General features: G+C 40.1%; 1 protein-coding gene across 3 annotated transcripts; it reads right to left on the bottom strand.

Annotated features, from left to right (window-relative positions):
• Positions 1-17,241: 17,241 nt before the first annotated feature.
• On the bottom strand, positions 17,242-57,350 carry LOC148011745 (uncharacterized). 3 transcript variants are annotated; one of them, XM_087670550.1, is made up of 7 exons: positions 55,827-57,350; positions 53,912-54,029; positions 20,234-21,552; positions 19,969-20,082; positions 18,796-18,956; positions 18,281-18,379; positions 17,242-18,183 (listed from the first exon to the last, which is right to left on the bottom strand). In XM_087670550.1, the coding sequence occupies exons 1-6, from the start codon at positions 56,538-56,540 to the stop codon at positions 18,319-18,321; spliced, it is 2,487 nt and encodes an 828-aa protein (XP_087526676.1). In that variant the 5' UTR covers positions 56,541-57,350; the 3' UTR covers positions 17,242-18,183; positions 18,281-18,318. The 3 variants fall into 3 exon arrangements, with proteins under 3 accessions (XP_087526676.1, XP_087526675.1, XP_087526677.1); XM_087670549.1 differs by having other exon boundaries at positions 17,243-18,379; XM_087670551.1 differs by lacking the exons at positions 17,242-18,183; positions 18,281-18,379 and having other exon boundaries at positions 18,892-18,956; positions 19,969-20,015.
• Positions 57,351-71,026: the final 13,676 nt, after the last annotated feature.

Genomic DNA, 71,026 nt, shown 5'->3' with positions numbered 1-71,026 from the left:
ATGATGTTTTCTAACCATTTTGTGTTGCTTATAGGCATGTGTAAATTAAATGCTCTTGATATACATTTAGTAATAATCAATATCCCTATTGCCCGAAATTGAGAACTCTAGTGTGATGGCCATTATGGATTACAAAGGAGTATCATTAACATGATGGCAACCATGGTGCCAACACAAAATTCATTGCCTCATTTTCCTTATGTAAGAAAAGCATAATTTTAGCTTGGATAAAAGTGAAATCTAGCATACAATTATTGATATCTATAAGGTTTAATTTGATTTTTATTGACAATGCAAACTTAGTTCACACTTGTAACCACCTCTTTTTATAGAAAGGCCAAATCTAGCTATTAAACATAGGTGGATTCAACATTTTCACGATCTTGAGTCCTCCGTGCATGAATTGCAATCTAACCAAGATTCACCTATAAATGAGCTTGAGGGGGGTTGAGGACACATTGCCCTAGAATGTCTACATAATAGAGTAAGTTGTTGACTATATTGAAATGTGGCACCCTCGAGAAGTGCTTCCTCTTAGCATGTTCAAGGACAAGCACTAGGAGGTTTTACTAGAAACATAGTGTGGATATGTTATCAAGTAATAGCAAAGCAGGGTCTTTTGAATGCCGATTGTTAGTTTGCTAATTGTGTTGAAAAGGTATTCTTCAAAGTTAGGCAAGTTCTTATTGCAAAGGATATTAGCACACGCCCCACATATGAAACGTAGGACCCACATGCCTTATGCACCCCCATGCAATCACAATATTCCACCTTTAGCACATATAGTGCACCAACATGTAGGCATTGTAAATGGAAAAGGTAAGTGCAATAATCAGGAAAGGACTCACAAGGAAAAAACCAAATCAATCAAACAAAACAAATGTCATAAAAGCTAAAATAAACCACACTCACTCTAACACAACCACAGTGTTCAAAAAGTTAGTGTGTTAAACTTTTCACACATTGTTTGATGATGGAGCAAGGAAGAAATCTTGTTTGTGCACAGATCGCACACACAAGCCAAATTGTATTAAGGGAAATTGTGCTTGCTCAATATTCAACAAATCTAAACGAAGGCAAGGAACTTAAAAAACAAGAAATCCACATGGGTATGATTACACAACAAGCAATCACAAGATAGGGCACTTGCTGTGTCTATGTTGTGAACAAAACAAACTAGAATGTGTTTTGCAATCAAAAATTGGTTTACAAATATTTTGAGGCCTTATGCACTTCCTTGGATTACAAGCAAAAATATAAGAAAAATGCATTCACAATGATATGTTAGCTTAGTGTCCTTGTTTTTTTATAGTTTTACCATGCACTAAAAAGCATGACGCTCAATTTGATGGATCATCGCTCAAGGCATCGAGTGCACAACAAATGACCGAATGAGAGCAATGCTTCATTCATGTGCATTTGATTGAGGTGGCCTAATCCTTCTGGCTCATTACTATATTTCTCACTTTAATGCCCTTAAACAATGTTGCACCAACATAAGTTTGTGTTGGGGAGAGTTCAAGATAGTTTTATTGTGATTGAGTTCCCAATTCAAGGTAGTCAACATGACTATGGCTTGGTATGGGTTAACAATGCTCATGTTGATTCATGAGATAGAAATATTGAGATTTTTAAGTGCGTTGATAAGTATATAAAGTCCAATAGCACCTTTTTTCTAGGAGATATTGAGCATATCTAGACCCACAATCGTAGCACAACTTGAAAGAGAAAAAAAATTATGTCAGTTAGGGTTCCCAAAATCACTTTTAGGTGTCACAATTGTAACAAAACCATGGAATGAAATGAATCTATGCAGTAATGCAATGAAAATAGCAACTAAACTAGCTATGCTTGGCTATAGTTGTACTGTTTTATATGCCACATGGCTAGACAACTTAGAGATTAACGAAATAGAATACCTTAATGCACCAAGACCAACACTACAAGTGCTAACTATTATGACATAAAGGACATCAACACAAGTAGCTCCAACATGGCATAGTCATTACTTTAGTGTGCCAATCTTGATATATATTGTGTTCTCAATCCTCATGGTGTTGCAAGCTATTCCACTTCATACATGACAAGGTGGACATCATGATGGCACAAAACTTAAAAGAGGTGTTTTTTGATTGCATTGCCAACAAGGTGTTTACAGTCGAATGCCCTAGAAGAAGATTAAACATATTAATAAACACACCACAAATTAGTGACCAATAGAATATGCTATACGTCTATGCCTATCCCTACCATTCATAAGTAGTACATAGAAGTTTGTGTCCACCATCAACAAAATCTCCCTGAAAAGAAGTAGAAGTTTGTGTCCACCATCAACAAAATCTCCCTGAAAAGAAGGAGTTGATTCTAAAGAGAAAGCCTACTTTGCAACACAGATAGGAGTCAAGCACTGTCATTTTCTTCGACAATGACCTAATGAAACAATATGTGAGGTGCCCATCAAACCTATTTGAGTTATGCTTGGTTGAATATAGTAGTTTCTATAATGTGAAAAATTGTAGATCTAAAAGGAAAAGAATCCTAGCTAATTTGATTTGTTAGCTACAAATCAAAGAACAAGAATAAACACTCAAATAATAATTACAAAGAGTAGTGCCATCTATAAGTTCAATTCGATGAATTGACATTGCTAATGGAACAACATACTTGGCATGTAGGTTGAGTGGGATAATATAATAAAAGCCAAGGCTAAATTTAGTGCCATGTGTAGTGCATTGTATGCACTCCTAGTAATGTTACAACCTCAAATAGAAGTGGTATGGTCCATGAGGAGTTTGAATCATAAATGAATTATCAAAAGTAAACAAGTCTATTTAGGTAAATTTTTTCTCAAAAAATATATGATTTCCAAGCTTTGTTGTGAAAATATTGACATCCTCAATGCTCTTGTTAATGGCATTAATAGTTTGTTCGAACATGATAAGCCAATAGGAGAGGAAGAAATTGCATGGTTGCATTTTGCAAACCATACAAGATGTGGATATTTTTTTAAAAGTCATGTATATATAAACATACTCAAAAATGAATACCAATCAAATGTGTTACAAGAGAGTTTCAAGTTTGTCCAATAATCTTATTAGCATACCTCAATTTCACATAAGAGTAGCAAACAAATGCTCAAACAATACATAGAGCTCAAGGTCTTATAATGTTAAGTGTGGTGTTTAGCCCTAGAAACATACATGTTTTGTTGTACAAAGAGATCCTTGTAACTCATATTTGCTTGAATGTGTTGGGCACTCTCATGTGCATATTGATTCTTCAATCACCCAAGAAATGGAAAGGCTAAGGCAGGATGTGCAATGGATATGCTTCAACCCCTCCCGAAAGAAACATGAAAATGCTTGTGTTATTATGTTGTAGCTTTTCCAAGCTTCACATGCTAGACTTGATGGAACGTTTATTGATTCAAATGCTTCAAGTAGCATGGTTATGGCTACCTCTCACATAACCATTTCATGCTCTCACGAATGACATAGTGAACTCAATAATTTGCCTCTTCATTGTAGTCTATCTGTGAAGGCTTCTTAATGGCTCCATCATTCAAGCGATATGTGTCAAGAAAGCTCCATCTCCATACCTTCGATGTGCTCCACAAGGAAGAAGAAGAAAGCTCCATCTCTTCATTGTAGTCTATCTGTGAAGGCTTCTTAATGGCTCCATCATTCAAGCGATATGTGTCAAGAAAGCTCCATCTCCATACCTTCGATGTGCTCCACAAGGAAGAAGAAGAAGAAGAAGAAGCAATGGTAAGAGCTTCACCCACACACACTCCTCTCTCTCTCTCTCTCTCTCTCTCTCTCTCTCTCTCTCTCTCTCTCTCTCTCTCTCTCTCTCTCTCTCTCTCTCTCTCTCTCTCTCTCTCTCTCTCTCTCTCTCTCTCTCTCTCTCTCTCTCTCTCTCTCTCTCAAAATGGAAAAAGAAAGAAGTGAGAAGAGAGCTCCACAAGATTGCACATCACAAGAATGAGCTTATCCTTTCATTCTTAGCTTTTATACATAGCCTCGGTTTTTTGGGTATCCTCCCATCTTTTTGGCCTAAACCACTCTTCTCTCATCTTGTACACACTTTTCTAATTTACAAATATTTTTGAATTTAAATTAAATATCGCAAGTGTACATGGGAGAAGTTCAAAGTGGAGTACTTTTCATGATCCAAAAAAGGCTCTAATATTGATTGACTTTGAAGGCCTTTAGAATCATGTATCTTTTTGCATATCTTAGGCCTTGTTAGTCAATGTTGGGAAGAGGCTTGTATCCCTTGTTAGTTAAGGTCTTAAGAATGTTTAAGGAGGGCTTATCCCAAAATATAATCACCCTTACTTGCATTTGAAAGCTTGGACTTGAATAATTATCATCTTTAGGTTCAAATTTTCAAAGAACACTATATTTGTAAGATCTAATGGCATCTTTAGCCAATGCTACATGGCTTTTTATTGATGTCACAGCAATAAGGGATAGCATGAGTGTGAAAGTTTTGTTAGTGCCACATCCTTGAATAAGAAAGAGATAAAGATCTCTCATAAGGGTTTAATTGTCTTTGGTCTACAACATCTTCAAATATTGAATATTGTTGGTAATTGAGTTTGTGAGAACTCGATGTTCCGTATTTACATCAAGGAGCATTTTGAATCTTGTTTTCATGCTAATGCCTCACTCAAATACTACAATTTACACAACAAGATTAAGCATGACTCTCTCAAAATAAATTACAACATAATTTTTCGCCAAAAAGTAACTACTCAAGAGATGCTCTTATGTCTACTTTCATCCTTTCTTCCAAAAATTTTAATTTCTTCTCACATGCCTCATCTTCATCTTTGTTGTCTTAGAAACCCCTTTTCTAGACATGTGCCAGCCTCATGGCACTTTGTGATCTAGTGGGTAGTATTTTATGGCCAATGTTGGTGCATCATGAAGAGGGCTATGGGTAGTGATGTTGCAGTTTTGAATCATTTTTGTTGTGGGGAAATAAGCTTCTTGATTAGTTCTTCAGGAGTTAGCTTGCAATCAAGGAAAAGAGGAAGCATAATAGAATGATGAGGGCCACTAGTGTTGTTGGATTGGTCGAGTAGATCCTGAAGTCATAACCTAGTAGTGGAAAAGGATGTGTACTCCCTAAGGGTATCTGCCTACCTCATTGTGTCGTGACTACTTGTGCAAGTGAGAGTGCAATTAATTGAGAGATGGGTCAAATCCCAAGAAATATTGGAGTGTCGTCTCATAGTTGAGGATCCAAGTGGTGCAAGGGAAGGTACAGTACAACATAGGGTGATAGGAATGCCAGTGTCCTTAAGATGTCTAGCCCTTGATGTGCCCTAGGTTTATAAAGTAAGGGAGGGCTAGGGGGTTGGGAAGGCAACTTATCAGTGAATGCCACAAAACATGCCCAACTTTAGGGTCCCTAGGTGATGCACAACTCTTAAAGCTCTATTGAAGAGTACAAAAACTCGTTTCAAGTATCTACAACCCACCCTTTTTCCAAAAGGGTAGTGATCATTCTATTAACTCAAAGATTGTTAATAAACCTCCTTACTAGCTTTCAATGTGTGAAAGGAAAGAAGTAGCCAAAAAAATCAAAGACTTGTTAGAGATGGGATTCATTGAATTTAGTTCATCACTATATGCCTCTCTAGTGTTATTGGTTAAGAAGAAGGATGGTACTTTTCGCATGTGTATAGACTACAAGGATTTGAATAAAATGACCATTTTAAAAGGTACCCTATCCCATGAGTTAATGATTTGTTAGATGAGCTTAAGGGGGGCAAATACTTCACTAAGATAGAGTTGAGGTCTGACCATCATCAAATTAGGAGGAGAGAGGGTGATGAGATGAAGACCACTTTTTGAATTGATAGGGAGCAACTTTGCCACTTTCTTACTATGCCATTATTTATTAGGCAGTAAGCAAGTATTATAGCACCTTTGATAGATAGACTAAAGAAATAAGCTTTTTTGGGGGATACTATACTCGATCGCAGCTTTAATCAATTGAAGGGATTGCTTACTTCAGCTCCTATATTGGTCTACCCTAATTTTTCTAAAGAGTTCGCTTTCTAATGTGATACAATTGGCTGGTGCATAGGTGCAGTCTTACTTTAAGAGCATGGAGTCATTACTTTTGAAAATCACAAGTTGAGTGAAAAGGAGATAGAAATGAATGTGTATAACTAAGAAATGTTGGCTATTCTCCATGCAATCCAAAAGTGGCATCACTATCTTTTTGGCAACCAATTTAGAGTGAAGAGCAATCATAGAGTTCTCAAATACTTCCTTTTATAGTGTAACCTCACTCCTAAGTAGAGAAGATGGGTGGCTACCTTGCAAAACTATGGATTTGATATCACTCATACTAGGGGCAAAGACAACATCATGGTTGATTCTCTTGGAAGAATGTGGGCATATAAGGTGTCTTCTATGAAAAAACTTCATAATGATTGGATTGAGGAGTTACATGAGGCTTATTTGCTAGATGAAAAATTGAGTCATGCTTTTCACAAATTGTGGCAAGGCTTAATGGAGGCGAATTCCCAATCTCACCTTAAGAACGGTCTCATATGGTTTTATGCACGATTACCATTCCCTGTACATTCTCTTTTAAGCAAAAGATCATGAAGGAAATGTATTCTTCACCTATAGCTGGTCATTTAGGAGTTCTTTAAACTTATGGAAAAGTTTCTAAGACCTTTCATAGGAGATGCCTATGGAATGATGTCAAGGATTTTGTGTCATGATGCATTCAATGTCAACACAACAAAGGCAACACTCTTAAGCCAAGTAGTTTACTTCAAGCATTGCCTATCTATGAGGGTAAATGGATAGACATCACAATGGGTTTTATCACTAGCTTACCTACAATCAAGAAGGGGTGGAACAAAAAATATGTGGTGGTGGATAGACTAACAAAAGCAACAAATTTCATTCTTACAAATACTCAATTTTCAACATCTTAAGTGGGAAGTTATTCATGGAACTTGTGTTCAAATTGCATGGGCTATCTAAAGTCATTGCTCATGATCGAAATCTTAAGTTCATGGTAACTTGTGGGGAATAGTTTTCAGTTCTATGGGGACTAAATTGGCTCCTTCCATGGCTTATCATCCCCAAATTGATGACCAAATGTAATGGGTAATAAATGGCTTGACCTATATTCAATGTTATTGCCATGATGTGCAACATGTGTGGAATGCTTGGATTCATTTGGCTGAGTTTGCTTACAATCGTACCACACATACAAGTATCAAAGTTTTTCCTTTTGAGGCTTTGTATGGTCACAAAGTGCCTAACTGTCATGTTTAATGAGAAAATCGAGCCTTAAGGAAAGAAGGAATTGGAAAGAATGCATGCCCTACTTCAACAATGCAAAGTTAATCTTAGGAAAGCATAAGAGCATATGAAACTCTATCCTGAAGATCTATGGAGTTTCAAGAATTTGAGATAGTGCTTCTAAGAGTACCCAAGGTAAGGTATGCTACTCTTAAGGATGGCTCAAGCAACAAATTGGCACATCAAGAGTATGGGCCATACAAGATTCTCAAATGTGTTGAGTCACATAGATTGGAGCTTCCTTCTACTAAGATTCACAATGCCTTCTATGTGAGTTAGCTCAAACCTTTCATTATGTCACAAGTAGACTATCTTGAAGTGCTACCACCAATGGATAGAGGGTATCATTCAATATATACTCAAGGATATCATTAGCTAGCAAGTCAATTTTAGCCCTTGTTTAATCACTACAAACGAATATCGGATAGCTTATTGTTTTAGAATGGTTTTTATTCTAAATTATTGGTAGAGAAGTACAACCTATATGGCTTGAAAGTATATGAAATAAGATTTCTTTTGACATATAGGATGCTTTATTTGGACCAACCTATCAAAAGTTATCTCAATTTTACTATAGTAGGGTATGTAGTGGATAGCATAGTGTCTACTATTTGCAAAATACGTTTCATAAAGCTATTGTGATCAAGTTCTCAACTTTATAATCTACACTTGATTTATAGATGGCATGCTTGGTTCTTTGCTTTGAATCCAATCCATTTCATGAAAACTTTTCTAGAATTATGCAGTTTTGTAATCATTCTAACAGCAGTACTCTGCCATCTTCATTATTGGAGTCATTTATATTTATAATTAGCCCTTTCTTTTGTTTTTGGGGGAAAACCTTTGGGTGGGGATCGATTGTAAAGAAGTGGAAAAGACGCTATTATTTTAAAAAATAATTGAGAAATACTTTGGCCACATTGGCGTGAGTATATAAGATATAAGAGGATTTTTTAATCATCAAATTGAGTAATAAAAAATTATATTCATTTTCAACCTTCTTCTTCATAATTTTAATGGCTTACACCTCTTTCTCTCCCTCATGTCTTTGTCTATGCTATTCTAGTCTTTCTCTCTCCTTTGCATTGTCTTTCTCTTTCTTTCTATTTTCTCTCTTCTGTTAGTCCTCTCTTCGACATGAGCTTTAACTATAATTAATGAGTTTGAGTTTCAACTTCTTGGCACATCAAAGATTAGAGTTTTGCTATATAGATGAGTCCATGACATAGCTCATTCCATCTCATCAACATTAAAGAGAGATTTCTCTACAAAACAATCTTTAAGAATCCACCACTTATATCATGTCGTAGTACTCTTATAGTCTCTACCCTCTCCTCTCATTTGTTAAGAGCATGCCACATACCCTCCTCATATGCTTCCTCTTCTTCTCTTAACAAAAAATCTTACCTCCCTTTGATATGAATATTGCCTTATGCCAACCCACAACATGTATCTAGGTTCCATGTATTTATGCCTTGGCACCAAATGATACTCTATTTAGTATGGTTGCATTATTACCCATATTCATTATAGCTTGAAACTTGAGAAATAATTATACTTTGCTTTATGCCCATGTCCCAAGTCTCACTTAGCACAACACAAATATTTCCTTATACATGCACACAACATGCTATCTAGGTTAGATCCCATGTCTTTCATATAGCTTGGCACTAAGAGATACCATATCTTGTGTAGTCATATTATTGCCCATATAGTTATAGCTTGTAACTTAAGAATTACTAATAGTTTGTTTTATGTGAGTGCTCAAGTTTCACTTGGCACAAGCAAACACAAAGATTTCCTTATTTGGGTACACAACACAATATTTAGGTCATGTATATATATGGGTTGGTACCAAGGGATACATGCCTCATGTAGTCACGTTAAACTTTTACTTTACTTTGTGCCCATCTCTCAAGTCTCACTAAGCATTGATAAACATAGAGTTTGTCATACACCTACACACAACATAGTGTGTAGGTCCCACATATTTATGACTTGGAAGTAAGGAATGCCATTGCTTATAAAGTCCAACTTGCACATTGCTTAATATATGCTTTTTTTTTTTTACAAATGAGAACAAAAGTTTACATTATGTTGTAGCCCTTCATCATACAACACAAATTGAATAAGATAGAAAATAGAGACAAGAGTGTATGACACAAGATTGGGTGCAACATCTCCCCATGCATGGGTGAGCACCTCTTATATGCATGTATTTATGGATTTTGCATTTCTTTTTGTGCTTAAAATACATTGAAAGAGTATCCTTTTTGGGCTTCTTTCTTTTGCTTGGATGCTATGCTTTTGGCCTATCAATTTCTAGCTCAAATCAAATGAAATCATCCTAAGATCTACAAATATAATAGCCTAGCCCTTTAGGCCTTGCACAAAGATTACCACTAAATAAATAAATTATGTGTGTGGGTGTACAATAATCTCACACTAGAGAGAGCCCAACATAAAATAATTATGTACTAATGAAGTGCCATGCGATAAATAGACAAATGAAAATCCACAAAATTAACTAAATATAAAGTTGATTTTATTTTCATAGCAATTATCATAACATTGCTTGAGGCTTTAAAAGTAATCGTCACTCAATTGATAAAATAAAATTCCATAGGTGGCTGATCACATAATAGTGTTACCTCGTGCAACAAATCTACAATGAGGTAATCCAAGGTATCAATGTAATACCTTATGTGGTGAATCTGTATATACACCATGAAAATAAGGCAACCATAGATTTTCTTCGAATACTGCCTCATGCAACGAATCTATGTTCATCGAATATTAATGTGATTATGAGTGGTATGCAATTATTAGATAATTATAAGTCAATTAGCGATGAGTTTTGAATCCACTAGGATTCTTCAATAGAATGGTTTTTGTATTTTACTAGATATTCATGGTACTAGTTGGTAATCACTTCTTCAAGTACTAATATTTCCATACCTTCCCCTAATAATGGAGGGTTATTTGTAATTGGAGTTACAAGTGGTTGTGTTTCTTTGAATACTAATATTTCAATATCTTCCTCTAATAATGGAGGGTTATCTACAAATTGGAGTTACAAGTGGGTGTGTTTCTTTGAAGGGTTTTAGCAAACTAATATTAAATAAATTATGAATTTACCATGGAGGAGGAATGTCCAATTTGGATATAGATTTTGAAGTGAAAGTGATATTTGAATGCTTTTCAATGTTTTAGTCTTTTCTTTTCAATATTGATCCATATTAAATCATCTAAAAAAAATTGTGTAAGATTTTTGGGTTTGAACAATATATCCCAAACTTGAGTTAAAATACATAAATGACCTTGCTCAATATTATGAGGGTGACAAGAACTTGCCACCCAAGGACAAGGATTGTCGCATCACAACTTACAACAAATTAACTTAAAGAAGAATAAGAACGTGATTCTCTATTTTAAGAAGAGGAATTGCAACAATATACTTGATATAAGATTGATACAATGGTGTTTATAGCAAGGCAAAATTTTCGATATAAGGTCAGATATTGATAGAAGACTAGATTAAAGAACAGACAAGATAAAAAATGACAAGGTAAGAACTAGAGATATATGACTTGGATTGGAACTAGAGAGGACTTACCTCCCAGAAGTCTCACAATTGGCATTAACAAAACTAAAAGGCTTGTAACCTACGACCCCTATTTATACTAGAGCTGAAGAGGTTAAGGAGAAGCTTTCATATGATGGCATAAGCATCACTACCATAAGTGATGGCATAAGCAACTCTGATGTAAGCACTCTCTAGAACCTTTCAACAAAACATCTAACCTTCTTAGAATCTTCTAGACTTTCTCAAATATCCCAAAATTTTCTAGAAGATACTAGGTTCCTTGGCATCCATGACATTACCCCCTCCTTTAGCAATGAGTTCTATGAGAAGCAATGAGTTTCCTTGGTAAGGCTCTTAACTTCAATGGATGTCATTGATGAAACTCCTTTACTTTTAGCAAGTGTATGGCGAAGATGGGAGGTTGGTTCCCATGTTCACTCCACTAGCATCATAGCCCTTCCAATGAAGAACTTCGGCAAGAGATTTGAAAATGAATAATCTCAATTTCATACTCTTGATGAACTTCAATTTCAACAAGTAGTGGTGGTTGTAAGTCCCCCCCCCCCCCCCCCCCCATTATTGAGGATGTATGGCAAGGCTCCAAGAGTAAGACATGGAATACGAAGTGGATTCTCATGGATTGTGCTAACTAGAGATAATAAGTGACTAGATTCTCTTGGTCAATAATCTCGAACAAACCAAGTCTTTGGCTTTTGGAAAAGGTGAGAATAGCATAAATCTTGTTGTAAAAGCCAAACATGATCTCCAATGTTGTAAGTTGAATGTTGCATCCATTGTTGACTTGCATTGTCTTTATAGCAAGCGTAGGCTTGTTGAATACATAACTTTAACTTCTTATGGATCTTAGACAAGTGTTAAACTAGATTTAGAGCTAATGGATTATTCATTGGGTGACTCATATACATGTCTATTTGAGGATGTCTTCCATAGTTGGCAAAGATTGGAGTTTGTCTAGTAGAGGTATGACTAGTATTATTATAGGCGAATTCAACCAAGGAATGTAAATACATCTAATTATCTTTATGGTAATTGACTATGCATTGAAGATATTGTTCCAAGACTTGATTTAGTCTCTTTATTAGTCCATTGCTTTGAGGGTGGTTGACCGAAGAGAGGTTTTCTTAAGATTGGGAGCTTGAGGAGATTTCACAAAAAACTTGACACAAACTCTGATCCTTGATCTAAAACAATATCATCTAATAACCCATGATAATGGTAGATATGTTCAAGGAAAAGTCTAGTTTTACCTTCACTATTAGCTATCTTGTGGGTGGGGATAAAGTGTACCGTTTTGATAAATCTATTATCCACCACAAGTGCGGAATCAAACCCCTTTGAGAAAGGTAGATCGGTGATGAAATCGATTGACACGGATGACCGAGGGTGATTAGAAATAGGCAAGGGGGAAAGCAGCCCATCTGGTCGATGGCTATCGACTTTGAGTCTATTGCGCATATCAAATGTGCATACAATTTCTTTGACTAATTTCCACATTTGAGGCCACCAATAATAAAGAGAGATGAGCTCTATTGTTTTGTTGATTAATTATTGACCAGCGTTCCGCACGCGCGAGTGTGCATGGAATGCTAGGCCGCTTCACGGCAGCTTTGTTGCCCCGAAGTAGCAAGCGAAGTTGCTGTGCGATAAGCAAAGTTGCCGTGCTATCGCAGGGCAACTTCGCTTTACAATCCATTTCTCATCTTTCTCTCTCCTCTTTTCTCTCTCTATTTCTAATTTTTTATTTACTCTCTCTCTCCCCAAATTCCCTATGTCTAATTTTTTCTCTCTCACTCTTTGCCTTCGATTTTAATTTATTTTTTCTCCTCTCTTGGTTCTCTCTCTCTCTCTCCTTTTATTCTCCCCCCTCTCTCCTCTCTTTTCCTTCTCTCCCTCTCCTCTTTTTTTCTTTTTTTCCTTCTCTTTTTAAATTTTTTATTTTCTCTCTCTCTCTCTCTCTCTCTCTCTCTCCTATCTTTTCATTCTCTCTTTCTCCTTTATTTTTAATTCTCTCTCTTTTTAAAATTTACATTTTCTCTCTCTACATTCTCTCTCTCTCTTTCTCTCTCTCTCTCTCTCTCTCTCTCTCTCTCTCTCTCTCTCTCTTCTTCTCCTTCTTTCACTTTCTTTCCCCTCCCCCTTAGTTTCTCTTAAAGTATGTAAATTTTATCTTTTTCCTATATATAATTCTTTCTCTTTATGATTATATTTTCTCTCTCTCTCTCTCTCTCTCTCCACCCCCTTTCCTTCTCCTCCCCTTTCTCATGATTTTCCTTTTTTTCTTCTCTCCATCTCTCTCTTTTAAATTTTATGTTCTCTCTCTCTCTATCTCTCTCTCTCTTCCTCTCTCTCTCAAAAAAAATATTTAAATTAAAATAAGACTTTTCTCTTTTCTCTTTTTTCCCATCTCTCTTCCTCTTTTCCTCTTTCTTCATCTTCTTATTCTCTCTCTCTCCACTTTTCTTCTCTCTCCTCCTTCCTATTCTTTCCTTCTCTCTCCTCTTTTTTTCTTTTTTCTCTCTTTAAAACTTTTTTCCTTTCTTTTTCTTTTAAACTTTATCTTTCCTCTCTCTATAATTCTCTCTTTTTCTTCTTCTTATTTTCTCTCTCTGTCTCTCTCCCCCCTCTCCTCTCTTTTCTTCTCTCTCTCTCTCTCTTAAATTTTATATTTCCTCTATAGTTCTCTTTTTCTTAGATCCCCCTCTCTCTCTCCCTCCCTCTTCTCTTTTTTTTTTCTCTTTGTATATTTCTCTCGGTTTCTCTCTCCTTATTTTTCTTTTTCTCTCTTTCTCTTTTAAATTTTTATCTCGCTCTCTTTTCTCTTTATATATTTTTTCTTCTCTCTCTATTTTTCTCTTTTCTCTCTTTCCCTTTCTCTCCCCCTATTTCTCTCTCTCTTTCAAATTATATATTTCCTCTTTGTCTCTCTCTCTAAGTTAAAAACTATATTAAAAAAGTCTTCTTTTTTTATCATTTTTATTATTCTTCTTATTTTTCTCTCTCTTCTTCTATCTCCTTTTCAAAGTGTGTAAAAAACTATGTTCAAAAAATCTTAAATTAAAAAAACTTTAAAAAATATTTAATTAAAAAGTTTAATCTAATTGAGAGAGAGAGAGAGAGAGAACCTAGGTCCTACAAATGAGAGAAAGAGGGGGGAGGGGAGGGAGGGAAAAGAAAGAGAGATTATAAGTGAGAGAGAGCGGAAGGGGTTTTAATTTAAAAAATGAAGGTGAGGGGGAGACTTTAATGAAAAAAAGGAGACGAAGAGAAAATGGGAGATTACAAGTGAGAAAGAAGAGAGGGGGATTTGATTGAAAAAGTGAGGTTTGGAAAATGGGGTAGGTTTGAAAAACCCTCTGGAGGTTCGGGATTTTCCGAACCTACAACGAAACTAATATAGGAGTAAGATAAGATTCTTCAGCTTGTTATGATCATTACTATGCATATATAAAATGTGCATACAAATTATTTGACTAATCTCCACATTTGAGGCCACCAATAATATCTAGAGATGAGCTCTTTTACATTCCTATTTGCCGGTACTTCCCGTATGTAATGGCACTAATAACATTCCATGCTCTTTAATAAAGAGTTGCCTCAATCCAGTTTTCCCCCTATCCCCAAACAAGGCCATCTCGAGCCTCATATTGGCATTCAGGCCTACACGTGCTACCCACGTCTTCACTCTCTCCCAAATAGCCTGTGTTGACAGGTAGTGCCGTAATACATGAGGTATGGTCTGCAAACACATTTCACACCCCGGTTGTGGATGCTTCTAAACTCCCCCAACAAAGCCTTCTTGTTTCTGCTAGCATGAAGAAGCTCGGATCGGAGCCCCTACAGGACCTTGGCTGTTGGCCATGCCTCCTTCTTCTTCGTGAAGCAAGTCTCCCCACCTGTCTTCCTTCCCCGGTCGTTTCAGCACTCTAACCATCATCTTTCAGCCCTGCAGTAATGCATTAGCTGCCTCAGACAGCTTTATCCTGAAATCTGCATCGGCTAACAACACATCCTCCCATCCCAGATCTTTCCATGAGCCTTTAGCTAGCTTAGTTTGTTTCACCCAATGTGACATTATTCCTGCCCATGGAAGACTGGAATCAAGTCTGCCCAAAAGTTTACATGGCAGTCTGGCTGCTTTGGCTCTCATAGTGTCAGCTCCCAGTCCTCCTTGGGCTCTTGAATCACATGCTACACGAGCCATTGGCATAGCACGAGATGAAGTCCCTGGCTTTCTTCCCCAATCTTTCCCAGCAGGGTTTAGGGAAGGCATTTGCGGATGCCTCAGAGGCAGCTGCTGGATTAATCACTGCATTCGTAGGATTAACTAGTCTTCCACACTATTTGCAATCCATAGACAATTTGGCACGTACAATACATGAAAGCTTTTAGGGCAAGCTTTTTTTGTTCAGGTGAGTGTTTCCAAATTTTCATCTGCCACCTATCAAATCGAGCAAGTTTTTCCAAAATTAAATTTTCCTACTTCATGTGAGCTTTTTCAATGGCCCAACATGTATTAATGCATGTGCATTGAGGCCCAAATCATAGGCGTAATATGCACATTAAAAGAAAGATCTACATAAGATGAACTTTAGGGGACAAAAGATGAATAGTTTAAGCAACCATAACTTCCTTCTCTTGTATGAAAATTGGACGTATGTGTTCTCAAAGCACTTAGAATTTTGACATGAATAGAAAACGAGACACTCAAAGCCAAAAATCGATACTTCTCCAAATAGCTTTGTGAGGCAAATAGACAAAAGTTATAACAACTTTAAATAAAAAATGGGGCATGTTTTCACTCAAAACACTGGAATTTTGGGGGGGGGAATCCAATGAAGAGGCAAACGAAAGTTGATTTGACCTTGGAAAAACCTTAGCTAAGTTTGTTATATGACCAAGCCAAATTAGAGGGTAAATTACAAGCTTCCCATTTGCCACAGAAGTAGTTTAATCTCAGCTTCCTTCATTAGTAAAAATCTCATCATCCTTCATGTCCTTGTAAGACCAAGCAAATCACGTACAACTTCAGCACTCATGGCCTAGATTTCTTCAAAAATTATGTTTGCCAATTCATATTGGCTTAGGGTTCTTGTGTTATTCTCTTATCTCAATTTTCATCAACTATATCTTCTCCCTTTACATCAACTTTTCCATCATTGTGCAATCTATAAGTACAATTTTCAGAGGATTGTGTTATTTTTCAACTAATATAACTCTTTGGGTCTGTTCACCAAGCCCAAAAAATTGTGGGAGGAGGTAAAACACAAGGTGGCAGTTGTAGGTGACTGGTCCAACAATTCAAGATAATTTGATCGTAAGTTTGGCTGATTGCAGGTTGATTGGATTGGGTTGTTTTATTGAGAGAGCATGCTAGACTTTACTTCATTTAGGACCACTACATGACATGGTGATAAGATTTTACCTCATTTAGTTCCACTGCATGATATGTTTTTTAGTGCCTATGATCAGTTCAAGTACTGAAAAGTTAGTCAAGATTTTACGGAGTTAAGGACAAATGAACCATGAGAGCGATGGCCTTCTTAAAACTGGTGCCATGCTACCTCAGGTTCCTTCCCAAGAGACTTGCATAGGTTTTATGTCAGAGTCTGCTTCAAAATCTTCAAATAATCAGCATGGTCATCTGTAGTACAGAAGACGTGCTTAGGCACGTTCAACTACGATTACAAAAAGCTTCCATCTTCAGAACAGATCATGTACTAGGACACTCCATCATTATAAGAGGTTCAAACAAGGACACAAAGAACTCAATTGCCACTAGGCTACTAGCATTCAATGGTCAACTCAATCATGCTGAGTCTGGAAGACATTTTCAAGCTCACCTTCCTCAAATAAACACTAACACAGAGAAATGCTCTTGTAACCATTAGGTCATGTTTTGAAGAGATCAAACAGTATATTTCTCTCCATAGTCAATGCTAACAACCATGAAAGTTGATGCTCAAATGTACTTGCATCCAAGATCAGACAATATACTAGAGCAAAGATCATTGTGATGGAAAGACTACTATACATGCTTACTAATGGTATATAACATTGTTAAATACTGCAATTGTCCAACCATATAGAAAAAACAATAATGCCTGCATCTAAATAAAACTTTGCATGTTAAATACAAACCACCAGCAAATTACTCTGTAGCACTTACTGTCAAACTTGCTTCTCAACAAATAAACTTCATCCAAGTTCGACAACATTTCTACATGTAATCTAAGGTTTAGTCAACTTCAACTAAGGAGAGTGTAGAGTTTTAAAACTTGGGCAGAGAACAAAAAAAGAATAGACAACCACTTGCAGTGTTCAGGATTGATACAGCTCAACTTGTGAAAAGTGTGAACAAACTTTTGCAGCTTGCCACATTCACTGTAATTACTATCCATTCATAATCCCCAATATACAAAGATGGAAGGGATGCAACTTGCCCCAAAAAGGATTTCTTAAAATACAAGGGCAAGGGTAAGCCCAGAGGATGAATTTTATTCTGATGTTAGGAAAAGGATGCTCTCAATGCCAACAAAAGCTTACCATTGCAGTAAACGGGTACAGAGCATTCAAGATCCTAGACTGGTGGATCGTTGCTAACATAAGATTTACATTAGCTGTGAGCTCTACTTCATGGTCTACAGCTTTCAAACTCTGCCTTCCTGGACCATTCATCACTGGCATCATAATTGGCGGCCTTCACAATTAATATAGAGACCTGATCTAAAAGCAAAAAGATGGTCAATGTTAACAAAGAATGTTTGAGGCCATAGCAGCTGCATATTCTTGGCAAGTTTGATCTTCTTAGAACAAGGAAGAACATATGAAAATGGTGATAAAATGGCAAGTCTCTCATACGGAGGGAGAGAAAGCAGAAAAGGTCATTCTATACAACTTGACATGGCTCTGAAATGGTTCTATACCAGCCCCATCCAGTTCCAAATGCCTCTTCAACAAAATGTGTTCCCTTCTATCGAGCAAACATTGTGAAAGGATGACACATAAATCAAGTCACCACCTGCCTTCCCAAAACTGCTTGGATGTAGTAAAACAGATGATGATGGCTCAGCATTTCCCAAAACATCTTCCAAATGATACATATCAGCCCCATCCAGTTTCAAACTGCCTCTTCAACAAAATCTGTTCCCTTTATCAAGCAAATGATGGACTCTAGGTAAACCATTGTGAAAAGGATGATAAATGGCATCAAACCACCATCTACCTCACCAAAAACTGTTTGGAAGTAATAGAACAAATGGTGATCGATTAGTGTTTCGCAAACATCTTCAGTACGGTAACCATTGGCAACCAAGTCCATAGTGTAGCTTACCAGCTGCATGGAGCCAATGAAACTTGATTGACCTATTCTTACATCATAAAACCTTCATTTACTGGTCTGAACATTGTTCTGGGTGCATCATACAGCCACCTGCAACAACAATGGCATTGAACTTTCATTCTATTATTTTGTAAAAAGAAATGCTTTGTAAAAGATGGACACAAAGCAAAACAAAAATGTAAATACACTCCATGATGTAGACCCATCTGGCCAACCATACTTAACTATTATTTTGCTCAACACTGTCAAGTACAAACAATAATGTAGGCCTGTCTCACGAACCACAAACTTCAACTATATGCTCAACAATGGCAGCTACAAACAAACACACTGAACAGTAGAGACATAGGCATATCAAATATTCTCACTGTTTTTCCCATTAGTTATATTTTGCATCCAAACATGAAGGCCATAATGCAAACATAGTCCACCATCCACAACATGCAAGAAAATCAGGGATCATGAGCAAAAGCATGCAAATCACAAAGCACGTCTCAGAATGGTACCTGCACATAAAAATTGGGGCAAGTCCTTCACCACTGTGCCCATTTCTTAGAAGGTCTTGACGTCTTTCTATCTCTTTCGAATAAATTTCTGGTTGTAATACCAGACAAGGGCCTTGAATGGTTTCAACTAGGTTATTATCACTATGGTTTGATTCATATACCTGCAGTTTGAATCAATTGTATGTCAAAGGCATATGTGTGTAATTGGTGTATCACCTAAACTCCTTGCTCTCCAGAAAAGGTTAAGTCTCATCCATCAGCTTATAAAAGCTCACCATATACTAAATGAACTGATACTTAACATTTGGTTCACATGAATGTGGATACAGATAACTTCAATAACAAGTGCATGTGGCAGCCTGTTTTACACAAGCAGAATTTTTCATAGATTATTTACAACCAAAAATGGGTTACTATCGCAGCTTCTATATGCAATGTGCCAGATAGCTTTTGACACCTTCCATCATCGTCTTTCTTTTACTCATAGTATAGCTGGCATGATGGACATACATGAAACACAATCAACCTGTTATGAAAGCACAGAGTCTGTTACCAATCTACCAACCATATAGATAGGGTCGTATAGGTTGGATCCCTAAACTGTGAAATCCACTTTCGTCTGATTGTGTGGCAGGGTGAAAACTTATCCCAGGTACAGCATCAAATGTTTTCAGTAGAGTTTGCAGTATATGTCTTTCCAAACAATGGTGATGGTTTACATTTTGATTTGCTTCAACACATTTCCAGATATAATATGTGCTCTAATGAGCATCACAAAATGACTACAAATGGCTTCTTTTCTTCAGTCTTCTACAACATGCCACAGAATTATAACCCATTATGGAAAAGGGAAGTTTCATCTCTCTTGATCCAGTTTTACAATATCAATCTGTTTGAACTTTCATCACATCACTAAGCTACCAGAAAACTAAGATTAAAAAACAGCATCAACAAGCTTTATAAAACTGTTAAGTTGTCAAATTCACGTTTGAAGTTGTCAATTTCTAATAGGATGTACACCTTTTAGTTCTGATTAGAGTGCTAAGAGTGCAACCCAAACTAAAGCATGAATTTTATGTTAAGCAAATTGGTAAGGAATGAGTGAGAAAAGCTTATTATCAAAACTGAACAAAACACATCACTGCCCAAAACGTGTGCACATCAGTGCCAAACCTCATAGGCCTCTGGATTTGCAGGTCGTCCAGCCATCATCATCATATCTGCAGGATAATAACACCAGTTAACCCTGACCCACTTGTATCCTGTTGCAGTATCCTCCCATAAAGCCTACACAGCATACATGTGTTCAAACACACAATCAGTCAAAGTGAATAGGACAAACAAAACTACCAGTCATTCCTAAAACAGATCTTAGATGTTATTCAAAGCAAATGACAAAAAAGGTTCTATTTTCTGGTATGTTCTACAGGAAAACAACCTGCAGCCGTGCAATGTAGGGAGGAACATTTGGTGTCTCTGGGCGGAACAAGGCACAATCTTGTAGCCTGTACACAAAACCTCCCACACTGCATGCAGTATAAAAATTCTTTCCATCATATTTTTGTACAGGATCTCCCACCCATTCTACTCCAAGATGGTCAGCATCCTTTTCAGATCTCTGAGAATCAACTTGTTCCCATTCTCCAACTCTTTCAGCCATCTCAGTTGCTGTATACGATAGATGATTATATGTCGAGATACCAGACACTGGTAAAGACTTGAACTCTGGAGAAACTTTATGCAATCCTGCTGTTTCCATATTATCAGCCTGCATGAAGCTAGTTTTTCCAGCCACCTTTCTTGCACCTTGTCCACCAGATTTTGGTTCTTGAATCTGAGATGGAAGGTTTTGAAATTGGACAATAGGTAAGTTGGAAGAGTTTGACCTACTATCCGTATGAATATTAGAATTTTGGACTGCTTGAGTTGAAGCTGAATGTTGATTAGCAGATGAACCCAGATCTGATTTACTTGATTGCTGCTTTATTTCTGATTGAGTGAAACTGCCCAGGAGAGCAGTAAAACTTCCTGGAGGATGTACAACAGTCGTACTACTTTTCTCAGCCTCAGCACCATCTAGGACAATCTTTTTTCCAGACTCCGCCTCAACTTTACTTGCATCTGTATTAGCCAAACTGACTGTCTTATGAGAGGACTCAACTGGTTGGACCTGCGCAGAGCTCTCAGTTGAGTGGTGGATGCCAACATTTGTTGCCAATCTGGGAGTGAAAGAAAACCCCTCTTTCACACGTCCATATTTGGACTCTTGATTTTGGCCTCCAGACTCTATGGCACATTTTGGACAATACCAATCACCTTTTGGAATGCCCTTCAGGAGGTAGGAATGTAAGCACCTTAAATGATACAACTTCTCACATGAGTCGCATGTCAGTACAGTACCAGTATCTTTCACATCCATTTTACAAATTTCACAAGGCATTGCAGCATTCATAAAGGGCTTTGGATGTGCAGCTTGTATAGCACATTCCGCTGGCCTCGCATGTATCAGGTTTTGTATGGCCTGTGTAAGTTGCCTTTGTGTCAGCCGTGCAGTTAAAAATTCTGCATGCTTTTGTAAAGCACGAGATCGGTTATCCTGACCCAAAGAAGTGGTTGGAGTTAAATGAGATATTTGATGCCCTTCATGCAATTGCATACTAGGCCATTTGTTTTGCGATTGATCTTTTCCATCTTTTTGCACTGAAATCAATGAATTAACTGAAGAAGTGCTGTTTGGCAGCCCTGGAAAATGTGATCCTGCACACGACAAGTCTATTATTATGCTCCAAAAACATCTAAAATCATAATTGCAGATCAAGAACCAAAAATAAGATGGAACTGCAAGAGCCTCAACTTGACCCCAGGGGATGCAATGAAGACAAACTTTCATTTTTTCTCACTCATTTCTTTTAACTTGAAAAGCAAACTCATCATATATTCAAGCCCATCTCCAATGTATTACCTCTATGCTCTCACAACAGCCATTCTGGCCACAAAAGGCTTCCATAACTTTAAAGTCCTCACATGTGTAAATGTTCACTCCTTGTCAATTTGTCACAGTGCACACCCAGGATGGAAAAAGAACAATTAATAATATTGGTATGAAATTTTATTCCATAACATTTTCTTTCCCTGGACATAATCAATAGGTTTAACAGTCTCAAACTGAGTATATGAAAAAGCTAGGGTTTCAATCACAGTCAAAGATAGGGAACGAAATGGGTCAAGAACAGGGTTGGAAACAGGGATCACCGTATGCAAGGAAGGAATTGGGGGTGTGCCAACCCCATAAAAGTACAAAAATGTCCTGAAAGTACGTACATAAGAGTACTCATGTTTTGTAATGTGTGTGTGAATCTGTGTACATGCACGTGTGCACACCAAATCATTCGATTTTTCCAGCAAGCCAAGTTCCCTCCCTTCATATAATTCAGGCATTCTCTCTTACTATCTATTGCAATTCTCTATTAAACTCCTTTGATCTTGAAGGTCTTCGTCAAAATCTGCTAGAATTGTTTCACCATCATTTCTTACTATAAGCTGTCGCAACTTGAGAGATCCATATATTGAAACAATGAACCTGTGTTCTTCATGATTAACAAGGCATTTCAGAGTGGAATAATGCCTAGATCTTGGAAAGAAGGCTTGGTTAAGCTTGTTTCCAAAAGGCACTTATATGAAAGCTTCTCATACTAGGGACCAATAACACTAATGCTTGTCATTTACAGATTGGTGATAAAGATGTCAGTCAAAAAAATCAAAGGTTTTTTCCATTATGGATTGTGAAAGGTGAGAAGGATTGAAGCTTGCTTGGAAGTGAGCTATGGCGGAGAGCAAGAGCAAGAAGAGAGAGAGACACAAATGGGAACTCCAACAACCACAATGTGTGGCCGGACCTTCCTTTATTCAAACTGTCACTAAAAGAATAAAGAATAAGTGACTGTGACGGGCGCCTGCCACCTGCAATGTGCAGTGGTAGATACTGTCAGTGTAGTAATACACAGGCGGCTAGGCGAAGGCGCCTTTATCCCCAATAACCTCCCACTTAAAGGTGAATCTGCCCCAGTGAGAGAGAGAAAAAAGAAAAGATAGTACAACATGTACACATGTACAACAGGATGAGGAAAAAGACGTCATCTCATCCAATGCCCATCAATCTCCTAAGGAAGGCAAAGTGCTCAATAGTGTGGCTCTTCATGAGCAAGTCTGCACCATTCTGCTCAGTCGGAATCTTGACAAGATCAACACACCTGTCCTCAACAATCTCGCGAATGAAGTGATACCTCACCTCAATATGTTTTGTCTTCACATGGAAGACCGAGATTCTTGGCCAACTGAATGGCACTCATAGAATCCGAATGCAGTGTAGGCATAGTATCTGTCTTACCAAGGTCTGCAATAAAACAGCCTAACCAAATAGCCTCCTTGCAAGTCTTTGTGGCTGCAATATACTCGGCCTCTGTAGTAGAAAGAGCCGTACACCTTTGCGCCCTGGACATCCAAGAGATAACCCCTCCAGCATAAGCGAAGACGTAGCCAGAAGTGGACTTCCTACTATCTGTGTGTCCTGCATAATCAGAGTCAATGTACCCCACGACTCCTGTATCCTGGCTGCCATAACAAAGACGCATCTCTGCTGTGCCCTTCAGGTACCTCATGATACCCTTCACAGAATCCCAATGTTTCTTGCCAGGTGTACCCATATAACGTGCCACAATCCCAACTGCAAAAGCTATATTTGGACAGGTGGCTATCATGGCATACATAAGACTGCCCACGACTAATGCATAGGGAATCTTGGCCATCTCAGCCCTTTGCTCATCTCTCTGCGGACAATTGGCTTGTGAAACCTTCACATGAGAAGGTAATGGACAGCCAATAGGCTTAACATCCTGCATTGGGAAGCGCTCAAGGACTTTATGAATGTACTCCCTCTATGACAGATAGAGTAGTCCCTGAGATCTATCGCGCATAATATGCATACCAAGTATATGAGAGGCCTGTCCCAGATCTTTCATCTCAAAGCTCTTTTTGAGCTGAGCCTTAAGAGCATCTAGCTCCTCATGAGCTGTCCAGGCTAAAAGCATATCATCCACATAGAGTACCAAAATCAGTAAAAAACTGTTACAGGCTTTCTTCGTGTACAAGCACGGATCCATAACGCTGCAGCTGTAGCCCTATGACTGCATGAACGCATCAAACTTATGATATCATTCCCTAGGTGCCTGCTTCAAGCCATATAGACTCTTCTTGAGCTTGCACACTAGGTGTTCCCTACCAAGGTCTGCAAAGCCCTTAAGCTGCTCCATGTAAATCTCATTATGTAAGTCCCCATGTAGAAAAGCCGTATTGACATCCATCTGATACAAGTTCAGGTCAAGCTGTGCAACCAAGGCCAAGACTAAGCATAGGGTGGTCATCTTGACCACAGGAGAAAAGACTTCATCAAAGTCAACCCCATGCTTCTGCTTAAAACCCTTAGCAACCAATCGAGCCTTTTATGCCGGCTTGGGATGTCCAGGCGTACTTTTCAGCTTGTACACCCACTTGCATGGCAAAGCCTTCTTACCCTGAGGCAAGAAAACTCAGACTGCAAGCTCAGACTGCATAGCCGTCTCCCAAGAGTGACAATCACCCCTGCGCATAGCCTCATCATAAGTAACAGGCTCTCCTACATCTGTAACCAGTATATAATCCATAGAGAGCGCAAAACGGTCAGGAGGTCGTCTATCTCTAGTAGAACGCCTCAATCCAGGCTCCGCTGTCTGACCAATATCATGTCTAACATCAGCATGTTTAACATCTGGGCCATGAGTATCAGGTGATGCTACACGCTGTCTAGCTAGCCGTGGAGTGGGCTGAACAGAAGTAGATAGCTCCTCCTGAAAGATAACTCTACGCACCTCAACCACTTTTTTAAGCTGCATGTGCATTTTGTCCTCATGAAAGATAACATCATGACTGCGGATCACTTTCTGTGCCTGCGGATCCCATAGACGGTAACCCATCTCTCCTGCATCTCCATAGCCAATGAAAATGCATTTGACACTTTTAGGATCCAGCTTATTGCATTTGTCCTTGGGCACATGGCAAAATGCCTCACATCCAAAGACACGCAAATCATCATAAGAGAGGGGCTTGCCTGCCCATACCTCCTCTACAACCTGAAAGTCTATGCCATTGCTAAGCGACCTATTAATGAGATACACTGCAGTAATAGCTGCCTCAGCCCAAAAGTGTTGTGGTAAGTCAGCTTGGCTAAGCATGCTATAGACCCTTTCCTGAATGGTCCTATTCATGCGTTCAACCATACCATTTTGGGATGGGGTGTAAGGGGCGATCAACTGACACTTAATACCCCACTCATCACAAAATTGCTCAAAAGCACGTAATACATACTCACCCCCATTATCTGACCTTAGACATTTGAGCCTTTTCCCAGACTCGTTCTCTGCCAATGCAAGCCAATGCTGAAATGTGTCTAAGACATCGGATTTTCTTTTTATGGGATAAGCCCAAACCTTACCTGAGTAATCATCTAAGAAAGTAACAAAGCACTCTGCCCCACCAAGTAACTGACAAGCATGGGCCCACATACATCTGAGTGCACAAGAGCCAAGGGCTCACCTATGCGTTTCTTACCAGACTTTTTATGCGTATTTCTAGTCTGCTGGCCATACAAACAATGATCACAAGAATCAAAATGCGAAGAGTCAAAAGGCGGAAGATATTGCAAAGCACGGAGCATTTTCATTCCTTAAGAGACATATACCCTAAACAAGCATGCCAAAGAAATACATGGGGAATAGAACCCACAAACAAAACATAATCCAATGTAGCTCCTGATACAAGTAAGGGATAGAGGCTGCTAGACTTGGCACCTCTTGCATATACAAGCCTGCCACGAGTAATCTTCAATGCAGATTTTCCAAAAGACACAAAATACCCTGCATCATCAAGCTGTCCAACTGACATAAGACTGCGAGTCAACGCAGGTACATGGCGTACATCATGCAAAACAAAAGAACTGCCAAAAGGAAACTGCAGCCTAACATCTCCAATGCCCACAATGTCAAGAGACCTGTCATCACCAAAACGCACAGAACCAGACATGGTACGATAGGTATGAAACCAATCTCGACACGGTGTCACATGAAAGGACGCACCCGAATCCAAGAGCCAGCACTACGCATACATAGAATGTATCTCAAAAGCTTGTAAGGTATCGCATGAAGAAGCTGCAAGTATGTTATCATCATCTGAATCAGTGGCCTACATGACATTAACCTCTTTTATCTTCATACTGAACTTTGCAGGTACAATACTGCGCTCAGAAGAATTTTCCTGCACTTTTTCTTTTCCCTTTTCCTTGCGCTTATCATCGCGCATTTTATGACACTGCTGCCTAATATGTCCTGTTTTTTCACAATAATCATAGGTAATATCAGACTTCTGTCCACGGGACTTACTGCAACCACGTGACTTGGACTTGGACTTCTAAGAGTCCCTGCCCTTATAATCATTATCATGCCTGCCATTTCTGCCACCTCTAATGGTCAATGCATGTGAAGAGCGGAAAGCATCATTGTTTCTCCTGTTGATTTCCTCGGTCAATAAAGCACTCTCAACATCTTTGATTTTCAGCCCATCAAGCTTGTTCGTGCATATGGCAGTACGGAATACATCCCATGATTCAGGCAAGGTGCCAAGCAGAAACAACGAGTGCAAGTTATCTTTGAACTCAATACCCTGTGACAACAGACTCTTCATGATAGCATGAAACTGACTGAAATGAGATGAAAGGGAGATCCCCTCCTTCATGCAAAGGTCCATTAACTGCTTCAGCCAATACATCTGTGGCGCGGGACTCTGCTGCGCATAGAGCTCCTAAATCTTCTCACATAAATCCCATGCACTCTGATTCTCATCTTCAACAACATTATGATGGACATTTTCTGAGAGTGACAAAATAATGGTAGACTTGCATAGATCATCAACTTCCATCCAAACATCATCATCCATATCCTCAGGTTTAACACCCTTGAAACGCAAAGGTTTAATCTGCAACTTCTGCACCAAAGCCTACCATATTTGGGACTTCCAATACCCATAGTTGGTACCATCCAACTTGGCAATGTTAAAGAGAGCTGTATCTTTCAAATGACCAGCCATACTGTCCCAAATCAAAGCAAAAAAGTAAAATTGCAAGTTGTTGTAATTAGCAAAAAATGCACTAAAACCACTGCTAAAACTGGTTGAAAGGGCGGATTTCACCAAGTGAAGCACCTGTCCACCAAATATGACCAAGATAACATCAAATAGTAAGCATAACCCTCATAGAAGTGCTCAAAATTTGCAGATTTCAGCTTGCTGTAATAAATGACAGCAATATGTAAAACTGTCAGCAATCACTGATACATATGTCACTGCAACTGCTAGGTAACAAGATACATCCAACAGTGAGTTTCCACGAGCAAGAAGGTACCAAGAACTGTCAAACCAATAACCTGTCAAGCAAGAGATATCTCATAGGTTCAGAAGTCATGCATGTAATGGGTCTCGGAATAAGAGAAGAGACCAAGCACAAGCATAATTGATAGAGCAAGAAGCTCAATACATAACCATCCAAGATGCATACAAAACTGACAAACCTATGACAGAGATAGGTGCCTGTCCCAATAGGCGTATCAAATCAGCCCACTACAGACAAATTGCAAACATAAAGCTCTCAAGAGAGTAAATGCATGTAACTGTCCCACAAGCTCAAGCTTATCTGTAAATAAGACTCTGTGTACATCCGAATATACCAAGAGGCTCCCACTGGAAGTGAAGTCAGATGCAAAGAGAGCAAGCAATGCTCTAATACATCAAATACATAGCATCAGACATGCCAAATCCTAGTAGAATACATCCGGAGCATAAATCCCAAGCTATCTCAGACCCGTAAAGCATAAGCCTGAAAGCATTCAAAGAACATGTAACTGACAACCAAATGTGATGCCCAATAGATCCAAAATGCTCAAATACATCTAAAGATGAAGCTCCTCAAGCATGGGCAAACCAAGTAGCATCCATATCTGACCAAAGCATAAATGCAAGAGGCCTAAATGTCAAGCAGTGGGGGCAATAAGCATAGACCGGTCCAAAGCATACCAACTGAAGCCAAATGCCAGTGAAGAACAACCAAGTCGGAGCTTAATACAAGCTCAAAAGCATTCCGGAACCAAAGACAAGCTCGATGTCATACCCCGCAGGTCAATATTTCATTGCATATCCCAAAGACATAGCCCGAAACCAATAGGCATAACCAAACATGAGATAATAGGCTTCAACCCATTGTGGTTCAGCAGTGATTTACTATTCAAAACTGAGTATTTTCAGCAAGAAAATCAGTCCAAAATGATGGCCTAACATGTGCCTTGCATCCCCCAAACAATCGAGCATCAATAGGTACCAAACCGGTTAAGTAGAAGTGCCCAAACAAGCATAGCATTAGATGCCAATGTTACTTCTGCATGACATGATTGTGGGACTACTGTAAACAATCCTGGGAATGTACAGATCAGACCCAAAACTGATGCCAATGATCAAGGAGGCTTCAACTGAAGTTAGAGACCATTGCCAAGTGCATTGCCAAGCCCAAAGAAGCATGACATAGCCATCAATGAGTAGGTGAGCTGCTGTAGTGTGCTGTCCAGAACAGCCAAAAAAATGGTGCAAATTTGTTGATCCCTTCTTCTGCTCTTGTGCATCCACGTGGCCTCAATGGTAGTGGTTGGAGGCTCCGAGGGTGCCCAGGAAGGCCCACAACAAGCCTCAAGTGCCCAAATGCAAGAGGGAGCAAGATCCAAGCTCCAAGGGTTTGAGCTATGGCTGCCCTGTTTGATTGCAACCTGAGAACTGAAGAAAAATACTAAAAGAACACTTCAATATCTCTGTAGCAATGCCCTGAGGGTACCTCAATAGGCCGGGAAGATGCTCAGGAAGCCGAGGAGTGACGGGAGCTCGGTAAGGTCAGCTATGGCTGCCGAGAAGGAGACCCAATGCTGTAGGTATTTGAATGGAAGCTAAGAATGCCACGAACCAAGCTCGGGAAGTTGGGAAGCCTCGCTCTGATACCAGTTGAAAGATGAGAAGGATCGAAGCTTGCTTGGAAGTGAGCTATGGCGGAGAGCAAGAGCAAGAACAGAGAGAGACACAAATGGGAACTCCAATAACCACAATGTGTGGTCGGGCCTTCCTTTATTCAAATTGTCACTAAAAGAATAAAGAATAAGTGACTGTGACGGGCGCTCGCCACCTGCAGTGTACAGTGGTGGGTACTGTCAGTGTAGCAATACACAGGAGGCTAGGCGGAGGCGCCTTTACCCCCAACAAATTGCACCTTCCTCAGTTTACGTGTATGCCAAGGAGACACAGCAACAAAGACTATGCTAGTGCATATATCTGCATTGATTATGCCAAATATACAGAGCAGAAAGTGTTGATCATATAGGTTGGCATTCAAAAAGTGTTTCATTTTATGAACTTGCATTACGTTTCGCAACTATGGACAGTTTGTGCTTTTGGTCATGTGAAGACATAGATGCCTCTGCTATTTTAGGATGTGATTTATGTGATGTTTGGATTTGGGACAGATCCATCAAGCTATCCTTTGAGCACTCTCATATGCATTGGATACACATCCTTTCTGACATATTTGGGTTGTTTGATAGATAGTGGTAATCTACATAGCTTGGAATTACCAAATGTTTGCATTTTTTGGCACAAGGTACATGTAGATGATTCCTTCTTTGTGCCAAGAAATGATTAAAGAGATGTTTCTAATTCTTATGAGAGCATTACAAACATTTGGACCAGAACTTGGGCTAAAGGTCAATTTTCGTTAAGTCTAAGTTGCATTGAGATAGTGAACAAAGATGTGGCTAATTATACTACCCAAATGCTCAACAGTCTAGCCGGAGCTGTCTGAAAATCAGAAAAAATTAAAACACCCATATATAAAAGGTGTTAAGCTAAAAAAGGTGCATTACACATATAGCCTTCATTAGCTCATTTAACAGCCCCAAAACTTAATTGCACTCGGTGTGTTTTAATGTCCCGTAAGCAAACTCCCCATTTTTTGGTTGGTTCCTCATCTACGAATAGAGAGTGCACTTGAAGCAACCCCCTAGGATCCAACTTGCACACAAGACATACCACAAGCCATATTCACCAATATGAGGGACTAGACATCAAACTCACCTCCCAACCACAGAGCAAAACGAGCTCACCCGGTCATGACCACGACCCAAGGACTAGCGTCCCATACCACCAATCCACATCATCCTAGTGCATGGATGCATCGGCCAAACAGGCCTAGAGTCCAAGAGTGGTGATCACACAATAATATGCACAATAGGGCCTCGAGTCCTAAAAATAGGACTCAGCTGCTTGCCCAAAAGTGTTCTTAGTGCATTTCCACTAGGTCACTCCATAACCACTATGACCGATGGTACTAGTGTTAGAGATTGGCATTCCCTGGACACGCAGTTCCAGTTTTGAGCAGTTTTCTGTGGTTGCAATAGGCAGGCCACGTGGCAGACAGTCCATATAGACGATGTCAGTAGGCAGCAAGTGGCACAGGTGCCACGTGGCACAACAGGACAGGTTGGACAGTTTTCTGCAGTTGGACAGCTGCTGTACAGTCAGCTGCATTTAATGCATCCGACCTGCATTATTTATGACATTTCTTGTTAGCTATTTATTTGGCCCAGCCTCCACACACTCATTCAGTTCAGATCTCAGGTTTCCAGGCTGCTGAATGTGGAGACTGCCATCGGGGTTCATAGAGTGTGAGATCTTGGAGGTGGAGACATATGCACACATACACTCTACACCCGTGTACATATCTGCATCCTTATATAGCATTTTTCACTGCAGATTTTCTGCATTGCACTCTCTTTCTCTCTCTCTATTCACTCTTTGTCTTGGTCATATGCTTCTGCACTGCTTCACTCTAACATGGTATCAGAGCGTTGAAGGACTGAGCAAGGGTGGACCAACCTAAAGAGGAGATTTCAGCATGACACAAGGCTGTGTTTTCAGCATTCAAGGGCAAGCAAGAGGATTGTGCATCAAAACAAGGCTGAGGCGAGCGTGGGCGTGAGAGAAAAGAGCAGATTTGCCAAAGTTGCTATTGATTTTTGTTGTTTGAGAAGGAAGAAGACTGCATTTTGGGCCTAAAAGTGCAGATTTTACCTGTTCATCGCCTCTGGCGGGGTGAAGGAGCAGGACGAGCGGCAAAGAGCCCTAGCAGCCTGCATTCACACAATCAGAGGGGGCTGCTTTTTGTGTTTTGTGCAAGCATTGTAGGTGAAGATGTCTTTTGAGGCCAAGACAAAGTTTCAAGAAATCATGGACCGGAAGGTGCCCGTGTTCCTGGCTCTTCCATCATATCAAAAGCTTGATGGCGAGAACTACCGCATCTGGTGTAACCAGCCTTCCTTCTGTGGATGGGTGATAAATCCCTGATCACAACTTAATTACAGCAACAAACAATAAATGCAAATCTGAAAATACAAATTTACCTACTGATCTTGGACAATGTACACCGATTGGCCCCAAAATTGGTGCCCCTTTCGATATTTCTTCAGCTTTATTAAAGAAAAAGTTAATTTACAATGGGATTCTCCCAATCCCCTTCGCAATCTAAACTCCCCTTGCTGTCCAAAGTGACCAGCAGCAAGTCTTCAATCTAATTTGCCCCTTGATTCGGGCACTTAATTGACCTTCACCCACTTCATAGACGATGGAAATGCCCCAAATTCAATGGTTGCCTAGTCCTCCACCTGAATTTAGCTGAAATTCACCTTCAGCCCTGAAAAATCCAAGTCTTGGAGCTTCCAATTCCTGGCACGCTTCCCGAGGCTGCTACTAAACCCTAATTTCTACTGTAAATTAGAGTTTACAGCAGAGAAATTTGCAATTTCTCAGCCTCCATGGGTCCAAATGCTGAGATCTTCGAAACAAGGTTGTGACATGGCTAGGAGATGAGAGAGAAAGCTGTAGAGAGAGAAATTTTAGATTTGTCGCGAAGAATGACTGAAAATCAGTCAAATGCTGCTGCCCTGCCACAACAACTTGTAGATGCAAAGAACCAAAGAAAATCAGTCATTTACTGTTGTTGCCCTGTCTCAACAACCTATAGATGCTGTCACCTCTGCTGTTGATTGGTCTTCTCCTGCCCTTAGCTACCTCAAAAGATCTTCCAATGGCTGCAAATCAGAGCAACAGCATCTCCTCCCTCTCTCTTGCAGGCTAAATACACTAACATTGCCTCTCTCCAACCTCTAAAGACGTTTTTCAGTCTTACGCGAGCATTTTTAACAAGTGGCAGCATTCCCAAATGGTTTTTTCAGCATTTGGCTAGGTAACTTTCATTCCCAAGTGTCTCTGTGCCATCTTTGACCATCAAATTGGCGTTAGGTACCATTAAACGCTACTTCTCTAGTATCACCAACTGACACTTATGACCAAATGGATGACCTAGGCCAACAACTGGCACCAGATACCACCAAGTACATGTGCGGCATAACTTATAACAACTTTTTCCTTTGACATCCCATGATTTCCTTGGATCTCGAGCTCGTAAATGTACTCTAACCCCAATTGCACCTCACATGTGCAACATTTACTTAACCATGTGATTAAAAAGTAATCCACATGTTAAGTGAGGTTTTCAAAAATACATGTCCTTATGACATCTGGCGGATTATGATGCTTGTCATTTTGGAGTCCGATGATTTGGCCGAGCTTATTACAGAGGCTATCGATCATCCTTCTTCGCAAGACAAGTCCAAACTCTCTTCAAGTGATAAGTTCGCATTGGCAAAGGCTCAAGCACATTGGGACAAACTCAATGCTCGTATCCGCTCATTTTTATTTCTCTCATGTACTATATCTGTGATCTCTCATATAGAGCATTTGACGGTAGCTCAAGAGATATGGCTGGAGCTTGATCAAATATATAATCACATGATCATCATGAAACGAGTTTCTTTGGAAGTGCAAATGAGAACCATGAGTGTCAACAAGCCATTTTCTATGCGAGAGCATATTAACAAGCTGAGACAGCTTCAAATGTAGGTACAAAATGCTGGGAAGGTGATCACTTCTGAAGACATGGCGATAACTATTATTTTCCAGTTACTACCCCGTTTTAGTGGTTTTTATTCCGCTTTGATTGCATTAGGGCGGTCTAAGACTCTTCGGTGGGCGGAGTTGGTTCCTATGGTCTTGGACCAAAAGGAGCAGTTGAAAGAGACCGATACTTCTAAAAGTGAGGCCTTGGTCGGTCAATTCTCTTAGAAAAAGGGCAAGGACTAAAAGGAGGAAAAATCAAAGAAGGACAAGAAAAAAGAGTCTACTTGTCACATCTGTAGCAAGACAGGTCACCTAAGAAGGATTGCCCTGACAAGGAGAAGAAGGAGAAATCTTCAAAGTATTCTGAAGCAGTGGCTGCTCCCTCATCAACTGCTTTCCTCCACTTAGAGGTGGTTGAGGCATAGACCCTGAAGGCCTCTAATGCGGCGTTAACGATCCCATACACTCGGGAGTGAATTGTTGACAGTGGTGTCTCATGGCACATGACTCCTTCTTGAGCACGTATTGCTCATTTGTGGCCTTCACATGGCCAAATTCTCATTGGTGATAGTTCTTCTATCCCTATTCGCGGACGAGTATCTTATTCCAAATGAGCAAGGTGGTGTCCATACATCCTAAGTGCTTTATGTGCCAGCCTTGGGATAGCATCTATTTTCGCTGCACAAGATTTGTGCCCTCCGCCTCTTGGTTGAGTTTGATGTGGATTCTTTTCAAATTCTTGATCGTGGATCGAGATAGATTCTTACTTCAGGTTATACGGAGAATGGCATCTATAAGTTGCGTTCTTCTTCTGACCTAACTTCTCTTCTTCTTACCTCTCAAACTTAGTCCGAGTTTTGGCGTACTCGGTTTGGCCACCTCAATTGTGATTACATACGGAAGGCGTCTAAGGGACAGCTTGTTCGAAGTTTTCCGGATATTGTGGTGAGCCAACAACATTGTGTATCCTATATCCGTGAGAAGCAAACTCGTAATGCTATTCCCAGCAAGGCTTTGAGGCTGTCTTCAACACCCTTGGAGCTTGTTTCTATCGATCTTTGTGGACCAATGCAAACGGAGTCCCTTTGAGCTTTGAGGGAGCTTGTATTTCATGCTAATTGTGGATGATTATAGCAGGATGACATGGGCTTATTTCTTGAAGCTAAATTCGGAGGCTTCCTCCAACTTTAGAGATTGGTTGCTCTTTGAGGAGAATTGATCAGGCTAGAAATTAAAGACCTTACGATCAAATAAGGGCAGAGAATCTAATGAACTTGCTTGTTTTTGTGCAGATCGTGGTATCCACCGCGAGTTTGCCAATACAAACACCCCTTAAGCGAATGGCATATTGAAGCAAAAGAATCACAATGTGATCGAGATGGCGCATACCATGATGAAGCATCGACAGACACCTCAGTGTCTATGGTTTGAGATTGTGGCTACTGCAGTTCACATTCTTAATCAATCCCCTACTTCTGTTGTTAAAGGTATGACCCCTTGTGAGACGTACTTTGGGTCTAAGCCAAACGTTTCCTGTTTCAGGATTTTTGGGTGTAAAACCTATGTTCATATCCCGAAAACACAACGTAACAAATTTGAAGCGGCTTCCAAAAGACAAGGGTTTGTGGGCTATAGCTCATAGTCTCAAGGTTACCAATTATATGATCCTATTAAGGGAGATGTCTACATGAGCCATGATGTTCGGTTCGTGGAAGTTCTAGCCCCAAAGGGGGGTAAGGAACACCCCGTTATTGGAGATCCTGGTGATAGCTAGGCTCCAGCGACTATTCCTCTGGAGCCTGTGCCTCTTGAGGACTCTTCTTCAAATGAGGTGCTTAGTTCTCAGCCACCCGTCTCACGGATTGCACCCCAACAGTCGGTGGACCTTCCAAAAACCTTAGCAGATGCAAGCATTGAGGAGAGCTCCAGGTCTCCTCCTCGTTGGACACGTGACACTCTTCATGATACAAGGATTGAGGGGGTCCCTAAGGAGTGGCAGTCCAGGATGGCCCGCGGTGTTCTCAAAGGAACCAGGCACAATACACTGAGCTTGTGTACACTAGTTACTGTTTGATGGCTTGTGCCATGCAGGATCGGAAACCCACCTTTGTGAAGAAGGCTTTATAGCATGATCATCGGCGGAGAGCGATGGAGCAAGAGCTGGAGTCGATTGAGAGGAATGGAATGGCACTTGGTATCTTGTGCCGAAGCCTTCTCATAAGAAGATCATTGGAGTCAAATGGGTCTTCAAGACCAAGTACCACAGTGATGACACATTGGACAAGCACAAGGCCCGCCTTGTTGCTAAAAGTTTTGCACAGTGCCTAGGCATTAATTTCCATGATACTTTTGCCCCTATATCTCGGCTGGCTACTATTCGTGTTGTTCTTGCCTTGGTTAGCTATAGGAGATGGTCGGTCAGTCTATTAGTTGGATGTGAAGTCCGCCTTCTTGAATGGGAAGTTGAAGGGGGAGATCTATGTTGAGCAGCCTCCAAGCTTCAGTTCTTCTAATGGTAAGGTGTACAGGTTGAGGAAGGCTCTCTATGGACTTAAGCAAGCTCCCCGTGCTTGGAATGAGAAGATTGACTCATTTCTCCAAGAGAACTTGGAGTATCAGCATTCTAAGGCCGACCCCCAGCTTTATATTCACACCTCAGGTGGAGGTCGTGTGTTGTTTGTCCTTTATATGGACGACTTCATTGTGACAGGTGACCATGCCAAGATGGTCGAGTAGACAAAGGCAATACTTCAAGAGAAGTTAGAGATGATGGATATGGGACTTCTTCATTTCTTTCTAGGTCATGAGATCTATCAAACTCCAAGGGGGATCTTTATTTCCTAGCAACACTATGTACAGGAGCTCTTGACTACATGTGAGATGGAGGGATGCAAGTCTCTTCTGACTGCTATGGACCCGAATTGGAAGGCTACAACTCATTCTGATTCTCCTTTGGCGGATGCTACCCGTTATAGGCAGGTCTTGATCTAGCTTCTCAATACTCGTGTTGAATTATGTTATGTTGTAGGTATACTGGCCAAGTTCATGAGTGAACCCAAGATGGTGCATTAGCACGCTGCTCAGAGGATTTTGAGGTTCCTATGGGGGACCGCTGATCTTGGAATCTATTATGCAGCAAGTACCGGTGATGTAGCCTTGGTACTTACAACATGGAGTGATTCAGATTGGGTTGGCGATATGGATCATCAGAGGTCCAGGACAAGTTATTGCTTTACCTTGAGTGCCGGTGTTGTTTCATGGAGCAACAAGAAGCAACCCACAATTGCCCTATCTTCGACTGAGGCAAAGTATCGCGCAGCGTCTTCTACCACATGTGAGAGTGTGGCTTCACAAGCTCTTAGAGGAGCTTGGTTGTCTGTAGACTGCCCGTAGACAGATCCTACTGTTCTTCAGTGCAACAATGAGAGTTGCATTGCCTTGGTTAGGAACCCTTTGTTTGATGCTCGGACGAAGCACATTGAGATCCAGTACCATTTTATTCACGAGAAGATTCTAGATGAGACTATTGCCTTGGTCTACTACAAGACATAGGACAATCTTGTCCACTTGTTTACAAAGGTGCTTCCTCAGGCTTTACTTCGACAGCACTCCAAATCCCTTAGCCTTTTGCCCTAACTAGGATCTGAGAGAGGGTGTTAGAGATTGGCATTTCCTAGACAGGCAGTTCCAATTTTGAGCAATTTTCTGCAGTCACAACAGGCAAGCCACATGGCAAATAGTCCGTACAAGTGACATCAGCAAGCAGCATGCAACATAAGTGCCACGTGGCACAACAAGACAGGTCAGACAGTTTTTTGCAATCGAATAGTTGTACAAACAGCTCCATTTAATGGAGACGATTTGCATTATCTATGGCCTTTCTTGTTGGCTATTTATTTGGCCCAACCTCCATGTAAGTTCAGATCTTAGGTTTCCAGGCTCCTGATTGTGGAGATTGCCCTCGGGATTCACAAGAGTTTGAGATCTTCAAGGTGGAGACATACGCAGATGTACACTCTGCCCCTGTACATATCTACATCCTTATATAGCATTCTTCATTGCACATTTTCTGCGTTGCACTGTCTCTTTCTCTTCCTCTCTCTCTCTCTATTCACTCTTTGTCTTGGTCATACGCTTCCGCACTGCTTCACTCTGACAACTAGCGCCCATCTGGATGTCCAAGGATATAACACTTTCTCCCCTATGAATGATTGTTGTCCTCACCAATTTCCACTTGACCAAATACTCGAGATAAACAGTCCAATAGGATCATTTAGTCCTAGGCTTGAGAATCAATTCGGGTTTAAGTGGAATATATCAAGCAATATTCTCAAGCCACCGGACTTCCTCAATTGAAACTATCAATTCACCTTACCCCAAACCTTCTTTCAAACAACTAATGTGAAACATAGATTTAACTTGGATTTTTTGCAGTAAATCCAACTCACAAGATACATTACTTATCTTCTTGGTAATTTGGAAAGGACCACAATACCTCAAAGATAATTTATAGCACTTGCAAGTAGTCATTGAATCAGAGTCCTTTGGGACTCACTCCCTTCAGTTTGACAACAATCGGTGGTTTTGGCTCATAACCATACATAAGCCTAAATGGGCTATAACTAGTAGCCGAATGCTAACCACTGTTATAAGCAAACCCAATTCGAGAAAGGTAATGCTCGTAATCAAATTGTTTACAAGAGACATATGCATGTAGCATATCATCCATAGTTTTATTTGCTCTTGATCTATCAATCAGTCTCAAGATGCTCCAAGGATGACATGGACAATCCAATTTCTAATCTTTGAAAAACCATTTGCCAAAAATGGCTGTTGGGTATTTCACTCATGCCTCACTTACGCCTACGTTCACACCAAAGTGCGGTGATCAGTAGGACACTGGGGCACTTTTTACTCTCGATAGGAGAGGTTTTTTCCTCTTTGCTCAGTTTGAAGCACCGGACGTCAGCTACTGCCCCGCCAATATCCAACTCGCCAGTGCTGCCCATCAACAGTCGTCAAACAGCCACCAGACGCCAGCTCCTACCCCGTAAAACAATCGCTGCCTGCCTTAGCCCTCGCCTGCTGCACTGTCCCTATCCAGACGCCCCGACTGCCAAACGCTGCGCCACACATCAGCACTACTAGTGCGCCAAACGTCACGCCCGTCAATCGCCAGCGCTGCACGTCAACTCGCTTGCGACGACCAACCCGATTGCCCTCATGTCAGCAACGTTGACTACTCCCGTCTGTCGTCAGCGACGATTCACCATTTCCAAGGTAATTTTTAAAAAAAAAAAATTACCTTTTTTCTACCATAATTAATTTCTGGAAGAGAGGGTTCCCACGACACAGGCACAATGTTCACAAACGTGTCTGGGACACATTAAATGCGATTTCTGGACACATTCATCAAAATTTTTTGGGGCTTTTATGTTTTCTCAGGACATTGGCATATGTACTGCAATTACAGTCATTGATAGATTGCTTTGAACAAATCTGGGGCAAGAAATTTTGGGGATTTTGTTGGTACAGTGTTGCTGAACACTGATTGCACGTTGAACTGCGTGCATAACAAACAGTTTTGAGAGAGTGCACCTCTGTACACTAATTGCAAAAAGTTATTTCCTGCAATTTCTGGAAATTCTCAGATTTCCAATGTGGTCCTACTTCGACATTGCTCTTTTGCATTTTTTTTAGTAATTGAAAATCATGGCAAATCACGGAGGAGATGTTTTCACCTATGTATCCAAGGAGGACAGATTGGATGGAAATAACTATTCACTTTGGTCCTTCATGATGAAGAATGTACTTGTGGCCAAAAATCTTTGGGATTATATCAGTGGAGAAGAAGCTCAACATGGAGTTGTAGCTCCAGCTGCTACTCCTCCTGGAGGACGTGTACCACGGGTACCTCAGCCTGCTCCACTTCAGCCACTTCCCCAAAGAACAGCAGTTCAAAAAGCATGGGATACACGGGATGCACTGGCTTTGTCGTTGATTGCATTGGCAGTTCAACGGTCAATAATCCCCCACGTTCGTTCAACAGCTTCTTCACAAGAAGCTTGGCTAACTTTGGAGCAGATATTTGCAGGCAAGAATGAGACTCACATCTCTTTCTTAAAGAAAGAGCTAGAAACATTGAAAATGGATGAAGGTGATTCTATTCAGGATCACTTGAACAAAATTCAGGACTTGCGAGAGCAACTCATGAATGTTGATGAGTACTATTCGGATGCACACATGATATCCACCACTTTGAACTCATTACCTCCTTCGTACTTGGCTTTTCATGCGGCCTTAAACCTCACCATGAGGATTGCCGCGCAGCCAATCACTTTTCTTCAGTTCTTTAGTTTGCTTCTAGAGGAGAAGCAAACACAGAGGAATAGTGGTGTGGATGCTATAGCCTCTGAGCAGGCTTTTATGGCTAGACAGAAGGGCAAAGACAGCCAAGTGAAGAATGCTCCGCAGAGTTCTGGGACTTCTAGCACATACCAAGCAAACAAAAAACAAGGGGGCACGCAAGCCAAAAAGGGAAAATACCATTATTGCAAGAGACCAGGACACTACATTACTGAGTGTAGAAAGCGCATTGCCAAAGAGAAGAAAAAGGAGTTAGGAATATCTGTTTCTGATGCTCCTTCCACTACTACGGAGTCGGCGTCCTTTGTTGCAGATAGGGACTATTGTTCTTACATATGCAATTATGACCATAGTTACCTGGAACAGGGAACAGGAACGGGAACGGGAACGGGACCCCCTGGAACGGGGGAAACGTCCAAGGTCGGGGAACGGGAACGGGAGGAACAGCACATGTCTTAAGCGCCCCAAATATGCCCTGCATGACCCAAATTGCCACAAAGAATGTCCTTCTAATTGCCCCAATACCCGTCAATGCATGAAATCGACCCAAATGTCCCAAAATTGACTCGATTATCCCCATAGCTCCAAATTGCCTTGAGTTGCCCCAATTATCCCAATTTCCCTTGAAATTAGACAATATAAATGGATAAATACCTTGGAATTGAGGATCGGCTGAAATTAGATTCTAATTTGCAAGAGTTGATAATGCATCAAATTTGAACTTTGCATGGACTCCTGATTAGCTTGTGGGTTGTCTTGACACTTTGAATCTTCAACCCGAGAGAGAGAGAGAGAGAGAGAGAGAGAGAGAGAGAGAGAGAGAGATTAGTGTATGCACATTAGGCAATGGAGATGGGTGAATATATGGTAGAAGAACGGTGACCAAAGCAAAAAAAAAAACAGGAAAAAACATCAACTTTCAGTCAACAAGCCTGGAACGGCCGTTCCAAACAGGGAACGGCAAGGAACGGTAGGGAACGGCAGGGGGAATGGCAGGGAACGTTCCCTAGCCGTTTCACCTCCTTGGAGGGTTTGGAATGCGTTAGGCCGTTCCCATAGGCCGGAACGGCCGTTCCCCGTTTCTATGATTATGACACCTCTTGGACAAATCGACCATTTAGCTCTACTGAGGATGCAAGCACTTGGTTTTTTGACAGTGGTGCTTCTAGGCATATTACATCTCGTAGAGATTTATTTGCATCTGTTCATGCAGCTCCAGTTGGCAAGTCTGTACAGTGTGCCAACAATGCATCATACCCTGTTAGAAGTATTGGGGAGATTGTGCTCACAGCCATTGATGGCTCTATTCTCCACCTACAGGATGCTTTATTTGTGCCAGGCATAAAGAAGAATTTACTCTCTATCTCTTATTTGACACGTTGTGGATTGCAGGTCACATTTGATGATGACCGATGCATGGTGAGAGACAAAGAACACATGACTTTGGTATTGACAGGCACTTTATGTCATGGGTTATACGAGTTGGATGCTCTTTCAGTTGATCAGTCAGTGTATTTGACATCCACTCTTACTTCTACTATGATACAGGTAGAGTTATGGCATGCTAGGATGGGGCATGTAAACTTTGGCAACTTGATGCTCTTACAGTGTACGCAGATGCTAGATGGATCACCTCTACTAGAGAGACCTCCTGAGCACCTGTGCGAAGGATGTATTTTGGGGAAAACGCATCGTTTTTCGTTTCCCCGTGATGTTGCTTTTAGAGCAACAACCAGGTTGCATTTAGTGCATTCAGATGTATGTGGACCTATACAGACAAAGTCATTGGGAGGATGTTACTATTTTGTGACTTTTATTGATGACTTTACTCGATTTTGTTGGGTCTACTCTTTGGTCAAAAAGTCAGAAGTGTATAATGCATTCTTGGCTTTTCTTGCACTTGCCGAAAACCAATCTGGTTGTAAAATGAGACTCTCCATTCGGACCGAGGAGGGGAATACATGTCCTCTATGCTGAATTCTTTTTTGAAGCAGAAGGGCATTGTCCATTAATACACTACTGCTTATACTCCACAGCAGAATGGGGTTGCAGAGAGAAAGAATCGATCACTCATGGAGATGGCCAGATGTATACTGAAGGCAAAGAGCTTGCCTCATAGTTTCTGGATGGAAAGCCGTCATGTGTGCTTGCCATGTTTTGAACAGATGCCCCACCAAAGCATTGAAAAAAATTACACCTTTTGAGGCTTGGAACAGCTGGAAACCTTCTGTTGGACACTTTCGTACCTTTGGGTGCCTTGCATATGCACATATTCCAAAAATACTCAGGAAAAAGTTGGATAACAAGGCTGTTAAATGCATTTTTATGGGATATAGCAGTGAGAGCAAAGGCTACAAACTCTATGATCCTGTTTCTAAAAAGGTGTTTGTCAGTAGGGATGTACTATTTGATGAAAAATCAGAATTGTCCCTGGCTGGTTTAGATACATATCAGGCTGCCCGTGATGTATTTGAAGGGCTGCTGCCCATTACATTTGGTGATTCAACTGGAGTTTTAGCAAGTGAACTCAATGTTCAGCCAGCTACTCCTTTGGAAAATGCAGAAAATCAGCCATTGGCTGATCTGAATATTCAGCAAAGTGCTGAAACTGAAATTCAGCAAGAGCTTATGCACAGTCGGAAGGCAAGACAAATGCCTAGATGGTATTTACAGACTATGAAAGATAGTCATCTGGATGCACCCATGGCTGGTCATACTAGAAGGCAAGCTCGTATGCATGATACTGCACATACCATGGAGTTTGTTATGGCAGCACGCACCCTTGATGAAGAGGAGCCTGAATGTTTTGAAGATGCACAACAGAGTGTGCATTGGATGGCAGCAATGAAAGCTGAATTGGATTCTATCACTAAGAATCAAACATGGGATTTGGTGTCTTTGCCATTTGGGAAGAAAGCCATTGGAACAAAATGGGTCTACAAGCTGAAACGGAATACAAATGGATCCATTGACAAATACAAGGCAAGGCTTGTAGCTAAAGGCTATGCACAAAAAAAAGGGATTGACTATGAGGAAACATTTACTCCAACCTCCTGTATGACGACCATCAAGTCTATGGTTGCTTTGGCTGCTCACTATGGATGGACTGTGCATCAGTTGGATATTAAAACTGCATTTTTACATGGGGAACTTCATGAGGAAGTATATGTACAGCAGCCCATTGGTTTTGCAGTTGAGGGCTTGGAACACTTGGTATGCAAGCTGAAAAAAGCTTTGTATGGTTTGAAACAAGCTCCTAGAGCTTGGTATGCAAAGATAGATGCTTTCTTACTTAGCCAAGGGTTCATAAACAGCTCATTTGAGTCTACCCTTTACGTATGTAAAGAGGGGGGATCCATGCTGATCATTTGTCTTTATGTTGATGATCTCTTGCTTACAAGGACACATGCTGATCAGATTTCAACATTTAAACAAAATTTGCAATAAACCTTTGACATGTCAAACTTGGGGTCTTTGCATTATTACTTGGGCATTCAGTTCATACATGATGCTAGAGGTATTGGGTTATCACAGTCAAGATACATTGGTAAACTTCTTGAGAAGTTTGGCTTACAGGATTGCAAGCCAGTTTGTACACCAATGGAACCTGGACTTAAACTGTCATTACATGATGACAATGATTTGTTTGATATACACACATATGCTCCAGCAGTTGGATGTCTTATTTACTTATGCAACACTAGGCCAGACATACAGTTTGTAGTTTTAGCCCTGAGCAGATATATGCATCAGCCACGCATGTCACATTGGCAAGCTGTTAAGTGTGTCTTCCGTTACTTGAAGGATACTAGATCTCTTGGATTGCTTTATGCCAAGGGGGGACCACTGCAGTTACATGCTTACAATGATTCTGATTGGGCTGGTGATTATGATTCACGTCACTCCACTAGTGGCAATTGTTTCTTTCTTGGCGCATCTTGCATATCTTGGCTTAGCAAGAAATAGTCCATTGTTGCCACATCGTCATGTGAAGCTGAATACAAAGCAACTTTCACTACCACAATTGAATGCATATGGATTAGACGCTTGCTTGCTGATCTGGATGTATCTGTTACAGAGCCTACTTCTTTGTTCACTGATAGTCAGAGTGCCATTGCAGTGACACGGAACCCAGTGTTTCATGCACGCATGAAACGCATTGAGATACATTATCACTTTGTCAGAGAGAGGCTACATGCAGGTGATATCAGTCTTGTCTATTGTCCTACCACCAATAATGTGGCAGACATCTTCACCAAAGCTCTTCCTTGTGAGAAATTTAAAGCATTTCGCTATGCTTTAAATTTGATCTCCTTTGGTGGCGGATGATCCTTGTACCCTTGATCACTCCACTCCAAGGGGGTTTGTTGAGTATTTCAGTCACGCCTCACTTACACCTACGCTCACATCAGAGTGTCGGTGATCAGTAGGACACGGAGGCACTTTTTACTCTCGGTGGGAGAAGTTTTTTCCCCCAGACTTATGGTATTATTTCGTATGTGCTTATGACACACAATTACGAGCACTTATTGTGTTCGGGTGTGAACACCCCCCTACAACCCTAAGGTTTAAGGGTTGTACCTTGTACTTTCAATTTACACTTTTTCAGTCTATTGCATTGGGTGTCATGCTTCACTCTCTACTATCTACTGCTTTCTGTCCTAAGCTTCGATCCTAACCTCCACTCTCACAATGGCCAATGAACTTAGGATTTCAGTATAAAGTCTATAAAGATGTTTAACAAAGAGACCAGCCAACTCACGGCTTTTCACGATTAACTTTGTAGAAATGAATCGAGCCATTTTCATCAATCGATTGACCACAACCCAGATTATGTCATGACCTCGATTCGTATGGGATAATCCTACTACAAAATCCACAGAAATGCAATTCCACTTTCTATTGGAAATTTGTAAAAGATGTAACATCCCCGCTTATTTGTAAAATTCACCTATATTAAGCTAATACTACAAGCACTCACACACATAAAACTCAATCATAAGCTTGATGAACAACCAATAAGAGTAGCAAGTAACTAAGGCCAAAGTCCAGTGTTGTATGCCAAGGTGTCCAATGCTCGGGGCATTATAATACTCGTATAAAATTTTCTTGTAGATATCCTGACCATCAGGCACACACTTTGCCTTCTTTAAAAAGTAACCCATGACAAATGGAATACCTTTCTACCATCTTTCTCTCAATAGCCAACTTTCCTGCATTTGAACCGCCAAAGCTTCCTTGGCTACTAGATCCTAAAAAGGGAGAACAGAGATGGGAAGGAGGGATATCACAGAAAAGCCCCTCGATCCCCACATCAATGTCAGTGTTACAAGGGAGAAGGGGAAATGGGTAGCTCTTGTGGAGACGCAAGTAGGCAACTGTCTCTGTCTCTCGATGGAACCAACTACAAAACCGAAGGAGTAAAAGGAGTCAAACGGCCATTATCTCTCAAAGGAGCAGATTGTTTAGGAGATGATACTTAATAGCCATTGTCTCTCCGTAGAGTAGATTGCAAAACCACAGGTCATGGAAGCCATTGTACTTGAAAATGGTTGGAGAAACCCTCCATAGCACATTGCAAGGATCTCCAAGGAGGCTTATTGTTAGCAATTTAGTCAACTCAAGTGTTTGGGCATGCACATTTGTGGGCTCAGCACTGTAGAGTATTTTAGTATTTTTTATTGCTATCACTCTAATGATTTAGGCCATTTAGATGCTAACCGGCCTATTTATTTCTTGGAATTATTTTACGCCTATATATACAGTTCTCTCCTCCTCAGTCTATATCATCATCATCCACTTGTAAATTCTCAATGCAGGTCCTATTGGAGAGAGGGAGCTAGTGCTAGTGCCCACGTAGCCAGTGACTCACTATTGTACGCGACTGTCTTATGTTTGATATATAGATTCCATTTCCCGAGAATATCTTTGAGTTCTCTTTGCACTATTCTTTTATTTTTTCTTCTCTTTTCTCTTTTCTCTTATGTTGTGTAGCCTATTACAGCAGTCTTCTACGCTTCTATCACTCCATCCACTTCTAACATGGTATTAGATGTTTGTGTTCAAGCTTAGGGTGTCGTATTCTAGTGTGAATAGTTTGCCCTCACCCTATTTTTCTGCTGATCAGCCTCCTACTATCTGCTGCAGGCTAGGTGGCCTGTCCTTGCTGCAAATCGGCTTGATTTTCTGCCCCTAAGGCCTGCGTTTTAGCTCAGCAGCCTGTGTTTTTTATTTTCAGTATTTATTTAATGCTGATGACTGCATTTACTGCCTTCTCTATCTGCTTTTTGATCTGCAGCAGCTGAATTTTCTGCATTCAATGCTTGTGCAGGCTGGACGATAGGTTTTTCAGCCTTCTAACAATATTTTTTGACTATTTTCACCTTGTTTATCTCAGATTTTGCAGCCATTTTCGGATAAGCTCCTTTAGGCACCACTACGTGTGAACTCACCATCCATGCAATCTATGTTGTGCTTGGTTGTACTTTCTCTCTCTTCTTTATCTTCTCTTCCTATCCTCTCCAAATGACTCTTCCTTGCTGTTTTACTAATGACAAACTTCACGGCCCTGATTACTTAACATGGCGTGCTGTTATGAAAGATGGTTTCTGCAAAAGTGATTATGGTACATGGTTCTAGAGCTATTCAACAGCCTCAACCTTCCATTCCTCTTCTAGATGATTGGGACCAATACAACCATAAGGAAGTTTTGCTTACATAGGATTCTCACGATGTCCTACATATTCTGTTCTCCTCTTATGTATCTCTAAAGAGATCCTTCCGGCGATTACCTTCTATAGGACAACTTCGATGGTATGGGAGAAGCTTCAGCTATTGTATGAGGCTCCCTCAACCATGGGTGCAATTAGCCTCTATGGATAGCTCCAGCAAATGAAGTTTGAGCCTAAGGATACTATCTAGTCATTCTTACTTCATGTTACTCAGATACAAGATCAACTTTGACACATACAGTCCACCCTTCTAGAGGCTCATCTAGTTGGAACTTTGCTCTATAAGCTCCCTCCAAAGCTCAATGGAGAAGCCAATGCTTTGCAGGCCCAAACATCATCGATGCCAATCAGCTTTACACATATGTCCTTGATGCTACTTTAAGCCTTAAGCATGAGGCATCCTTGCAATTACAAGGAAGGCTTCCATCTTAGTATGGTGGCCATAATGAGGCATCTGCTGCTCTAGAGAGGGGTAAGAGGAAGAAGTCGAAGGTCCAATGTTATCATTGTGATAAGAAGGGATATTTTCACAAGGATTGTAAGGAGTTAGTGGCTTTGAGGAAGAAGAAGAAGGAGAAAAGGAAGAAGAAGGATACGGCCTCTTTTGATGAGTCATCCTCCTTCAACTTCTGCTCGAATCCTCCAACCAAGGCCAAAAGGCCAAGGTGCAAAAGGATTCATCTTCTTTAGATCAAGGGAAGGGCCTTGTTGGCAGATATGTCAATTCATGGCTAAGTTTGTGCATGTAATTCAATGGAGCACTAGGTTATCATCTCGATTATTTAGGCATTTTATTTGGCTTTTAATGATAGCTATTTTGGCATTTTATGGTGGCTGACCTGCTACCATTTATTGCATTCTTTTGGCCTATTTATTCAGGCTTCTCCTCCACAATCATCATTATTCATCTATCATCCATAGGTCCTTGTTGGAGAGAGGAGTCGGTACCAATGCCTTCATAGCTAGAGACTCACATTGGTTCTATATTGTCTCATGTCTTGGTATATGGATTCCATTTCCTGAGCATTCTTCTGAGTTCTCTTCTTTTGCAATGTCTTCTTTTCTTTCTCTCGTGTTCAGCAGTATATTTCAGCATACACATACACTTCCATTGTTGCATCCACTTCTGACATGTATCAAATTGCAGGATCTATGTTCCTGCTGATGTTTTTCTGCTGATTACAAGTTTGTAAAACCTCTTTTGATCAAGCAACCTACTACTGATTGCTTCTAGCCTGTCTGCTGTTTACTGCAGCCTGCATTTTTTGAAAGAGAAGAATGATGCAAATTTAATGTGGAATTTAAAGCCCAACAGAAGATGCAAATCCGACAATTTTAAGTGACCGTGGAAGACAGGAATCTAAAATTTGACATTTGCAGTGATTGTGGATTTCTCATAAATTTTTTGAGTGCTAGATTAAAGTAACACAAGTTTTTGGCCATTCAAGACCTCAAGTCGGACACGCATGATTTTTCAAATCGCGAATCGGTCATCGAATGGGAAAGAAATTACAGTCGGACACCTAGAACATCAAAATTTGACCAAGATTGAGTTGGGTATGGCCTTTGGGGCCCAACAAAAGGGCCAACTTGAAATTTTTTTAATTAAGGGGGGTGGCCATGTTTCGACGGCTGTTGCAGAAATGATACACTCCTTCATGAGATGATTTGATGGACGGGAGATGGAGGGGCTGAAAGCAAGCACCCAACCTAATCAATTCCATGGAATTCTTGAAATTTTCACTCTCAACTCCTTGATGTCTAGCATAAAAGTGCTACTCGAATGGAGATTTCAAAATTTTCTCTCTCTCTCTCTCTCTCTCTCTCTCTCTCTCTCTCTCTCTCTCTCTCTCTCTCTTGATGCATATTTCTATGGTTCAATCTATGAGAGAAGGGGGTGGACTGATTTGAGAGATTTTGATTGGGAGATGATGGTGAGACACGATGGAGCATAGATTAATGTTTGGAGGAGAATTAGCCTGCGTCAGCATTCAGCCCTATTTTGTCAGTTTGCTGCATTCATTGCTTAATTCAGCCCACATTTTGGTTTTCTAACCTTGACTCCCGACTGGGTGACTATGTACAAGTCATTTTTGCTATTTCAAGCATTTTTTGACTATATTTTTATCTTCTTGCAGAGGTCACCCTAATCCTTTGGTCAGAGTTTGGTTTCCACTGCATGTGAACTCATTTTGTGCCGTCTTTGTTGTTGGTGTGGCTGTCTTCTCTCTCTATCCACCTCCTATCCTCTATCTTCTCTTTCAATCCTCTCCAAATGGCTCCTCCATGAACTTCTACAAATGATAAGTTGCATGGCCTTGACTATCTAACTTGGAGCGTTGTTATGAAAGCTTGGTTCATGCAAAAGCAATTATGGTACATTGTTTGTGGAGTTATTCCATGTCCTTGGTGTCCTTTTCCAGTTCCAAAAGATTTTGATGAAGACAATTATGAGGAAGTTGTGCTTACATGGGATACAGATGATGAGCATGCCTATTCTCATCTTCTTTGATGTATTTCTAAAAAGGTTCTACCAGCGGTTACCCCCTACAAGACATCTCCAAAAGTATGGTCGAAGCTGTAGATGTTGTACAAGGCACCTTCCACCATGCGTGCAGTGACATTTTATGGACAGCTCCAGCGAATGAAGTTCGAGCCTAAGAATACTATTCAATCATTTTTGCTCCACGTTACACAGGTACAGGATCAGGTTCGACACATGCAGTCTGCTCTTCCGGAGGCACGTCTTGTGGGGATGGTAGGTACCCTACAAGCTCCACCCCTGAGTTTGATGGAGTGGCCAATGCTTTGAGGGCGCAAACGTCCTCGACACCTGTGAGCTTTACCCATATGTCCTCCATGCTGCTTGAGCATGAGGCCTCTTTGCATCTATAGGGCAGGCTTCCGTCCCATTATACAAGTTCTGGTGAAGATTTTGTAGATTCCGAGAGGGGTAATAGGAAGAAGTAGTCGAAGGCCCAGTGTTATCATTGTGGTAAGAAGGGACACTTATGGAAGGACTATAAAGAGTTAGCGGCTTCAAGGAAGAAGAAGGCAAAGAGGAAGAAGCAAGATCCAGACTTTTCTACTAAATCATCATCTTCATCTGACTCCGATTCACATCCTCCGACCCAGATGATTGCCAAGGCACAAAAGGGATCCCCATCTTCACATTGAGGGACGGGCTTGGTTGCCTCTTCCTCTGTTGCTTTCTAGTACAGGTGATACAGTCACCCCTCACGGCTTTCCAGGACCAAAGAGAGAGTGTGAGAGGCTAGTGAGGTGGGGCAAGTGTGCCTCATCTGTAAAAGTATACCGGTGCACAGGTTCGAGAGAGGGACATCCCTGATGCATCAATCGAAATCTAGGAAATTCAAATCCTAGAGCTAGGATTAACATCCAGGTTCATGATGGGCTAGTAATTGCCAGAGAGCAGGATTGGCTCCTAGTTTGAGCTCACATGAGGGGACACTTTGGCAGTCTTGCCCAAGGCAAGGAATCCATAGTCACATATGTTTAGATGCATTTTTGACACACTAGTCTTGTACGCTACTAGAAGGCATTGTTGACAGACATTGAGAGCTACTTTGGTTCTTCTCTATTTTCAAGAGTTGGTGTGATCGACATCGACATCAAGTTCTCTCTAAGGCACCTTGGTGGTGGCTTGTACACCCACTACTTGGGTACCTATGGTTCTACTCTGGTGGACATTGTTGTATGTACTATGATGGGGCATTATCATTGTATATTGTATTGTATCAAATCACCCATGATCTGTGAGAGGGTGTTACTAGATATGTCAATTCATGGTTGAGTCAATGGGCTAGAGAACCAGGATATTGTCCTAATTATTTAGGCATTTTATTTATGCTTTTTATGATGGCTATTTCGGCATTTTATGTTGGCCGACCAATTGCCATTACGGCATTTTTTTGGCCTATTTATTCAAGCTCCTCCTCCACAACCATCATTATTCATCTATCATCCATAGGTCCTTACTGGAGAGCAAAGTCGATGCCAGTGCCTTCACAACCAATGACTCACATTGGTTCTGTACTGTCTCAGGTCTTGGTATATGGATTCCATTTTCCGAGCATTCTTTTGAGTTCTCTTCTTTTCTTTCTATCTTGTGTTCAGCAGTCTATTTCAACATACGTATACACTTCCATTGTTGCATCCACTTCTAACAAGCCTCGCTACTCCTGCTACTTTCTAGTACAATTGATGCAGTCATTCCTTATGACTCTCCAATGCCAAAAAGCGAGTGTGAGGGTGGTGAGGTGAGGCAAGTAAGCCTCATCTATACAAGTATACAAGTGCAAATGATCCAAAGAATAACTTCCCTTCCACATCAACTAAAGTTTGACAGAGAGCTAGGTCCATCCTTGGAAAACACAATACAATGAAACTTGACGAGTACATGGAACTCACATATATGTTTGACTAGTGCTTTCTACAAGGGCAAATCAAGTAAATCAAGCATCATGTGTGACTAGGACGTAAAATTTTAATGCTTTGCTTAGCATTTTATTAAGAGTTAATCAAATGTGCTAATGTGACTTGCACATATGAGATGCAAGTTAATATTTTCACAATGTGGGACCCAATATCCTGAAATATCAGTTGTTGCCAAAGGCAAAAGTTATAACAAGTTATGTATGACAAGTACTAGGTGGTATTAGATACTAGGTGTCAAATTTGAGCCTAGACCAATTTATTGGCCACCAATGTCAATGGTAACATTAGAGACTAGACACTAATTAACTAATTAATGCAAGTCTAAGAGCTAATAAAACTACTCGGAGATACTTGGAAAACAGATTGGCCTAGTCGATTTAATTATTGATTGGTGGAATTATTTTTCCTAAGCACTAGACTCGTAATTTAATAAGCTAGATAATATTGGCAAATGGGATTGCAAAACTTGCCATGCAAATGGAAAAAACGTTTTTGGGGATTGATAAAAATCTATTATATAAGAAGGAGGCTATTAGGCAACAAGGAGACGTTGCTGATGTGATTTGCAAACACCAAGGACCAGTCCTACAGTAAGCAACGGTAGTTTAGAGCCCTGCAAGTGCACATGACAGCAGCCCAAGGTCCTTTTGGTGCAGATGACTATCATACAGGAGTGGGCAACAACCTTTTTGGTGATTCGAAGATGTAGATGACAACTTTGATGGCTGATTGAGGAAGGTAACAATAACTTTTCACTCTTTCTCGCAATGAAACTCTAAATTTTCTCTCTACAGCATTCTCTCTTCTTCTCCAACCATTGCTCAACTCCCCTCAAAAATTTTCAGCACTTTGAGTGAGTCATTAGAGAAAGAGATTTCAATCAATCTCTACTGTAAACCCTAATTTATAGGAAAAATTAGGGTTTGACAACCACCTCGATATGCGTGCTCAAAATTGGGACCTAAAACTTGAATTCTAACAGCTGAAATTGAGAAATTTCAAGGAGATTCAAGAGGCTAGCTAGCCAATATTAGATTTGGGGCTAAATTTATCTTTTAAGAAGCAAATTGGTTTGAAGGCTTGCTGATCCATTTTGACAATAAAAGGCACTTGGATTAGCAGAAGAGATCAGAGAGTCTCAGTTGTACTCCATACCACAAGGGGCACCAATTTTGGGGCCAACATGCTATCCATTGTCCAAGATTAAAGTGATAAAATGTGTATTTTCAATTTATGTGAATTTTATTCTTATTGTAATTGTTGATTAATCACGTTATTACCACCCTCTCCAAGGAGAAAGGTTGGATTCAAGGTTCCATTGTCAGGATACCATCAATTCCATTGAGTTGGTGGGCTGGAGACACCTAATTGAAGGTCTTGCTCTAGTGTTGAGATTGTATTCAACTAAGCACTACAGCAAAAATCTCTTCAGATAGTGAGATGGAATCACGCCAGGATGATGCCTATCAATCTGAAAAATCCACAAGGTGTAGGGGGAAATGTAATACTTGATCTTGGACAACCTAATCTTAGACAAGGCACGCAGCAAGCTAATAATGTTGGTTCATATCAAAATGTGGGTCCTTCTAGGCCTATAGAAGCTAGTCACCAATAAGAGGAATAGGAATTTGATGACTAGTTTAACGATCAGCTTAGGACAGCAGCTGAAATGTTTGTGCAATTAGCAAATGATGCTTAGTTCATGCACCTTTGAACCCCTTAAAAGAGGGCAGCAAATGATCCTCAATTCACGCACCTTTGAACCCCTTAAAAGAGGGCAGCCAAGGCATGAAGAGGAAATCGTCTTCAAAGAGCTTTGGAACAACAAGTTGCACCAAAGGAAGAGCCAATATAGCAACATCATGTTCCAAAAGTGGGTAGTGAGTATAAGCAAATGATACCAATGGGGCAACTGATGCATATGCAAGGCCAACTTAGAAGTACCAATCCAATGCTTTTTAGGCAGCAGGGCATGCATACAATGATGGGGCAACCAAGGTGCTTTGGTGGTGGCACTAGTTTCTGTGCTATGGTGGATCAAGGACCGCATACGAGGATGTATGGCACAACTCCTTATGGTATGCAGCAACCAATGTGTTGTGTGCAAGGCCCAATGTATCCGGGTATGGCTGGTAATACACATAACCCCATGTTTTATGCAAATACTCCATATAGTGTTGGTCATGAGGAAAATGTAGCAAACAATGTCTACATGAGAAAAAAATGCAACTAGTAATACATGCAACGTATGGGAAAATGTATCCTAGTATGGCTAGTAGTATGCAAATTCCCATGTACAGTCACATTGCAATGGTCCAAAGTATGCAAACAAGAATGTTTACTAATGCATCTAGTGCTCCTATCATGTCAGGTACATGTGAGGAGCTAGTCAATTGGATGCAATGTTGCATATTAATTAAGATGGAATTACACCGTGAAAGTAAGTAGCATCGCAATGCTTAAGAGGAAAAAAGACCTAGAATCTAGTGGAGGTTTTAAGGCAAGTAAAATTAGAGGGAAAGCTTTAATATGCTTCTTGGTGAAGCTTCAGCATTGTTTCGCCTATGAAATAATGCAACTAGAGGGAAGAGAGTGACTTGGCAAACCATCCTCACTGATGCAATTTACCTTGATGTGTTTCAATTAGAGCTGATTTTGGATCAGCCTCTTGCAGACTTAGCAAAGCATAGAAGGTTGAGAGCATTACCTGATGCTCAATGGGGAGGTTGCATCTCCACTCCCCTAGTGACAGACAGCTCAATTATGTAGTGAATCTCGAATACACTTGGTTTGTATCCAAGGTATTATACGCTAACACTATATTTGCCATAAGGTCACTATTCAATGTACTAATCAATGTGACTTGCTATGCAGGTATATGGTTTGCACCTAGACTCTAAAACTATATATTTGCAAAGTTATTAATGTGTATGGACTACATGGAATGTACATTTGCAAAAGTTCTGCTCCACATTTTCTCAATTAAAGATCAAATTTGAACAAGGGGTCAGTAGATGCTCTAGGATTTTAGATTTTTTTTTAAAGCATTATTGAGTCATTTTTAACCACCTCCAATTTTGCAACACACTCACTTTTTTCCCATGTCTTTGTAACAGCTTCATATACAGTTCTGCACAGTTTCACTACACATTTCTTGCTGCACATTTGTGTTTGAATCACCAAAAGTGCCACAGCTAGAGCAGCCCAATTAAAGTAACCTCACAAAACAGCTATAAATATGCCAATATGCACAGCCTTTGAGCTGCTAGTTTTCAAACATATCATGCAGGAAACTTTTCACATGCATGCAAATATGAAAATCACTTCCTGGATGCATAACCTCCTAGCACATATTCTAGTAAAAGGATCTAGTGATCTTTAAATAAACACTGGAATGTTTTGAAATTACTCTCCAAGTATATCCCTGAAAATTATACCTCTGTATTGCAACATTTGACCATGAAGAGAGGAATCTAATTTTTGAAGCTGACTTGATTCTGAACGTGGCATAGTTCCATCATTAGCTGCATCTGCAACTTCTTGGACTTGCTCAACCTGCCAAAAATTGTATGTTTTCATTAGAAGATGCAGAGTCCCTAAAACGACACAATCATCTCATACTGTGGCAGAAAAACAAATAACGGAATGAGCAGGAAAACACTTCTACCCAGAGTCCCCTCAAAGAAAATTCAATAATCAGCACTTTTCATCATTCACCAAATACCATCTGAACCATTTTTTGCACATGACTGAAAACCTTATCAGCACTTTTCATCATTCCCCAAATATCATCTGAAATATTTTATGCACATGACTGAAAACCTTATCATGTAAATGCTAGGGAGCAACTATATGCCAATTCAACTGTAACCAGCTCCACACATAAATAAATGGTCTGCTGAACATATTGACAAAGTATATGAGCATAGCCAAATTGCCAACTGAAAGCATTCATGATCACGTGTTTTTTCTTACTGCAAGCAAGCATTCTCCTATGCAAACCCTTTTTTCTTTCTGCAAGTAAACCTTCTCTTATGCACGTTGTTTTCCTACTACAAGCAAGCTCTCCCCTATGCACATATGTTTGCTAATCAGCTCCAGAAATAAGGGTGCCCAAACATTGCCCTTTTGTTATTAGCATTCTTTCCTAAAAATCGGCCACTTAAATCACATTAACTAGGGATAATTTTTCAAACAAGAATCACCTTGTCACCATGCCATTGTAATAGCACATGCCGTAATGGGCAATGCTAACAAAAAAATTAATGGTCTGCCTTCTCCCAAGCATATTGACCAAAAAGGTGAGGGCGGCTAAATTGCCAGATGAGAGTTATCACACACACTCTTGCCCACTCTTCTTTTATGGCTTATGATAATCCTCTTCCAGGATAACTCCAGAATAGCTTGAGGTATCTTATACTAGACCCGAAACTACCTTTTCCGTGACTTGTTTTCTTTCTGTAAGCAAGCTTTCCTGTATAACTATTTTCCTACTGCAAGCAAGCTTTCCTCTATACAGAGATGTCTGTTATAAAGAAAGATCACCCTAACTTTGTGTTTCTCCCTATTTGAATGTTCATAAATTCACACCAATAACATCCATTGAAATCCTACAGGCAGAAACTGCCAAAGGTAAGTTGAAAGCCCCCAGCAAAAAGACAAATTGCAAGGATCATATTATGGCACTTTAAAACCTTGATTTCACACTACTGACATGGAGAGAACGTCAGCCAAGCATAAGCTAACAAAAAATTGCACTTCGACTGCACTGCATTTCAACTTCACAAATTGACATCACTACAGCTTGTTTTATGATGAAAAGGTTTAGCATGTGAACAGACTGCTGAACTTTGTAGGAAAACCCCATATGAACAAAGGTTAAAATCAAAGGCAAGGAGTTGAAACACCAAAATACTGCTAGAAGTAGAATATACACTAGACATGGTCCACATATGGAAATAAAGATAATTCTTTGAAAAACAGATGTAAACCAAAAGCAGTAAGAGATATAGCATAAAAACACTGAGTTACCCTCTCTGCTTCTAGTGAAGCGCCAAAATACTGCTAGAAGCAGAATATACACTAGAAATGGTCCACACACAGAAGATAATTCTTTGAAGCATGAGTGAAAACAGATGTGAACCAAAAGCAGCAAGAGATATAGCAGAAAAACACTGAGTGATTGTTGCCCTCTCTGCTTCTAGTGAAGTGCCAAAACACTGCTAGAAGAAGAATATACACTAGCAATGGTTCACATATAGAAATAAAGATAATTACTTGAAACGTGACTGGAAACAGATGTAAACCAAAAGCAGCAAGAGATATAGCAGAAAAACATGAAGTGATTGTTACCCTCTCTGCTTCTAGTGACGGGCTAGAATCCATGAGAAGCGGACCCATTGTTTGCTTTGCCTCCTCTGGTGACAACCTCAAACCAAGAGCTGTGATTAGATTTTCCACTGTATCTGGTGAAACAAGCTCCCTTGGAGCCATCTGTTGCACTAGAAAGCCTAGGTGACCGTAGGCTTCAGCCAAGAGTTTTCTTTCAATCTCAGTTGGCTGTCTTCCTGCCCTCACAAGTCCAAGACCTCCAAGGACACAGACTATATCTGCGACTTGCTTGATCGTGGCATTCACATCCAATTTTCCAGATTCCAGTGTACATTTTTTCAGCCGCTTTGCAATGTGGTGTTCTCCCTGTTTCTGCATCTCTGCTAAGCTCATAAAATCAGACAAAGGTACAGTCACAACATCCTGAGATGCATCAACTGCAGAAGCCCACTTTGAAGTGACAACTTCGTGTACCCCGTTCAGAATGGGGAAAGCACTGTTGTTCCCAGAAGTTGGTTCATCTTGCCCTTGTTTTGGTAGCCCCTCATTGTTCCTATTATCCAAGGTTATGTCGGTGCTTATATGTTTGCTTTCTTTGTCAAGGTCAGTAAATGCCTTAGACTCCAATTGCGTGACATCTGGGCTCAACTGCTTGACCAAGATGCCAACATCATGGTTTTCCTGCTGCAACATGGATGAATCAAAAGGAACCCCTGGCTCCATATTCATCTTCATCAACAAAACATAATAGCCCCATTATAAAATAGTACTAAACCTACTGAAATCATATTCCCTGCATGCATTAACAGTGATACAGGCCTTGGACAGGTCAATGCAAGACGCCCTGGTGGTAATCCAATAAAATCAGGGCTGATGGCTGCACCCAAAGGCAAGAACAGGAGGTCCAAACTCCTCCAAAGATCTGATTTAAACCAGCATTACCTGCTCCAATCAACCTCGATCCCTTAAAGCCTTAAACACCGAATAGCCTTGATCATGTTCAGTCTAGACCGCCAAGGACTGCTGGCAAGCGTGGAACTGTCACAAAATCGTGATCTTCGACCTGAATTGGAGGGGCAGGGGCCTGCAGCATCTGCTGTGTGAGCTCTCAATCATGAGAACCCAAGAAAGCATTGAGCTGGTGGGACACGGTGATGCGATCCATGGCGGGATTAAAGCTGGGATTGCTGTTGGGGGCAATTGGCCTGACGCCCCGCCCCGAAACAGAGCAGAGTGCTCTGCGCCGAAGGGCCACGAACTGGAGCTCGAATTGGGGAGGGGGGGCGCAGAGAGAGAATACGAATGGGTATACAAAAGCGCGCGTATTCCAGTGACTGTGGCGATATACGAATGATGGGTCGGAAGGCTTCCCAACTAACTCACGATTGCTGGACAACGGCCATGTGCAAACACACAAAACCAAAATAAACCCAAAAAGAAAATGTGAGAACCCCTCTTCTCTTCCCCTCTCACACGCCCACAATTATGGAAGATGAGAAGATGGGTTAATCTTGAGCTCCAACCTCTCTCTCGCTCTCACAAACCGAGTCCTCTCTCGTATGAAAGCTCTCTTTTTAAAAAAAAACCCTAGGTCTTCTCTTTAAGCTTTGTTGCTTTTCCTTTTGTTGTTGTTTGCATGAATGCATTGACAAACGCAATCTTTAGACCTTGTTTTCCTTTTTAAGTGAATTTCACTTTAGGTAGATCTTCGACCCCGGCTTCACCACACAAAATTCAAACGTATCTGTGGGGTGTGGTGTTATAGTATTGAACATGTGACCTCCCCCTCTAAAGGCGTGCACTAAGCCAATGCTTGCGAAAAGCTATGTTAAGCTTGAGGTCAACCACTATTGTGTTTCACACTCTCTAAAGGAATCGTCCCCAATATGCTCATGTTAAGCTTATGCTTGCATATCAAGGCTACTATTAAATCTTCCGTATTCATGCATGGCTTATTAGACCCGGGTAGTCATTTAATTCATCATAAACATCACAAGTTCACATAAACAATTCTTTGTTGTCATAAACCCCAATATGCTCATGTTAAGATTATGCTTGCATATCAAGGCTACTATTAAATCTTCAGTATTCATGCATGGCTTATTAGACCCGGGTAGTCATTTAATTCATCATAAACATCACAAGTTCACATAAACAATTCTTTGTTGTCATAAGTATTGCAAGTGATGGATTGTCTCAAGCTCTAAAAATGTATCGAGAATCATGTTGTCTAGCCGATTTATTATGCAAGGTCATGAGGAGGAAAAATGAAGGATTGTCCCAAGATTTATAACTAATCATGCTATTGTATTGATTTTATCCACATTCATGAGCCTTACAAGTGGTGCATTATTGTCAAAAACTTATGTTTAAAAGTGCACATATTAAAAATTGATTCGCCAGTGTGTTTGTTGGTTGTATAACTGAAGTTGTCTTCTCTTTGCTACCATAGTACGATTAACATGTTCATTAGATCAATTTCAAAATTAGACCAATCATGGGAGTGCATGTTCATATATTATTTGGGCATAATATCATTGTGAAAGTGTGTTTGTTTGCATATAGTTGAGCATAATGACATTGTAAAATAGACCAATCATAAGTGTATTTGTTCACACTTGAGCACAATATTGTTGTGAAATATAAGTGTTCCTTCATACTTTTACATACTAACTAGGTATGTACTACAACACTATTGAAACAAAGTGGAATTTGCACCCTAAGCCACACTTTGCACCTCCTTTACACACAAAAATGGGCATGATTGAGAATAAGTTTTTAAATGTTTCTTGACAAAACTAACAATATGCTAATTCTAAGTAAGCAAGGAAATGGACATACAATTGACCATGGGAATAAGTAGCATTATTATTATCCATCATTAAGTTTTGTATTGCTTGCCCAATATTATGTGTAATATCTTAATGTATCTACCGATTTTAAAATTGTTGTTATCATGCACTATAAAGAGTTGCATCAATGGATAGGATTCATACTCTTGCTAGAGCATCCAAGACAAGTCAAAGTGGTGGGATGACATGGAACTCGAATGAGACTATCTACATGCTTTAGTCATAGGCTCCAAACCATGGCCTTAGATCCCATAATCTAATTTGATAATAAAAAGCATTTTTCCCCTTCAAAGCAAGTATGTACGCCAAGCTAGCATTAACTGGGTGAGAGGGGCACAAAAATAGCCTAAGAAAAGCATGTTCTCCCCCATCCCCAGCCATTCAATTACACTATGCTCAGAGAGTGTTCCTAAGAGATTCATCTTGCATATCCTAAGTTGGGAGGTGTCTTAGCTTCCTCTAGAATCTCTATCTCTCAAAAACTTGTGGAAACAACCCTATGGGTCAAAGCTCATGTGTGAAAAGCATATATTGAGACCCAACAAACGTGTTGCTATTATAGAAGCAACGGCATGTCCATTCTTATGGCTCAACCAAGTTGCAATATCAATGGGACATGGATGGATCTATTATCCATTGAGAAGCCTCCACACTTTATTGGCATCTTACCTCTCACTTAAAATGCTCCCCATCAACTTTCTCAATTTCCTTTCTATTATAAAGTGCACAAAAGTAAGCATGATGCTCAAATTTTACAATGATTAATTCCTATGATGTATGAAATTTAAAATACATGTCCGACAAATAATTAGTTGACACCCATGATATATTATTGAGCTTTTTTCTTCTTCATTTAAACTCATGGTATTTTCCATGGGGCCATTAAACACTTGATATGCATAGATATCTATCCATGTTACTAGTTTTGGTAAAACTACTAATTTTGTAAAATTACTTGGCATCCATGATACATTATTTAGCCATTTTCTTCTTTTTGTGAGCTCTTCATGCCACCACTTGGTCATTAAACACCTATTGCTTCATATGCGCACATCCATCCATGTTACTACATTCCATAAAACTAGTATTTATGTAAAACTAGTAATATATATGCTCTTCTTGTATAGCATGCACAACTGCCCTCTTGAAGGATCTTATCAATCATTGACAACTCAACTTGCATAACATGTATGAAAAAATATAAGTTGTGGCTCATGAAAATAGCTTGGATATACATTATGAGTCAGGCATTAACGCCATACTCTAAATTTTGGTTCTCCGTACCAATGCATGCAATTAGCACCATACATGTGAGTAGCAACCCTAAATTGAGAGACCCAACTGTTATGGCAGTATTGGACCATGCTTAATGATGTAGATGTGTAGACAATGGAGTAGGAAGGAACACCCTATGATGTTGTGAGGCAAATATCATCATTGTGAGCTTTAAAGTTTAGAGAGTCAAGCATTGATTGAGATAGGTGTCAAGTTGAGATTTGTTAGGTGAGGAGAGGGGTGTAGTGTAGAGAATAAAGGGCATGTGTAATATACCCACTTTCCTAGATTAGATATTACATTGCAACATTTATTGCACATGAACATGGTTCTATATTAATGATGTAAAGGGCTTTTTGAAAATCTTGTAATTTTTAGAAATTCTTGATGGCAAAGTAAGGAGATTAAAATTTGAAATTTTCAAAACTACTCAAATACTTGACATGAAGTGCTAGAATCATATAGCTTGTCTCTGTAACTCCAAATCTTCAAAGAGCTCCAAATTTTGAGTTTTGGATCAAAAGTTATGGTCATTTTATGTTTAATCCTATGTGTAGGAATGTTCATGCTCGCACTCTCTACAAATGCCAAAGTGCATATTTTGGTATTTTTGGACTATTTTGGAAGGCAAAGGCCTTGCTTTCACATTCCATAAGCTTTGGATCTTGCCTTTGTATTCTACCTTAGTGCTTTCCCTATTAGCATTTACTCTTTTATAATTTAAATGAAAAGCATTCCTCCCTCCCCTCTCCAAAAATTATTTAAGAGATGCCCTTGAAACCCCTAGCCACAACTCTACCATCTACACTGACATCCAAATACAACACTCAATATATACCTATCTCACTCCCACTCAAGTGAGGGAAGGGTTAGGAGGAACTTGAGAGAAGAGTGCGACAAGCACCACACCTCAAAATGTTGCTTGAATACCTTCACTACTTAGGTTGCGACAGCTCTTGATGCGAGCAACAACATGCATATGGCTTCATCAAGCAATAAGATTTCTACACCTCAAAATCAACTTATATATCCAAGGTTGTTTTGTTTGCATATTGGTTAAGTAACTAATGTTTGGAAAGGGACGATTTCACGTGAAGTACCCCTTGTTCAAACAATCGTATAGAGGTGTTCTTTGTAGTAGTCAACCAAAATTTCATCATTTTACGAGCAACATCACTTAGACCCCCTTCTAGAATCGATGGATTTAATTGAACATGGGAGTTTCAGTCCTACCCTAGTGAGGCATGAGTTCAATCACCTTAGCAACAATATAATGCCCATTGAAGAAATATTACTTTGCAACCAATCAAAGATGAGAGTGGTTAACACTACACTTGATGCATAGAGAGTGGGCCAATATTGAAACTTCCATGGCCTTAGGGACTAGAACTCTAGCATACTTTGTTCCCTAAAATAGTGATAGCTTAGGTTCTATCCAATGGGAGGTGGTCACAATTGCTTGGCTCTAAACCTAACAATAATCTAGAAAGCCACCTAACTAATCATGTCCACGACATCCATAAGATGTGTCAAGACCTTCCCCCTTCTATTTTCACCCCCTTCCCAAAACATTCTTTAGCTATTTAATTACTACCATGCTACATTTTACATACATGTTCATTTGTCGCATCCTTGACACCAATTTTGTTCCAACAATACCCTTAAGAAACAATTATGTGTAACCAATCCTTTCTTAAAATTTGAATAAACTTTTATTAATATAACATTTAAAATATACCAATCAACATGGCTATAAAAAATGTATGTAACCTAAGATTTTGTCTACAAGTCCACTACTAAATATATCCCTCAAGTACTATACATCTTGTCCTAGAGGCAACCAATAAGGCAACAAGCTAGCCCCGGTAGCCCTCCCAGAACCTAACACGTGACCCTTTTGCTCCTCCAAGGGACATCACACTCTAGGGTTGGGATTCCTACCACCTACATTACACCCACAATGTTAGGCAGTCTCATAACAATGTGGCATCATGACCACATGATCCACACCAATGACGACTATCCTACTCCAAGGTTAAAGGGATGCCTCAAGTACAATACGATTACCACTCCCTAGCCATATAAGCATAGCAAAAGGGGTCCTTCATCACAATTTAAGCATGAAATAAGAGTTTTGGTGCATCTTTTTAACATATAAAACCATCCCTTCCAAACATTAGTTACTTAATTCATACAAATAATAAAACCTAGGTTATAATAAGCTAATTTTGAGGTGTAGAAACATTGTTACTAGATGGAGCCATATTCATGTTGTTGCTTGCATCAAGAGTGGTGGCTATGATGACGATGGCATGAGCAATGAAGATATTGACATTGTGTTTTGGGTTATAGGCCGGTGCTTGTGGTAAGCATCTATATTTAACACTCCTCTCTTGATGATAGCTTCTCCTAGCACTACCCTCACTTATTGGTATGCATTAAGTGTTTTTTTGGATGTTTATTGTGGAGGGTAGTTGTGTGCATAGGGATAAAAGTTTTTTTTTTTTTTTTTTTTTTTGGGGGGGGGGGGAGTGGAATGCTTTTCCTTTGAAAATAAAAACGTAAGTGCTAAGTCAAAACATAGAGGCTAAAGGGGGGAAGCCGAGAGTGGAAGCTCACAAGTGGAAGCAAGAGCTATGGTGGAAGGAGCAAGAGAGATCGGATGTGAGACCTCCAACAATCACAATGTGTGATCGGCCTTCCCTTATTTAAATGTCCCTAAAAGAATAAAGAACAAAGTATCAATGATGGGTGTTCGCCACTTGCAATTACAAGTATGTTGGTGCTATTACCATAACTAATACATAGGCAGCAAGGCACATGCACCTTTACACCCAACAACCTCCCACTTAAAGGCGAATGTGCCCCTAGTGAGGAGAGAACAAGAAAAAAAAAAGTTGCAAAGTACAATTGTACTTAAAGTACAATAGGATGAGGAAAGACATCATCTCATCCATTTCCTATCAACTTCCTAAGAAAGGAAAAATGCTATGCTAAGAGACTTTTGGTGAGCAAATTTGCAAGATTTTGATTAGTTCATATCTTGACAAGCTCAATGGACTTGTCCTCAATGACATTTGAGATAAAGTGGTAACACACCTCAATGTGCTTTGTCTTCATATGGAAGACCAGATTCTTGGCCAACTGAATAGTACTCATGGAATTTAAATGCACTGTAGGGACCACATCAGTAATACCAAGGTCTCTAGATGGCCTAATTAGAAAGCCTCCTTGCAAGCCTTAGTGATTGCAACATACTCTGCCCCTATAGTGGAGAGGGCCATGCATTTCTGCACTCTGGACATCCTAGAAACAAAACCTCTAGCAAAGGTGAAGACATAGCTAACGTAGACTTCCTATTGTTTGCATGTCTTACATAATCAAAGTCGATGCACCCCATGACTCTTGTATCTTGGCCGCCATAACATATCACATGTTTATAATGCCTTTAAGGTACCTCATGATACCTTTCATGACATCCCAATGCCATCTGCCAAGTGTAACCATAGAGTGTGCCACAACTCCCACATTAAATGCTATGTTAGGACGAGTGGCTATTATGGCATACATTAAACTGTCCATTGCAGATGTATAAGGGATCTTGGCTATCTCGGTCTTTTGCTCATCAGACTGTGGATAATAGGCTTGACTAACCTTCACATGAGAAGGTAAATGACAGCCAATAATATCAACGTCCTACATATTAAATCGCTCAAGGATCTTCTAGATGTACTCCTTCTGCGAGACAAGTAAATAAGCCCCCTAGAGCGATTGTGTGTAACGTGCATCCCAAGAATATGTGAGGCATGTCCCATGTCCTCCATCTCAAAACTCTTCTTGAGCTGACCCATTAAGGCATCCAACTCATCATGAGCACTCCCAGCAATCAACATATCATCCACATAGAGTACCAAAATGATAAGGCTACCATCATGGGTCTTCTTCATATATAAACATGGATCCATATTACTACAGATATATCCATGTGAATGCATAAAAGCATCGAGTGTATGGTACCATTTCCTAGGCTACTACATATAAATCTCATCATGCAAGTTCCCATGTATGGGTAAATGAGAAATCACCAAAAGAGAGAGCATAACCTGCATCATCCAATTGTTTAGCTAAAAATAGGCTTTTAGTCAAAGCTGAAACATGGCGTACATAATGTAAAGTAAATATATTTCCTAAATAAAACTGCAACTAGACATCTTCAATACCAATAATATCAAAAGCCACGTCATTATTCAATCTAACAAATCCTATCATGATGTGATAGGAGTGAAACTACTCTTGATGAGGGGTGACATGAAATGAAGCCCCTGAATCAAGCAGCCAACACTCAACATAGGTAGACAAGGCATTAGTCAATTGGGAAACATCAAGAGAAGAAGCTACAAGTATGTCGTCATCATTAGAATCAGTTTGCATGACATTTATCTCTCCAATCTTAACATTGGACTTGTTCAGGACAATGCTACAATCATCATGCTTTTCTTGTGGTTTATCATTTCCCTTTTCCTTGCGCTTGTCATCACATATTTTATGGCACTGTGACCAAATATGGCCCTACTTCCCATAATAGTGACAAGTTAATGCAGACTTACAACCAGGTGATTTATTGAGAGACTGATCAAGTGACTGAGAATGAGACTTCTGAGAGTCTCTTCCACTGTGGTCATTACCACTCCTACCATTATTACCTCTAACTGTCAAAGCATGAAAGGTGTGGGAAGCATCAACATTCTTTCTATTAATCTCTTCATTCAAGAGAGCACCCTCTACATCCTACAATTTTAGCCTATTAGTAGGTATATTTATAGACACAGAAGTACAAAATGTGTCCCTTAACTCGAGCAATATAACCAAGAGGAACAAGGAATGAAGATTACCATTGAATTCAATCCCTTGTGAAGACAAATGGTTGAAAATAGAATGAAACTCATTTAAGTGGGTGGATATAGAAGTCCCCTCCTTCATATGAAGGTCCATGAGTTGCTTCAGCCAATATATCTAAAAGGCAGGGCTCTACTTGTCATAGACATTGCAAATCTTATCCCATACATCCCATGTGGACTACCCATTAGAGACAACATTATAGAAAACTTGTTTAGAGAGTGACAAAATGATTGTGGATTTACATAACTCATCCGGTTTAGCCCAATCCTCTACATCAATGCATTCAGCTTAACACCCTTATATTTCAATGGCTTCTAATAGCTGTAAGAGAGAGAGAGAGAGAGAGAGAGAGAGAGAGAGAAGAAGAATAAGATAGAGAGAGGTAGGCACATTATATATATTTCTCCTTCTTCTCCTCCTCCTCCTCCTTCTTTGTCTTTGGCATTCACTCCTATTACTCAAGTCATCTTTACATGGACTCTTCCTTGATTACCCTAAGCATATCCCTCTCCTCTTGACTTTCATCCATCTCTCTTCCTCTTTACTTCTTCCTTTGACCCATTATTTGGATCTTGACCTTTCCTAAACCTTATGACCTCTCTATAATCATCCACTATTGTGCAAGTAGTGATCAGGTAGTCCACTCAATTGCCATGTATTTCATCTGAGTAGATTACTTCAGAGATGATCTTTATCCTCAATGTCTATCAACATTAGTCCCTTTGTATACACTTTATGGAATATATAAGCATTCGCTTTTTGCATGAACTAATTTTGTGTGTGTGTGTGTGTGTGTGGAGAGAGAGAGAGAGAGAGAGAGAGAGAGAGAGAGAGAGAGAGAGAGAGAAGAGAGAGAAAGCAAAGCACAACAATAAGGGGAGATCATGAAGGATGAAATCACAAGTGTGCGTATTGTAACTACTACTCCCCCTTCTCCTCTTTCTATCTTTGATTCTCGTGTCACTATGATGCTGCAAAAACACGTGGATAGTAGAGGTCATCCTTCGACGCAATCCACAAATCCAAGCATACAAACTTTATCCACAAGTTCCATGTTTTTTGTGTGTTTATTATTAGCTTAATTAATCAAATTAAAAAGGATATAAAATTTTCAGTATTAAATTATTAGTAGAAAATATATTAGTTGATAAAGGAAATATATAATTAAAAATATCAAAGGAAAAGATATTAAAGAATCAATCATGTAAGTATTAATCCACTTGGGAAAATTTATTAAATTGTTGCTTCTTTAGTTTAGAATGCTAGTAAAATTAGTAAGGAAATTATAATGGTTAGTAGCAAAAATAAAAACTAGTAGAAAATTCTAAATGTTTGTTTACATAGTCTAAATACTAAGAAGAATTATGTGGAAATTCTACCAATAAAAATACTAGGGGAAATTATATTGAAAATAATGGTAAATTCAATCAAGAAAAAAATGTTGGAGTGATTAGATTATTTAAGTTCCATCCAAAATAGTTAAAAAATAAGCAAAGGTACTCTTAGAAAATTGAAAGCTTAGGTCCAGATAAATTTGACAATCTAATAAAGTGTTGATGAGGCTAAGGTATTTGAAGAAGAGAAAATACATTGGGTATCATCATGATGAAAGAATGTGATGTTTCCTTGAACCATACCTACCTTGTGATTGTAGTAAAATAATGTCATTGAAGATAGGGATCATGTAATAATTTATTTGGAGATAAAGGGAATACAAAGTGATTTTATAAAATAGTACCTAGTGTTGGGATGGTCGTACCTTGAATTAAGATAGGGATTATGCCATGGTAATCCATGTATGCATGGATGTGATATTATAGAGATCACGCAATGGTATCTCATGATATTGAAATATCTATAAGATGTAATGATTTTTTCTAAAACCTTACTTATGTTTGGATGGATGTGATGCTATGGCTATAGATGTCATGAGGTTATTGTGGAAGTGAGATTGGCATTGTACTCCCCCCCTTGAGTCTTTCCATGAACAATTTACCACCTAGTTGGATATTATTGTCTTGAGTGAGATTGCAACCTAAACAATGAGTTCAAATGTGCGAGGAAGGTTTCCTCCTATAGAGATGTAGGTCCAAATGGGGGCTTTGGCTATGTTAATAGTAAACCTCACTTATCTATGATGTGAGAAGAAATCCTCAACAAATGCAATGTATGGAGATGGGCATCAAAAAGGCTTTGATAAGGAGAGAGGGATAAGGAGGCGAGGAAGAGACCTAGGAGATAGTCAAAATTTCCAATGGTGGGATAAAAGTCTTGAACTCCAAGTTAGATTCCAAAAAAAAAACTTTTGAAAATATTTTTTTCAACTATTTTTGTGTTGTGCCTAAAGGTGTTCAGAGAACCTCTGTAATGGGCTAATTAATGACATTCCTTTTATGTGTTCCAAAATGTGGTAGGATTAACATTGCATTAGTGGGCTGAAGTGATATGCCATATGGATGGAGGGGTTGAGCTTAGCTCCCCTCTCTCACTCTCTTTGAAACAAATGTATTGATGGTCCTTGCTCGCACAAAGTAATCCTTCTTGGTTGGGTGCTGAAAGAGATTGGTAACTCCTAGCGGGTTGAGACTCTAATGTTCTGGTACAAGGTAGACTTAATAGTTGCCTAACTAGCTAAGTTGATAAATCTTAAGGGCTTTAGATGATGTTGCTTAGGAAATGCATTTTAGCAACTACCAGATATCCTCTCCCCTTTCTCAACCAAGGGCAACTATATCACGGTCTTGGATGAAGATTCTATATTAGCCATGAGTCCTTAAAACCCATGAACTTTCTTCATAATCTTAAGTTCAAGCCAATCCACCACAACTTTGACTTTAATGGGGTCTATGGATATACTATCCTTGGAAATAAGGGATCTCGAGTGTTCAATTTGAGAAGTGTTTCTCTTTGTAAAAATCTTGTAAGTGCAAAGCAATTGTAAAAGAATAAAAGGATACATGGAAAGCACTAAAGATAGAGATTGCACAATAAACATGATTGTTATGTTAATTATGATCATTGCAAACATTGAGAATGAATGAATAGAATAGAGTACATTGCAGGTAAAGTTGCATTGCCAATTGGTAAATCTAGAAATACATGAACATTTATACATGATTACTCAATGATACATTGCAACCATAGATTATTTGATCCATCTATCATCTAGCATATAATCCAATGCTCAAACAAATGGCACACACAAATGATTCAAACCCATTGCAGTCCGTATTATTTGAGATTGCTTGAGTTCTCTAGAGGAAGTTCATCCGAAGCAACCACTGTACCCATAGGTATAGTAGGAGAAGGATAAGGAACATGCATTAGAGGATGTAGTGGAGGAGGAACCAAACCACATGCCACTTAAGCTTGATGAGGAGTTGCAATAGCTGGAGGCCAATTTTGGACTATAAGCGGACTAGGAGAGTGACATGGAGGCAACAGAAATGGATAATAATTAAGATGGATATGTTGAATCCACAAATCAATTTGATTCATCAATAGCGACTTAGACACATTGTAGAAAACAATCTCAACTACCAAAGTCTCAATAAATCAAACCCCATGTCACACCTCATGTTTTGCATTTGGTCCCTGTCAACATGAACTATGGCTATCAAATGATTTGAATGGTCGATGCATTGTAGAAGTCTCTCCTACTGCTCCTCTAAAACATGAATTCACAGCGGTGACAACCTCTTTGTAGAAAGTGTCTTTGCTAAAGTTAACCTATACTACAACTATGCATGCTTTGATTACATCTTGATATCCACCTTTTCATCAGCATTAGTCAACTCTAGGGCATCCTTCTACTAGCCATCCTATTTTGAGTGTCTTGGTTGGCCTTCCCAGACTCCTTATGAAAGGGAGCGACAGATCGAAGGTTAGACTCGAGAGCTATGGCGGGAGAGCAAGAGTAAGAAAGGGAGATACTAGAAATGGGAACTCCGACAGTCACAATGTGTGACCGGGCCTTCCTTTATTCAAATTGTCACTAAAAGAATAAAGAATAAAGTGACGGTGATGGGCGCCCGCCACTTGCAGTGTGCAGTGGCGGTGACAGTCAGTATAGTAATACACGGGTGGCTAGGCAGAGGCGCCTTTACCCCCAACAACCTCCCACTTAAAGGTGAATCTATCCCAGTGAGGAGTGAAAAGAAAAAGAAAAAAGACAGTACAACATGTACACATGTACAACAGGATGAGGAAAGATGTCATCTCATCCCACGCCCATCAACCTCCTGAAGAAGGCAAAGCGCTCTGTAGAGAGGCTTTTCGTGAGCAGATCTGCAGGATTCTGGTCAATTGAGATCTTAACAAGATCAACATACTTGTCCTCAACGACCCCACGTATGAAGTGATACCTCACCTCAATGTGTTTTGTCTTTGCATGGAAGACCGGATTCTTGGCTACGGATTCTTGGCTAATTGAATAGCACTCATAGAATCCGAATGCAGTGTAGGGATGGCATCAATACCAAGGTCAGCAACTAAATGACCCAACCAAATGGCCTCCTTGTAAGCCTCAGTGGTGGCTGCAACATACTCGGCCTCTATAGTAGAAAGGCCCGTGCATTTCTGCACCCTGGACATCCAAGAAACAACACCTCCAGCATAGGTGAATACATAGCCGGAAGTGGACTTCCTACTATCTACATGTCCTGCATAATCAGAGTCAGTGTACCCTACGACTCTTGTCTCCTGGCTACTATAGCATATGCATATATCTGCAGTGCTCTTCAGGTACCTCATGATACCCTTCACGGCATCCCAATGCTTCTTGCCAGATGTAGCCATATAGCGTGCCACAACACCAAATGCAAAGGCAATATCTGGACGAGTGGCTATCATGGCATACATTAGACTGCCCACTGCGGATGCATAGGGAATCTTGGCCCTCTCGGCCTTTTGCACTTCTGTATGTGGACAATCAGCCTGTGATACCTTCGGCAATGTACAGCCAATAGGCTTTACGTCCTGCATGCGAAAGCGCTCAAGGACTTTATGAATGTACTCCCTCTGTGACAAGTAGAGGAGTCCTTGATGCCTGTCGCGTCTAATGCGCATACCAAGTATGTGAGCGGCTTGTCCCAAATCTTTCATCTCAAAGCTCTTCTTGAGCTGAGCCTTAAGAGCATCTAGCTCATCATGAGCTTTCCCTGCTATTAACATATCATCCACATAGAGTACCAAAATCAATAAAGAAACATCACGAGCTTTCTTTGTGTAAAGATACGGATCCATAGCACTCCAGCTATAGCCCTGTGACTGCATAAAGGCATCAAACTTATGATACCACTCCCTAGGTGCCTGTTTCAAGCCATAAAGACTTTTCTTTAATTTGCACACTAGGTGTTGTCTGCCAGGTTCTGCAAAGCCCTTAGACTGCTCCATATAAATCTCATCATGCAAGTCCCCATGTAAGAAAGCCGTCTTGACATCCATCTGGTATAAATCCAAGTCAAGTTGAGCAACCAAAGCCAAGACTAAGCACAGGGTGGTCATCTTAACCATAGGAGAAAAGACCTCGTCAAAGTCTACACCATGCTCCTGCTTAAAACCCTTTGCTACCAATCTAGCCTTGTATGTCGGCTTGGGGTGTCCAGGGGTACTTTTCAGCTTGTACACCCACTTGCATGGCAAAGCCTTCTTGCCGTAGGCAAAGACACCAAATCCTAAGTGTCATTCTTATGCAAGGAGTCTATCTCAGACTGCATAGCCCTCTCCCAAGAGTGACTATCACCCTTGCGCATAGCCTCATCATAAGTGAAAGGCTCTCCTGCATTTGTAACCAAGACATAATGCATCGAGGGCTGAAATCTATCAGGTGGACGTTTGTCTCTAGTAGACAGGCTCTGTTGCCTGTCCAACGCCCTGACCATGAGCATCTGTCAGCTGTAGGTTGTCCAACTGGCTATGCGTGAGCTCTCGGCTCCTCCTAAAATATGACCCTGTGGATCTCAACAACTCTCTCAGGCTGCCTATGTATCTTGTCTTCATGGAAGACTACATCATGACTGCGGATGACTTTCCGTGCCTGCAGATCCCAGAGATGGTAACCCATCTCGCCTGCATCCCCATAACCAAGGAAAATGCATTTGACACTCTTAGGATCCAGCTTACTTCTCTTGTCCCTGGGCACATGGCAAAATGCTTCACATCCAAAGACACGGAGATGCGCATAAGAGGGAGGTT

Source organism: Lygodium microphyllum, chromosome 28, assembly GCF_053477565.2.
Source record: "Lygodium microphyllum isolate KBCC chromosome 28, Lygodium_microphyllum_v1.1.10, whole genome shotgun sequence".
NCBI classification, from domain to species: Eukaryota; Viridiplantae; Streptophyta; class Polypodiopsida; order Schizaeales; family Lygodiaceae; genus Lygodium; species Lygodium microphyllum.
This window is presented reverse-complemented; position numbering and strand designations above follow the sequence as displayed.

Bases quoted from the DNA above. Each gene is read 5' to 3' on its own strand.
- LOC148011745 (XM_087670550.1), bottom strand. From the start codon at position 56,540: ATGAAGATGAATATGGAGCCAGGGGTTCCTTTTGATTCATCCATGTTG. The intron at 54,030-55,826 runs GTAACAATCACT...AATTTTTGGCAG, and splicing joins CGTCACTAGAAGCAGAGAGG to GTTGAGCAAGTCCAAGAAGT. The intron at 18,957-19,968 runs GTTTGGCACTGA...TTCAAACTGCAG, and splicing joins CAAATCCAGAGGCCTATGAG to GTATATGAATCAAACCATAG.